Raw genomic sequence first — 72089 nt, forward strand, 5'->3', positions numbered from 1 at the left:
TCATGGTCTGAACGTGACCTTGAGGGGTTTCTTTTGGAAGGTCCCCCTCTTGGCACATTCTGCCATCCATGTGCGTAGTAGGGAACATATGCTCGATTAGGACAATTTCTGGCAATGTGTCCAGGTGTTCCACAGTGAAAACATGTCTTTTTCTTCACTGTGGAGTTGTTTCTTCCTGCCCCTGGTGGCGTATCTTTGCCTTGCTTCTTGTTTTTCCCACACGCACAGCTGCAACAGGTCGGCTGTTTCACTTGACTTGGTGGCCTGTACTTCTTAACAGCAGGTTGATCAGAAGCAACTGAGTTCGAAGCAACAGATTCAGAGTTCAAGGAGATGTTGGTTTGTTCAATGGTGTTCTCCTTGTTCTCATCTTCTGCTACTTTACCTGCACATGTAACAGAATCATTAGAAACGTTCACTTCATCCTTTTCTGGCACAATCGCAATAGGTTTCCCATATTGGAGATGTGCCTCATTGTCAATTTCTTCTTGTGTCATAGGGATGGATGTGTAGTTATGATTGAAAAGGGGAGGAACACTATCATACCCTAGACCCTTGCTTTGATTATCTTTGAATTTTAATTGGTTTTCAAATAAGGACTCGACTGTCTTACTTGACGTAGTGTAATTTTTGAAACTAACATCTATTTTTCCACACTTTATTTTCAAAACGTCAAGTTCTTCAGTTACAGCATCAAGTTTTTTCTTAATGTGATCATAATTTTCACACTTGTTGCTGTAATGTTCTTGGAGTTTTCGGAAATCCTTGATTTTGGTTTCTAATTGAGCTTTTAACGGTTTCTGACCTTTCCTTAGAGTATATCCTTCATATTTAAGGTCCTGATTTTCCCTTTTTAGCAAACCAATTTGTTCGCGAAGAAATTTAATCGTAGCTTTACAAGATGGAGTACATGAAACTTCACTTACCGGAATTGATGTGGAACTCATTTTTTTAATTTTTTTTACTATTATATTTTTAATTTCCCTTTGACTTAAAAACCAAGAAAGTCAACCTTAAAAGTCAAATTTAAAAGGTCAAACTCAAAAGTCAAACTTGAAAGTCAAACCGAAAAGCTAAATTTGAAAAATTAAAAGTTAAATGAAAAAGTCAAAGGTCAACTTTTAAAAGTCAAAAGTCAAAATTTTAAGTAAAAAGTCAAAAATAATAAAAAAAAAACTAAAATTTTGGTTGAAAAAGAAATCTAAAAATAAAAGGAAAATGATTTTTGGGCAAAAAGTGTTAAATTTGCAAAAATATGAACCGAGATATAACATTTGAATTATAAAAGGGAAGGAAAGAATCAAGAAGGCGCCTAGCTGAATTGGTAAGAGGCGAAACTAAAGATGCAGGATACCCAGGTTCGATCCCCGGCTCCTACAATGCGTTTCACCTTTTTTTTAAATATGCGATGCGAGGACTTCTGCTGCTGCTGACCGAGACCGAAGCGAAGACGCTGGACCGCACACACCGAGCCGGCCACACACCGAACCGAGCCGCACACCAAGGACCGCACACTCCGAGCCGTATACCGAGGCGCACACTCCGAGCCGCAAACTGCTGAGCCGCACACACCGAGCCGTATACTCCGAGCCGCACACCGACGCTGTTGAGCCGCACACCTTCAACCAGCAGCACTCCTTCAACCGGGCCGCACACCTTCAACAGATTCACGAAAAAAAAAACGACGTTTTTCACCCTTTTTTGCTCCAAAACTTGATCAAAAACTCGTTTTTATGAAAAATGCAAATAAGTAACCCCCCATATTTTTGCGAGATCTATCCAAAAATGCTATTCTCTTTTCCAAATATGATCAAATAAGCTCCAGATCTGAAAAAATTGATTGATACAAACAACTCTGATACCAATTGTAAGTCCCCAAAATTGCTTGTGTATCAATCAGATCCAATTGATGGTGCGGAATCCCAATCAATTGGATGATGTCAGATCAAATAGAAGAGAAGGAGAAGAAGAATAACTTGAATCTAACGATGTATTGATGATATGAATTATGCTCATTATAATAGATTCTCTCTCTCACACACTTCTTCTCTAGTTTCTCTCTCTTCTCTTTTGCTCTCTCTTCTCTTTTTCTCTCTTCTAACCGTACACTCCCACATGCACTCCTCAATTTATATGGACCTCCATCCATACACATGTGTACAACCGCACACCCTGTGTACGGCCGTACACAGGGTGTGCGGCCGTACACACGTGTACGACCGTACACACAACCCGCAAACACATACAACATTACTTAAAAATATATTTTCCTAGAAAAGCAAAGTAGAAACCATATTTTTGACCCAACACACTGGTCATGGTCAAGTATGGGAATGTACTTACAAAGAGTTCTCCAACGCAAAGCCAAAAACTTTTAATGGAACAGGGGGAGTCATTCCACTAATGCAATGGTTCGAAAAGACCGAAACGGTCTTTGAGATCTGCTCTTGCCAAGAAGTGAGCAAAGTCAAGTTCGCCGCTTGCACCCTCACTGATCGCGCCCTCACCTGGTGGAAAATCCATGTGAAGTCCGTGACTCTCACCGTCACCAATGCCTTAAGTTGGGAGGACTTAAAGGTCCTACTACTGGAAGAATACTGCCCAAGGGGTGAGATACAAAAGCTAGAGCAAGAGCTCTAGAATCTTAAGATGACTGGGTCTGACCTAGTAGCCTACACGGTCAGGTTCAGCGACCTTGCCACCTTGTGCCCTACCATGGTCAACCCAGAACCAAAAAAGGTTGAAAGGTACATTTGGGGGTTGTCATCCCAGATTCGAGGTCACGTCTTGGCCTCCAACCCTATCACTTTCAACAGCGCTTGGCCCAGCGACTCATCGACCATGGGGTCAAACAGGGTACTGTTGCAACTACCGTCGATCCATCGAAGGAGGTACAAGGCCAGGGAAGGCCTTGGAAGAAGAGAAAGGGGCAAACCCTACAGGGGAACCCCAAGAAACAACAAGTGGTAGCGGCTCTCTCTGTTACTGTCCCTACCACCACTGCACCCACAAGTTCTTACAGTGGGAGATTTCCGAAGTGCAACCAATGCAGCTTCCACCACCACGGTCTTTGTAGTGACTTCAAATGCACAAGGTGCAATAAGACCCCACTGCTAATGCCAGAGTAAGTCGCGCCTGCTTTGAGTGCGGAGCCACGGGACACTACCGCAGGGACTGCCTAAAGGCATACAGTAGGGATACCGGCGGAAGGGGCCGAGTGTTCGCCATGGGGCACTATGAAGCCGTTGCAGACCCCACAGTTGTTACAGGTACGTTTCTTCTCGATAACTCGTATGCATGCATTTTGTTTGATAGTGGAGCGGAGAGAAGTTTTGTGAGTCATAACTTTAAAGGCCTTTTGAATCAAACACCCCAATCATTAAGTGAACCGTTTATAGTAGAAATGGCCAACGGTAAAACAGTAGGCACTAAAGAGATATACTTAAACTGTACCCTAACTCTAAACGATAATCCCTTTCCAATCAGCCTCATGCCAGTATCGATTAAGAGTTTCAATGTCATCATGGGCATGAATTGCCTGATTTCTCATCATGCGGATATTTTATGTTACGATAAGGTCGTTCGCCTTAATCTGCCAACCGGCAAAACCTTCATTATCTATGGTGACAAACCCAGTACCACTATTCGTATCATCTCGAGTATCCAAGCTCAGAAGTGCCTACGCAAGGAATGTCACGCATTTTCGGCACATGTCGTGGATGTGAAACACGAAGTCCAGGACATCAAGAGCGTGGCTGACGTATGTGAATTTCCCGAAGACCTTCCAAGAGTACCACTCGCGAGACAAGTCGAATTCAGAGTCGATCTGATTCTCGGAGCTACCCCAGTAGCCAAAGCACCCTATCGATTAGCCCCAGCGGAGATGCTAGAGCTATCCAACCAACTGAATGAGCTACTCAGCAAAGGATTCATCAGGCCGAACTTCTCGCCTTGGGAAGCACCAATGTTATTTGTGAAGAAGAAGGATGGATCATTTAGGATGTGCATCAACTACCGAGAGCTCAACAAACTTACCATCAAGAACCGATATCCTCTACCACGAATCGATGACTTATTCGACCAACTCCAAGGAGCCAACTACTTCTCCAAGATCGATCTGAGATCGGGATATCACCAACTGCGAGTCCTAGAGAGTGATATTCCCAAGACGGCCTTCCGAACAAGATACGGGCATTTCGAGTATGTAGTGATGTCGTTCAGACTAACCAATGCCCCTGCCGTATTCATGGACTTAATGAATCGAGTGTGTCGTCCATTCTTGGATAAATTTATGATAGTATTCATAGACGACATACTCATTTATTCAAAGAGTAAGGAAGAGCATGGCCAACATCTGAGACAAGTCTTAGAGACATTACGAGCTGAGAGACTTTATGTGAAGTTCTCAAAATGCGAGTTTTGGATTAGGAAGGTGGACTTCCTAGGTCACGTGATCAGCGAAGAAGGAATCCACGTGGACCCATCTAAGATCAAGGCTATCGAAAATTGGTCTGCACCAACTACACCAACGGAGATTCGCCAATTTCTAGGCCTTGCTGGTTATTATCGAAGGTTCATTAAAAACTTCTCCAGCATCGCAAAGCCTCTTGCCTCCCTAACTCAGAAAGGTGTGACATACAATTGGGTAGAAAAGCAAGATGTTGCATTTCAAACCCTGAAACAGGCCCTATGCAGTGCACCCATTCCTTCTCTTCCAGAGGGGATCGAGGATTTTGTGGTGTATTGCGATGCTTCGAACCAAGGGTTGGGATGTGTGCTAATGCGGCGAGGAAAGGTTATTGCGTATGCCTCACGACAACTGAAAAGACACGAAGTCAACTGCACCAGCATGACTTATAACTTGGAGTTGTGGTCTTCGCTCTAAAAATTTGGAGGCACTACATTTACGGTACCAAGTGCACCATATTTACGGACCATAAGAGCCTCCAACATATACTCGACCGGAAGGAGTTGAACAAGAGACAGCGACGTTAGGTCGAATTGCTCAACGACTACGAATGTGAGATTCGATACCATCCGAGAAAGGCGAATGTAGTAGCTGATGCCCTTAGTCGTAAGGAGTACTCTGGTCGAAGAGTAAAGTCATTAACCATGTCGATCCATTCCTATCTGTCGACACAAATCAAGGAAGCTCAAATAGAAGCCTTGAAACCGGAAAACATGACAGGTGAAACCCTTAGAGGGATGGACAAGAATCTAGAAATCAAGAGTGACGGAGTGCGCTACCTCATGGACCGAATCTGGACACCAAAGTTTGGTGGGTTCAGAGAGATAGTTATGAACAAAGCACACAAGACCCCATACTCCATACACCCAGGTTCAGATAAGATGTATCTGGATCTCCAACAACTCTACTGGTGGCCAAACCTGAAAGCAGAAATTGCTATCTATGTGAGCAAGTGCTCGACTTGCGCCAAGATAAAAGTAGAACACCAGAAGCCCTCAGGCCTACTCCATCAACCCGAAATACCTGAGTGGAAATGGGAACAGATTTCCATGGACTTCATAACAAAACTACCCAAGACTCAAGGTGGTCATGACACCATTTGGGTGATCGTCGACAGACTAACCAAGTCTGATCATTTCTTACCGATCAAGGAAACTGATAAGATGGAAAAGCTAACAAGAAACTACATCCGAGAGATCATGCGACTACATGGAGTCTCGACGTTTATCATCTTGGACAAAGACAGTAGATTCACTTCCAGATTCTGGCAATCATTGCAAAAATCCATGGGAACAAGGTTGGATATGAGTACAGCCTATCACCCGCAAACTGACGGACAGAGTGAGAGAACGATCCAAACCCTAGAAGACATGTTGCGAGCATGTGTAATCAACTTTGATAACTTACCATTAGTCGAGTTCTCTTATAATAACAGTTATCATACTAGTATCAAGACTGCTCCATTTGAAGCCCTTTACGGCCGTAAGTGCAGATCACCTCTATGCTGGGCGGAAGTAGGCGACACGTAGTTGGAAAAAGGTCTAGTCCCCAATAGCACTCTCACTGGTCCGGAGATCATTAGAGAAACAACTGAAAAGATCGTTCAAATTTGAGAACGTCTGAAAGCCTCGAGGGATAAGTAAAAGAGCTATGCCGACAAAAGACGAAAACCCTTGAAATTCCAGGTTGGTGACCGCGTTTTACTGAAGGTCTCACCCTGGAAGAGCATGATACACTTCGGGAAGCATGGAAAACTAAATCCAAGGTACATTGGACCCTTTGAAATTACTTCAAGGATTGGTCCAGTGGCTTATAGACTTCAACTTCCGATCGAGCTTAACAAAGTACATCCAGTGTTTCACGTATATATCTAACCTGAAAAAGTGTTTGTCCGATGAAACTCTTGTGATTCCACTAGATGAAATCGAACTTAACGAAAATCTTAACTTTGCGGAAGAACCTGTCGAGGTCATGGATAGGGAAATCAAGAAAACTAAAGTGAGTCGCATACCAATAGTGAAGGTCCGCTGGAATGCTAAGAGGGGACCTGAATTCACATGGGAGCGAGAAGATCAGATGCAAAAGAAGTATCCGCATCCCTTCCCTAGTCCCTAAGCTTTTATTTTGTAATTAATTTCGGGATGAAATTCCCTCTAATGGAGGGATGATGTAACAACCCGTTATTTTAGGTCAATGTAATGACTAGAAATTGAGTCTTGTAACCTCTTTGTAAAGTAATAAGAATTTCATCGAAAATGAAATGTTCAAACGGCTCTGTTTGGGTACACTATGTGGTGGATATCGTGATAAGGTTTCCAAAAATATAAAGAACGCTAAAATTCGAGTTATAATGAAGGAGTTATGACCAATCAAAGATTCGTAACACTACCGGTAAAGCGTTGTTAAGCATAAATTGAGAAATCTCAATAAAATACTTTTTAGCCTTAGGCATCTAAATGAAAGTTGTAAATATCTTTAAACCGCGAGCATACATAAAAAAGAACGCCCCAATCTGACTTCGTATGAGGAAGTTATGATTTTTCGAAGTTTTTGACTTAGCAGTAGACAGCTAAAAACTCGAAATAGAGATCGAGCAGTCTTTAGCCGACACAACCTAAACGAAAGTTGAAGACCCCAACAATAGGAGTGCAACAGTCAAAAGTCTGACGAAAATGGACATCAGATGAAGGAGTTATGGGATTTAAACAGATTTTTCTAGGTCCGTCCTGTTAAAAATAATTTAATAAAAATAAAGTCAAAGTTAGCCGACGAAGTCTAAACGAGAGTCGTAGAGCCTTTTCACACCTACACGTGCATATAAAGAATGTTGAAATCAGAGCTCGTACGCAAAAGTTACGGATTTTACAAGTTCGGGACACAAAATCCGAGGCTGACTCAGCGTCACGACGTGAGGGGACCATGCTCACGACGTGAGCTCATGATTGATGGGTTCCAGAGTGTCAGGTACATTAAATCGTCGAAGAGGATCATGCTGACTAGGCCTCACGACGTGAGGATCCAAAACTCACGACGTGAGACCCCAAATCAGCCCCTATAAATAGAAGCTTAAGGGTGCCGGGTTTGGTGCTCACTTATTTACTTATAAGTGTTGTTACTCTGCGTTTTTACCTCGATAAGCCTTCCCGAATCCCTGGTTTTTCATACTCGAGTCCCGAAGAGCTTAAGATTTATGCTTGCATGCACTAGGTTTATAAAAAATGCATAGTATTCAGGGTAGCCATCCTTGTTAAACCATGTTATGCATTCAAAGAGCTTAAGATTTATGCTTAGTCAAACATTGTTAAACAGAATAAACATTGTATACAAAACTATCACCTTAATACAGACTTAGTTGACAATCCGTGAGGCATGTACATCTTCAACGCTGCCTTTTTGTGAAAAGATACAACTTAAAGTCCTGTCTATTATAACCAGAGTCTCCCGTTTGGAGAGCATGTCAAATGTGTATAGATCTATATGGGAGGTCATGATCCCGCGCCCTGACTGTTAGCTACAGTCCTTTGGGTGACAGTTTGTCATAAACGTTTCGACGCCTGAAGATCGTCGCCACATGCATATTATGTTTAGTATGGTTATAAAACTCACCGGATAGACAATTATTATGGTATTCTGATTTTATGATTGAGTAGTTATTAAAACTATTCTTCATATAACAAGTGCGATCTTCTCATAGCTTTATGATATAACACTACGCCTCAACCTTTTAAGCATGTCAGATGCTTGCGATTTTCAGTCTTGGACATTAGAGACTGCCTGCTACTTTAGGAAAATAAGGGATTTTACTGGTGCAACTATTTACAATTCACAACACAAACATCCATATGCATTTCAAACTTTTATAAGAAAATAAGGGATTTTCTTGGAAAATGTACGAACTTTGGAATGGCTTACATTTTTCTAAAAACCGCTTATGAACTCACCAACTTAAACATTGTCACTTTTTCTTTGAAATAACTTGTATTCTCAGGGAACCGCTAAGCAGGTTTGGAAACCAACTTTTGGGGATTAACGCTCCGACGTTAATTACTTCTTTTGAAAGATGTTTATGTAATTACCTTTTGAACATGTAAGAAATACATTTATGTAAACATATTGAAACCTTTATATGTATGGTGGTGTGTACTTTCCTTACTATGAACTGTTATGATACTGAACATGACGTCCTCCGCCCCCGAACGTTTCCGCCATTCTGGTTTGGGGGTGTGACAGTGTGTTTTACCCGACTATCGTTTAAGTTGAGTATTCTCACTGTACTTGTGGGTCAAAGGCACCAATGTCGACCCACTAGATTGTTTTATAAAGAAAGCTAGTTGTCTTTGTGACTCTTGCATATATGATTGGGTTGAAATATACCCTAAGGTTTGGCCATAGGGCTATGCCTATCATTGTATGTTGGGTTGATATATACCCTAGGGTTTGGCTCATAATTGTATGTTAGATTGAAAAAAACGACACGGATGGGCCCGTTATTTTATGTTGGGTTGGAATATACCCTAGGGCTAGGCCCAAGATATGTATGGTATGTGGTATTTTGGGGAACTCGCTAAGCTTTTTACTTATGGCTTATGTTTAAAATGTTTTTAAGTACTTCTAATCTCAAAAGGAAGACTTCATCACACTTCATTCCCTAAAGATTTATTCCGCACTAACTATTTACGAATTACTTTGATATTTTGAGAACACTATTATTTTGACTATCTTTGAGAGATTCTGGTACACTTTCGAGTTGGTATCAGATCTTTGGTTTGAGGGATTCTGGTACACTTTCGAGTGTAGTTGAACTCAAACTGAGGAATTGGTAAACTTTTTGAAAGTAAATAGTTTTTCTATAATGTTTCTACATGGAAAAAGGGTGTGATGCATGCAATAAGTCGAGCTCAAGTAATTATTTGACAAAATACTCATAGATGTGTTATGTTTACTGTTTTTGTATGAATATATGAGAAATCCATGCTAGATTATGGATAAGGATCTACTTAGGATTGCATGATAGAATACTAGGAGAGATGTATGCATATGCTTGTTGATTGAGCTTTTGGAACAACATGCTAGTATGGATTTTAGATGTTGGATAGAATGATCTAATTTATGACGCTTTGTAGAGTAGGAGGAATTGGATGCTATGGCATATTTGGAATCTATTTTGGTGGAATTTATTGTTAAGCGTATTCTTTAAAAATTGTATACGATTAAGATCATATAGCCCTAGAAGGACTGATTTTGCCTTATTTCCTGTTCCTTGTCTGGTTGTGGGCTTAGGGTAGAATCATTCATTCGATTGCCTATGTGATCCCTTTTTGTGTATAATTTGCATGCATAAGGCAATCGGTAGTATTGGTAGAAGTTCATAGCATTGCAGAAGCAAGTTAGTTGGGGGTACCTTTTTATGTTTTATGGCCTATAGAGTGTTAGTACCTGAATGTTGCTTGCTTTGTGCTTTGTGGGAACCATATTGATGTGACCTAACTATTAAATGAATATGTCAAGTTACATGCTTCAAGGCTTAAATAATACTAGAATGATTGATTTGGCCCTATTGCGCAGCTCTCGTTTGAGTATAACCTTTGTAGGGTTGGGTCTGTTACTCGAAAGATTATTTCAGTTTTGTTGCATTTAATTATATTCATGAAGTAGTTAGTTGATATTAGTAGGGGTTCTTCAGCAGCTGATGGCAGAGTAAGGTACGAATCTTGAGAGATCCTAGGAAATGCCTTAAATGAATTGGTGAGTTGTTTAGTGGTGTGTATTTGTTGAGAGCGGGTATATTTGATTGTATTGGTCGGTAGTAGACATGACTAGTTACATAGAGGATCTAAGACGATTCTTGAGAAAAAGTATGGATAGGTATGGAAGGTAGTTTTGGGCCCTTACTATTGAAAGTACAGGATTTGTACTCTAATCGAAGAGGATTTCATGGATTCTAAGGAGTTGATTGAGGGTAGATTGTATGATTTGGCACCATGATTCACTACAGTATGTTTTTGTCCTTACCGGATTATCGGTTATGGTTGTTCAAACTAGGGATGGGTCTGGCGATTGCTTAGACCTTAATGACCACGTCAGTCTAGGTTTCAAATTGTACTGACCTAGGTGAGTTAGTTGATTTTCAGGTCTCGAGGTCATTGCTCGAGGTAGTGCCAGTTGAGTCGCGGGACTCAAGAAGGAAGAGATTGTGATGATCGACTCAAGGATTACAGTCGAAGGTTGAGTGATTGGCAGATGGATTGGGATGTCACTATCTTTGATAGGGGTTATGTTCTTCCAGGTTTCCGTGTTCAGAGTAAAGAGAAAGCAGACATGTGATTTTCAAAGTTGTAATATAGACCGAACATGGAGCTAGATAGTTTTGGTTTTTGGTGACATGTATGGCAGTATGGGAATGCACAATAGGATTCTTGTGGTATGATTGCCTCAATATGAGATCAATGATCTTCTTTCTTTGAATTTATTTAGGTCGGGTGCTAGTTCATTGTTTTAGGTGAGTAGGGACGTGAATCGTGAAAGAAAAGCTTTTGTTGTCCCTAATATCCCGATTGCGGGAATGATGCCTTTTGAATTTATGAAGGATTCTCTCGATTAATTGATGGTTAGGGATTTATAGGCAATGTGTGTGGTAATCCATTTGTTTTAGATAAAGGACTCAGTGTTATAAATGGATTGTCAATAGCATTGTTTATATGCATCTACATGTGATTCTATATGTTTGGGGTAGTCATGATTGGGGAGTTTCCAAGGTCTGTATTGGAGATTTGGAATCTCTGTGAGTTTGATTGGTCTTTATCTGGAAGATCATCTTGTGCTGTGTTATTTATTCCAAGGGTCGGGGATGCTATGTGTCTGTTTGAGTCGATTTGAGTTTTAGTTTGTTTGCAATGTTAGTTGGAGGTAGTTCGAACCCTAAGTAGGGGAGAAGTGGATATTTTGCTTAGAGAATCATCTATCTGTGCGAGTTGTTGGTATCAGAATAATGGGTCATAGGGATCTGTGGTACGGGTATGCGAGACTTTGGTTCAAGATTTATGAAGTCGTTCGTGCAAAGCATGTTGCCATCAAATGTATGTGCTTAAGAATGCATGATTTTTCTTTGCATTAGGATGTCGTTAGGCAAGGATCTCATTGTATTTAGTGGTTTCTATCGGGATTGTTGATGTTTAGGTCATGGGGCGTTTGGGTCGCTCAGGTTGAGTATCGGTTGTTGAAGTATTTATTATCTCATTGTATAGATTTCTATATATAGTCTAGGATAAGTAGTTGATGAGCTGGAAATAAACTTTTGAGTTCGATATGTGTAGTTCAACATGGGATTTTTTTTAGTAGTGTATTGGATCAATAGATTACTTGTCAATGCATTCTCGATCGTAGACCATTTCGTTCATCATCAAGGTCTGAGGTTTTTCGAAAGTCTTGCGCTGTATTAGTGGAAGTTCAAGGGATGCATCAACCTATCATCAAAATTTGTACATTGTGCCTTTTGGTTTATGGGTATGGGTACCCTCATTTTGTTGGTTATGGAAGTATTGTTCATAGTAGACACGGGTTTGGCAGTTGTCCTTGGTTGTTGGGAGTTCGAACGTCGGAGCATTATTATTTACCTTTTCAGGTGTGGCTTTGGATCTATGCAGAATCCAATTTCAGCATGTTGTGTCAACATGGTTGGTATTTAAATTTACCCGACCAAGGTTTTAGCAACATTTTTGGATAACTTTGGAATTTTTATCAAGGTAGTTACGTATTGGTGGAATCTGTTAAGTTTCATTCAATGAGTAGGACCTTGTTTCAAACATTTATAAGGATGTTTCTATTAACGATTGAGGTTCGTCATTTCCTTAGATCTACCGATACTTCACCCTTTGGATAATTTCATGAGGAAAAAAGGAATTCAGTAGATCCGGGGTTAGCTTGGGGTTCTCTTGAGGGTGTGTATTGTAGTAAGTTCAATAGATATTGTCAGGATTGGTTCATGTGGATTAAAAAAGATAGCAAAGTAGCACTTGGATCGAGTTATTAGCATAATTGTTATTTGGTTTATGAGTGCAACTGCCTATCTCATTCTCTAGTTGTGTACGACCATGTTTTCATTGGATTTTGCATTGTAGCGGCCTGTTCTATGAAAGGAATTGTACATGATAGACGGGTATGGCCTATGTTAGGTTCGATTACCATTGAGAGGGATGTTGATTGGGTTTCTACAAGTTGGTGGATTAATGGTTGAGTACCTTTAGGCCCCTGTGGTGCGGGTCGTGATTCTTTAGGACAATGATGGAATAACATCAAGATCGGCGTAGTACTGTGAGCTTATCATTTTTGTGGATAGAGAGTGCCACGATGTATCGTGAACCAGTGGTTATATGACTCATATGGGTGGGACCCGGTAGTCGTTTGCTTGAGACTCTTAGGTCTTGGATCATTAGTATTATTGGCATTATTAGGTGTTAGTTCATTTTTTGGAGTCAGAAGACTCAGTGACCAGCTTGTTTGGAGCATGTGGATAGTAAATGTTTGTTTTCGTTGATGTATTAGTTGTGTGTCAGAAGTCACTTGATGGATGTTTGTAATTGTTGACCCATTTTTATTATGGGTTGTTTATTAGGAGTTTCGTTACCAATGTTGGGAATCAGTTCTAAAATCTTGGGTCATGAAGTTTGTTGTCAACGTCTCGAGTGATTTTTCAGATGGATGTACCCCTGAGTTTATGAGGGATTCAGATGCTACGTGAGATTCTGGGATTGACCATCATTATGCTCGTAGGAGCAGTAGGTTGGTGAAGACTTTTTAGGAAGTCAAGTGTGTATTCAAGGTTTTGGGAACAATTTTTGGATTTGGGATTGGGCGAAATTCACGATCAGGATGTTTTGATTATTCTTTCTTTGGTGTTTGGTGGTGTTCGTAGTCAGGGAACTAGGATAGTTATGAAGAATGGATGATCATCAATCTTAAAGCCTGGTTTCTGATGTTTAGACTGGTGGGTTCCCGATTCCGAGGAGTATATTGTCGGAGATGGTTTTTGGCTGTAGTTTTTGAGAAGTTACCCCGTTTGAGTGGTTTTCACTAGGAGTTGGGTTTACTGTTAGTGAAAGAAGGATAATGGTTGCAGTTGCATATTGTCAAGTTATTGGGTTTTTTTGTTAGTAGTTGTAGGTTTATGAGTGATCTCTCGACTTCTCAATATAGATGCCTTGATTTTGAAGTGGTATGTTTAGTTGATGAGGTGTGATTAAGCCATGGAGAATATGCAGCAGGTCATGCGGACTGCTGGACTTAACTCCCAGACGATAAGGATGATGAAAAGGAGCTATGTGAGGTGGTAGCTGAGAGCTTCTCAGTTACCTGGGAGCAGAGCAGGGATCCCATTAGAGATTGTGGCAAGGGTTAGGATAGCTCATTTAGAACATTTACGAAACATAAATCCCTTTTCTTTCGGGGTAGAGCCGAACTGATTGTGTTCATGCATTTGTTATGCAAGATGAATCAAATATTGTGTTCACTAAATTTCATTGAATCTCAAAAAGTCAACTACATAGTTTTAAAGATGGATGGTGAGGCCCTCGAGTCGTGGGTGGTTTTGGACCCAATTATCACTAATGTTTCTTGGCGTGCCATACCCAAATAAATTTTTAGCTAGAAAGTACAAGAACGCTTCTACATACTCGGGTGGATGCATAGGATTAAGCATGAGTTTCTATCCATTTTTTTCGAGAAGCTACAGTTTGTAAAGAGTTATTGCCCCACTATTGTAAAACAGGTAGAGCATTATGCGGAGCAGTTACCAGATGATTATCGAACGACTATGAGGCAACACAACACTCTATCAACTACCATGCATGAGGCTCTCAAGGTTGAAGTTGACTTGGCTATACTAGGGCGTGTTTTTGCAATGATCGAGGAGAAGAGGGAGTGTGAGGGTTCGTTTGAATCCTCAAGGACAAAGGAATGTCACCAGGAAAAGAAGGATGGCAGGTTGAACTTTTGTATGAGGTGTCATTCCTCACACAATTGGGTTGTGTAGTGCTGGTGTTATGAGTTGCATATGTTGTGCAAATTGGGCCACATGCAATTAGAATGTAAGAGTGTTGAGCCACTTTGCTTCAATTGTCGTCATACATGGCACATGAGTGGGCAGTGTATAAATCCTAAAGTGTATCCAAGTGGCAGAGGTAAGAAGACCGGTGCACCAAAGGTGCAAGAGCGAGCATTTCAGATGATCGTCGAGGAGGCTACACATGATGATGAGGTATTCTCATAACTTTTATAGTTAAGTTCTTGTTTGATATGTATTATTTATGTTTGATGCTAGCGATAGTAAATAACTTGTATTTTCTGCTTTCAGTTCTTCTTTTGTGTTACTTCAGAATTTTCAAAATTTTGTGTTAGAAAATGTGATTACGGAAGGAAATCTTTATTTTCCTATTTGGGGAAATGTACGATGAGCGTTCTAATGTGATGGTTCGACAAACTATTTCCCTTTGAATCAAACTCCGATCGGGATAAAGTCGTGCGATGTTGTCATTGATATGTTTTAGCTGTCAACTAGCTAGACTGAAATTCTATGCTCTGAAAGCGTGTTCGAGTTTCGCATTCGTGTGAAGGATGCCTTCTTTGTGAGGAGAGGAATCTATTGTTTGTTTCCATGATTTGTGATTTGTGGTGAACAAGTGTCTAGTGAGGAGGTGTAAGGTTCCTTGGCTCATATGGTGGAGGGTTCAAGGAAGTCAATGGGTACCTTCTCGTGGAGGTGGTCACAAAGTTTAGCGATGATAGTTATTCGTTTTGGTAATAAAGGCAAGCTAAGTGGTGACTATCCTACAGCTAGACAAGTCACAAATCGAGGAATTGATGCATGAGATGGGAGAGTTGGTAGTAATCGTGGTTAGAGAGAGACCAAGTAGCATAGGATGAAATGAGTCAAGCTCGTTAAGTTCTAATGGGAGGATGGGTACAGGTCAGAAGTGACCTAAGTGGTATAAGAATACATGAAGGCTCATTACAATAAGTTGTATGTATCGGTATATTATTTCGATGACAAAATCATTTTAAGTAGGGTAGAATTGTAACAACCTAAAACTCCTTTTGTTAATGACGTTAGATTTCTATTTGTCAAATATTAGTGGTTGTAAAGTTATTTCAATTCTAAGTGTATGAATGGAAATAAATTAAAAAAGGAATATTAATTAAGATCTAAAAGAAATAATTGATATTTAATGGGTATGTACTTTAATTAAATGACTTTGTGGGAATTGAAGGTAAATATAATTCATTAAAAGGTTTAAAAAGAAATAAAGGGACTGGATTGACATTAAATGAAACTTTGGATGTAAATTTATCTAGGGTTGGCGTGGAAGGATATTAAAGTTGAATCATGAGGGCCCAATTGTTAAAATCGGGTATAACCTCTAAGGAGTAAGATTGGTCATACTCTTTACGTTCGTTTTTTTGGGTCACGGTTACACTTACAAGCTAAGCCAACTGATCGAATCCTGCTATAATCCTCTTTCTTGTGTCACACATCATAAGCGAAGGAAAAAATCGGCTAGTGATTGAGTAGATAAGAAGGAACAAACCAAGAATAAAGGCAGGAGAGAAGGGATGTTGTCTTGACTCTTGAAGGTATTTTTAAAAATGTGGCAATCGATACTTCCTTCTTGGTAAGCCTATGATTTCCTTTATTATGCAATTCAATATTCAATTAGTGTGAATTAGTTGAATACATTGTCAAATACTTCCAATTTCACATTCATTATCATTATGCTTCCACTCTCAATCTTTGAAGTTTCTTCTTATTAAACTCCATATTTATTAGGTGTATTTTGATGACTTATTGCTGTCAAAATCTTGTTTTGAACATCCTCAAAAGTGTTATTAATCAAGTCCATGAATTGGTCAAAGTTTTAGAATCATTAACTTTTTTTTGCCCCTAAGGAGGGTATTGTAATGCAATATATATATATATATATATATATATATATATATATATATATATATATATATATATACACAAAAAAAGGATACATAAAGCCCCTACACTATACATGAACTGAAAATAAAGCTATAAACTAACATACCCCATCAGTTTGTGTAACGCTCGTAGATTCGGCCTAGACGATTAATATATAATCTTATCTTCTAATAAAACAATAGATTAGATGACACGTGGCACGACCTTAGTCCATCCGTCTTGGCTTTTCCCGCTCATTTCATCTATGTGAAATTCCTACTTTGCCCTTATGCAGTCATTCCGCTCAAATGTTGTAGAACTCGGTGTATTCTTCAATCTCATTACAATCAATCCCACAATATCAACAAATCATATAATCTTTAACCGATCGTCAAGCATAATCCCATTAAATCAGGAAGAGATCACTCCATATCTATTGATCTAAACCCTAATCCTCTCAAACATTCTATGGATTTAGGCTTTACTATATTGAATCGACCACCACCAAGTTCCACCGCCTCCACCTTTTCATCTGGTTTATTTCTCTTTCTCCTTCTTCTCTTTTTCTTTGCATCCTTATTCTTAGACAAAATATGAGTGTACAAGCAAGCTTCAATTTTTTGGTTTTTTTTCTTCTCTCTCTCCCTCCTTCATCGCTTCTCTCTTTCAGGTATGTTTTGATGTGAAGGGTTACTTTGGACTGCTGTGAGCTGATTCCATGCCTTTTTTGGTTCCGCAATCGACAAGCTCCGCCACTTCTTCTATTGTTGCATGTCTCTCTTTTCAGGTTAGGGCTTGCCTCCCCCATGTCGTTGTTTGAAGCAACCAGAACTCCCAAAAGAAACAATCGGAGAATACCTTCATGTTCATCCATAATATGGCGCTTGAGTTACTACATCGTCATCCCTTCCCCTGTATATTTCTACACTCCAAATCTCCATAGGTAATCCAAATAATCTTGAGACTTTGACATCGCTTCCATGTTTGATATTGAATAATGAGAATCAAGCAATCAGTTGTAATTATATGTCGTGCTGATAGTTTTAGGATGAGTGGTAAATTCCGATTAATTTAAGGAAGTAATAGACCAAATAAGGGCATGTAGGCAATTTTACTCTACTTTGACAATCAGTTATATTCCAGATAGCATGAATATGAATATTTTAAAATTATAATTTGATCCCAAAATGATTATATAATAATTAGTAAAAGTGGGTTGGCAAAGAATAGAAAAGGTAAATTAGTCTACTGGAACCGGTAATAATTTACATTAATGAGTTAAAACTTAAAAGTAAATGGAAGTTATTTCATGTTTTTCACTGTGATGTGTTGTTATTTCAGTGGAAGTGTTTGGGGCTCTTACAACTCGGTTATATGAAAGCAACAAGAATTTAATCATTACCACTTTGACCTGTATAAGTGGTCTTGCATCTGCTATGGGGAGCTGCATTTGAGAAGTCAAGCAAGGTCCATTTAATATACCCTCCATCTATGCTTAAGTTTGTAAGTATATGCCTGGTTTATTTAAAAGCAACTAATTTTAATATGCCTTGATATTTCTTGTAGAAACATGTCACATGGAGATCATGCATCACATGAAACAGGGAAGAATGTGGCACACCTTAACGTGTCACATGGAGATCATGCATCACACCAGAACACCATTGATATTGTCAAAGAATACAATGCTCAGTTCAATGAAAAAGTCATAGCTATAATGTTGGATACTAAGGTATGCATTTTGTTTTCATCTCTAAACTATTAAGCCTAGAATCAAAGAGATGAAAAGTACATATAAAAGTATTCCTTCTACTATTTTTCATATGAATCAAATTGCATTAGGGACTTGAGGTCAGAAGTGGAGATGTAGCTAAGCCAATTCTCCTTCGTGAGGGGCAAGAATTTAATTTCGCCATTTAAAAAGGAGTCAGCACAAATAACATTCTTAGTGTAAATTATGATGGCTTTATAAATGATGTTGAACCTGGTGACATACTATTGGTTGATGGTAAGATTACCTCATTTCCACTTCTAAAAAAGATACAACTGAAAAAATTTATAAAATGTTATATAGATATCTGTTGGATTAGTGTCTAAGTCCATAACTATTTTGGTATGTACTTGACCTGATGGTGCATGGTCCTTTTGGGTTGCCTTCACCAAAGCAACTTGATTGGAGAAATGAATAAAGAGAGAGAGAATAATATGATTTATTAATATGTTATAAGAATAATATATTAAAGGAGAAATCATATTTGTTTAATTAATATTGGTCAATAATTAATTAAGAATTAGTTTTGTGATCAAATGTAATTAATTAAACTAGAGGGGCTGATTTGTAATTATGTGATAGTTACAAAATAAGGTAAGAATTATCTTATAAGTATGGTGCACGAATTTAAGGTTGGAAAGCCTTAGAATTCGAGTATGATAAGGATTCAGGGATTATCTTATTGGTTGCTTAATGGATAATCAACTAGATAAGGATAATGACTGAAACCCTATCTCTACACCTATATAAACAACCCCAAGGTCATGAATTCGTGTATCCCTTCCCAAGAAGTCCCAAACACGAATTCTAACCTCCCTCCTCTCTCTATATACCTTCTCCACTTGCTTATGGTGTTTGTAAGCCATTAGAGGAGTGACACTTGTGACTCTCTGCTTTCCAAGGTCAATTCAAGGAGGAATTGGATTGTTGTTGCTATATAACAATCAAGGTATGTTCTTAAACCTATTTACATGTGAATTCTGATTTCCATATGCTAGAATTAGGGTTCAAAGTCTTGGATTCAAAGTATGTACAATAGAGGAACCTAGATCCGAGCTTTAGGGTTTGTATGAGCCATAGGATGTCTTATGACCAAAAACCCATCAGTGGTATCAGAGCCATGATTGGTTTCTATTGTATTGATGCTTGATGTAACTGAAAATCGTGTTTTGGCCTCACTGTTCGACCTGACTCGGCGAGTCACTCTTGGACTCGGCGAGTCAGCCCTACTCGGCGAGTTCCAGAGGGTGACTCGGCGAGTCGGTGCGTCAGACAGTGCTTATCTCGGGATTTCTTGCTGTTTTTGCATTGGGATAATTACCTTATCATCTTAGATTAATATTAATCCGATTATATGATATATTTGACTATAATTTTAATCTAGTTGAAGATATTTATCAATTAATAAGATAATTGTTTCCTTATAAGATAATTGATTAATTATTTTAAGTAAATTGATAAATTATTTTGCAAGAAATCATCAAATATGGATAATTATGTGATTAAATGTTAATTTGAATTATTTGTTATTTGATCCTTGTTGTTGTGAAAAGTTTCATATTTGGCCCTTTAGGTTTTATAGTTTAAATTTGAACCCCAAAAGTTTTGTTGTTTTGAAATTTAAATAGTTGAAACCCTAATGTTTTGAAAAAGGTTTCAAAACTTGCCCTCAAGTTTTGGAATTTAAATTTTGATTAAATAGTTTAATTTTGATGCATATTTAAATTCTAATCCCTAATGTGTTGAAATGTTTCAAAACTTGCCCTCAAGTTTTGGAATTTAAAAGTTGATTAAAAGTTTAATTAGGAATGTTAAATTCTAAAACTCAAGTATAGTTTTGAAAAAGTTCAAATCACACCCTTATGGTTTTATTAACTAATTAAGGTGTTTAATTAAAGAGGTTTAATAAATCCATAAAAGTTTAGGTTTACAATTTAAGTGAATTAAAAGTATAATTGTTAAATTGAACCACCTAATATTTTAAAAGTGTAAAATACACCCTATACTATATATATAACATTAAAAGTCTAACATTATATATATGTATGAGTAAAAGTCAGTCTTACCGTTAGTAGGCCTCATTCACGAAGCTAGTCTATAAGGGGTGTTTAAGGAAATTGCCTATAAAATGGCGATTGAATGGGTATCCACTCTTACCCACCGCACTCTTGACTAGTGGAGGGTCGTTAGCCGAACGGGTAGGATAGGACGAAACCTTCCATTATAAGTATAATGAATTACTAAAGTAACTAAATGTTTTTCGAAATTCCCAATCTTAGTTACTTAGGCAAAAGTGAATTGATGCAATTCCATGAAATTACACTTTGTGCCCTTGCGAAGACGTTAGTGGAGCGTGTGTGGTTAACCGGCACACTAAATGGGTCTAAGCAAAGGTAGCAAAGGGTGACTCAATGTTTGTCATAGTTCGGTGGAGCGTGTGTGGTTTACCGGCACATCGAATAGGTGACTGTAACATGTGACGGCACCATGTAGTTTGCATGGTTATTCACACCCGCTTTGTGATCCTCGGCATCCCAGTCACAAACAAGAGGGGCATATCGAGATATAAACATGTCATTGAAAGTTCAATGTATCTCAAAGGATCTAGGAGTTTTCATAGATTTAAAACTTAAATTTCTTTTTCGTTTTTCATGGTGGAAATTAGTGAATCGTCATTCACTTACCTTCAAATATTATGCAACTAGATTACGGCATCCCTTTTCTAGGTTGTAGCGTATTGTGTTGGGTCCTAGCCTTGGAATTTCATTTGGGTGATTTACTAAGGACTCAATCAATCAACTAACTTGAATTTGTTTTTGTTTTCTCCCGTATTGTAGATGTCAAAGTTCGACAACTATGGTCTTCCCAAATCCCGTGGAACAAGCATTCCACATGAAGATGATATTCCACGATTCGATCAAGGATCAAGAAATCATGCTTCACTTCCTCCTCCTCCTCCAATTATTCTCCCTAACCCACAAGATTGTAAAATTGAAAGGTTCAATATCACTCAAGCCCTTTTGGCAAGTAAACATAAAGAAGGAAAGTCGGTGTGTACACACGTCCTAGGGATGAAGTCGCGCATTGATAGACTAAGAATGATGGGATCCGTTGTTAGTAAAGAGATGGCTGTTGATTGGGTTCTTCAGTCACTTCCCAACTCATATAGTGAGTTCGTAAGAGAGTACTATATGACGAACCACAACGTGACCCTTATAAATCTCACCTATATGCTTATTGCTGCCGAATCAGCAATGGTTTGGCGCAATAGAAAAGCAAAGTTAATTGGTGAATCTGCCTTCAAGACCTCTATGGATATAGACAATGGCAATGAAAGACATGCAATGATCGAAAAGTTTGATCATAAGAGAAAGGCGATGTCTGAAGTAGTTCCATGTGTTATTCCAAAAGAGTCAATTTGCTTTTATTGCCAAGAGAAGGGGCATTGGAGACGAAGTTGCCCTAATTACCTAAGAGATCTAAGAGATGGGAGAGTCAAAGGTATGACTGCGCTTTAGGTAAAAATCCACTATCTAACTCCATTAAGTTCCTATTCATTGATTCTTAATACATGATGTAATAAGATTACATTTGAGTGCTTTGTAGGGTCGGTGAAAAGAAAGGAAGCTTGATAAGAGAGCAAGATGAATCTAATCACAAGAGATGGATCTCGATCGCATGGACTTGAAGATTAGATTTTGAGCTTAGAAATTATGATAGAGTTGTTATGATAGAGTTGTTAGAAATTTTCCTTTTACATAGTTTTCAATGGATTTTGCATTGTAAGGACAAATTTTTCCACTGCTTTTATAAATAAAATAAATTTTGTTTGACTTATTTATTTAAATTGTTTATTTCCTTACAATGAAATCATTATGAAAATCGATGTTTGAATATTTCTACAACGAATGGATATGATTCTTGTTTATGTTATTTATGGAAATGTCAAGAATTTACCAAATAGGGAGAGTTTCTCATCGCCCAAAGTTTCAATCGGACAGAAATTTGGAATCATGAAACTTGGTTGCATGATGAATGAGAAATTCATATTTGGAAATTAGACCAATTCGTTGACAAAGTGTCAAGTGAAGGACTAGGAGATCAAGTACACAAAGTAGTGTGTTGATCAAGTTCACCATAAGAATAACAAAGATATTCGTCATGATTTACTAAAGGCTTAGTAAATATGATTATACTTACAAGATTAAGTGTAATCCTAATTGATTAAAGGGTTTAGATCAATAGTAGAACGAATAAGAAGAATCAAGTAGGCAGAAAGATAAAAGTTTTTCCATTCTAAGAAGAAGGGAGAGTAGCTTTTATGCTTCATGATAGGTCTTAATGATTAAGAACCATATCTCAATTGATCCTCTAAGTGAGTCTTAGTACAATTGTATGTCTAAGAAGAGGAATCAAAGAATTGAAGAAATGGTTAAATCAATAAGTCAATCATACTTCGTTCCAATAACAAGTCTTAAAGTTAAGATTGTGACATTGAGTGAAAAGTATTAAGAAGGTTTATAACTTTCATTAAATGTGGTAAGTTGAGATGTCTTAGATAAGACAAAGACCAACTAGGACCAATTTATGAAGAGTTTTGATAAAAGCTACACTAACTCTTGAATATTTGTTTGTCAAGAAATGTTTTGACAAGAGAATCTTATATGTCAAGGAGTCAGTGGGAGTCTTAATGGTCTTAAAAGGTTTCAAGAACAAATCAAATAAACCTTACCGATCATCACTAGCACACGAGTTGAGGCTTACAACCTGTCGTGTTGACATTATCTTGATTATGTGCCAATCCAATCGAGTTAATTATGCATGTGAGTTCTATGAATTCTCATTTTGAACGCATAAAAGGCAAAGCACTTTAATCAATGAAAGGTACATTGATAGGAAAGGGTGAGCTGCTTAACTACTTGGAAGACATGGTGGGCAGCTGTGCTACCATAAAGGCAAGAAATCAAGATCAAGAAAGTTCGATCCATAAGAGTTTGAATTTGTCGTAAACGTTGGTTTTGAAAAATTCACATGGATAGGAACATTTACACCGTTTAAAATCTAAGTGTCATAAGATTTCCTCCTTCATGAAAATGATTGTGAGGAAATGCTTTCACTAAGAAAGATTTTAAGAAGATAGTGATTGTAAAATTGCATTCTCGAATTCAATTATGGTTACGGCATCCCTTTCCATAATTTGAATTGTAAGGTTTGGCAATTAGTCTTAATTGTTTAGACACACATATGAACTATCGAAGGCAAAGGTGTATAAAGAATCCTTTATAAAAGATTATCAAAGCACTAAGTATTAGAAACATGAACTTAAGAAATTCAATAAGCATTGTTTTCTGAAAGTTAAGATGTTTATGAATACATGTCGAAGCTAGTGGGAGCATAAGTGTTATGTTTTATAATAATCATCAAGATAGTGGGAGCATAAAAGTTATGATTGTATGATTATTAAGGAAAGTATTGCAAGGTTAGCAATATTAATTATAGAAAACAAGAGTCATACTTTGCAAAGTCGCAATAGTTGAAGAGTTGTTTTGCTATAATTAAGGGAGAGAATATTATGCTTCATTTCAAATCTAAAGGTTTAGGTTGAGAAATGTTAATAAATTTAGTCAAAGGTACAAAGTGTGTTCTTAAAATTTCGATTATGATTACGGCATCCCTTTTCACAATCCGAATTTTGAGAACATAGCAAATAAAACATTATGCGTCGTGTCCCACACGCTTCGGGTATAGGATCGATTGCAAATGCTTTAATGTTTGACCATTCTAAAATTTTCCAAATGTCGAGCGCATTTAGAGGGAAAAGGGACGAGAATTGGTTTTGACTAAAATAATTAAACAACTATCAAAGGACAATCCAAGTTCGACGAGGATTGGTCGCTTGTGAGTAGTTGGAGTATAGTATTGGAAAATATGGAAATGTTTTCATAATGGATGGACCATATCGACATCATTACGAATAAATAAGATTCTATTAAGAATGAGTTATCATATGGAACATATGGAAGTGTGTCCATATTGGGAATTGAATATTGAGAAATCTATGACTAGATTAGAAACTTCTATGCAAAAGGATGTTCAAAGAAAGTACTTTGAGTAAGAGACATCACATCTATGGAATTGTCTTGTAACAATCTCCGATAGAAGATTTTGTAATATCATTGGCAATAGTCTTTGTGACTTTGGTGCAGTGACATTACGAAAGGATAAGTTGCATAGAATGTTAGAATCTAGCATAATCTATAAGAAGCAAGAATTTGATATTCTTTCACTTATGAAAAGGATTTGGAGTTGTGAAATGAGAAGGATTGGAAATTTGTTCAATGTGATCTATTTCACAAAGTAAGAACCATAGGTAAACATTGTGTGAATGCTAGGAGCATGAGACAAGTGTTGTAATTCAAGTAAGAAGTTGATTACCCGAAACGACAAATAATGAGTAATCAATATGGTGATAAATAAAAGGTGTTTTATTTATGCTCAAAGGGTTGAGGCCATATGGGATTAGTATTATTCTTGTGTTTCACATTTGCATGTTTTGACTTCCAGAATAATTGAGTTTATTAAGAATAATCGAATTATTCAAACGGGCCACAGTCGTTCATATGTTGGAAGTAGACATGAATGAAGGCTGTCGTGAATTGGTGTGTGGATTGTCTAAAAGAGTATTAGACATAAGCAAATGTTTGCTGCAACGTTCATGAGTGCTTATGAATGTGATTTGAGCATTAGATTAGACCCACGCTCACTTGGATCACTCCGTGGATTGTATCACGAGTGATTGGTGAGACGATAACATCTTATATTCTTGAAACCGAGATGTGTGAGTTGTATCTTGCAAATCGGTTGCACATTGATAATATGTAAACGCACCAGTAACTTGGTGTTATAAAACATATTGTTGTGTGTGATTCGGTGCGTGAGTACAAGCAAGCATTGTATCAAAGTTTATCCGTTCCTTTTATTCAAAGTAGAATAAAAGCGATATCTTTGGGCCCCTCGATGGTTTAGTGATGACAAACGTAAATGCTCGGCCGGCCTAGGGCTAATTTGATTTGTTCAATTAGTCAGTCGTCATAAATCAGAAATCGAGAAGTAGTACAAAGAGAATGATTAGAAATCATTTCTCATGTGATATCTAGAATGGAGGAATATATGATCCCTTATCTAAGGACACGCGTATTTGATATGATCAGAGTTGACAGCGGCTTTGGAAAGCTACGATTGCAGATCGGGATCTGAAGTCATACGCATAATAGTTATTAGACTTATCCAAGTGGAAGACTATTGGATTAGTGTCTAAGTCCATAACTATTTTGGTATGTACTTGACCCGATGGTGCATGGTCCTTTTGGGTTGCCTTCACCAAAGCAACTTGATTGGAGAAATGAATAAAGAGAGAGAGAATAATATGATTTATTAATATGTTATAAGAATAATATATTAAAGGAGAAATCATATTTGTTTAATTAATATTGGTCAATAATTAATTAAGAATTAGTTTTGTGATCAAATGTAATTAATTAAACTAGAGGGGCTGATTTGTAATTATGTGATAGTTACAAAATAAGGTAAGAATTATCTTATAAGTATGGTGGACGAATTTAAGGTTGGAAAGCCTTAGAATTCGAGTATGATAAGGATTCAGGGATTATCTTATTGGTTGCTTAATGGATAATCAACTAGATAAGGATAATGACTGAAACCCTATCTCTACACCTATATAAACAACCCCAAGGTCATGAATTCGTGTATCCCTTCCCAAGAAGTCCCAAACACGAATTCTAACCTCCCTCCTCTCTCTATATACCTTCTCCACTTGCTTATGGTGTTTGTAAGCCATTAGAGGAGTGACACTTGTGACTCTCTGATTTCCAAGGTCAATTCAAGGAGGAATTGGATTGTTGTTGCTATATAACAATCAAGGTATGTTCTTAAACCTATTTACATGTGAATTCTGATTTCCATATGCTAGAATTAGGGTTCAAAGTCTTGGATTCAAAGTATGTACAATAGAGGAACCTAGATCCGAGCTTTAGGGTTTGTATGAGCCATAGGATGTCTTATGACCAAAAACCCATCAATATCCCCATGTATAAAGGTGCTTTTTTTCTTTTTCTTGAAGGGGGGATGATTTCATTGGGTGTTAAATCCAAGACTGGAGATTTAGTAAAATGTGAAGTAATTGATGGTGGAGAATTGAAATCAAGGAGACATCTTAACGTGCATTCAAAAAGTGCAACTTTACATTCAATAACGGGTTTACTTTCATCCTATTTTACAATTAGTTTAAAACTATTTGTTACTTTTATTGAATTATGAATTTGATTCCATTTACAGATAAAGATTGGGAAGATATAAAGTTTGGAGTGGATAACGAAGTAGATTTCTATGTTGTCTCGTTTGTGAAGGATGCTGAAGTGGTTCATGAGCTGAAAGATTATCTAAAAAGTAAGGTTTCTTTGTAAATTATAAAATAATATTTCCTTTTTTTTAACTAAGCTTCTAGAAAATGTATTCTGCAGGATGCAATGCAAATGTTCGTGTGATTGTAAAAATCGAAAGTGTAGACTCAATTGTCAATCTTCCTTCCATACTTTCTGCATCTGATGGGGTTAGCATTTTAATTTCAATGATTTGATTTAACTCCATTAATATTATTGTTATTATTAATATTAAGTTTTAAATATTCATGTATTAAGGCAATGGTTGCGCGTGGTGACCTTGGAGCAAAGCTTCCAATTGAAGAAGTTCCTTTATTGCAGGTAAACTTGATTTTAATAAATAATAACCTTGAATATTTGTTGCTAAATTTACATAATTTTATAATTGATTGTTGTTTAATAAATAGGAAGATATTATTAGAAGGTGTCAAAAGTTGCAAAAACCAGTTATAGTAGCAACAAACATGTTAGAAAGCATGATTGATCATCCAACTCCAACAAGAGCTGAAGTTTTTGACATTGCAATAGCAGTAAGACAAGGTGCTGATGTTGTCATGCTTTCAGGTGAAACTGATCATGGAAAGTAAGTTTTTTGGATTTATTATTAATATCATCAATTTTATTATCTGTATTTTACTAAATCATTAATGTATTTTTAACATTCAACCTTATCTCAGTTTTCCACTAAAAGCTGTGAAAGTTATGCACACCGTGGCATTAAGAATCGAGTCAAGTTCGCAAGTCAACTTGAACTCGGTTTCTCTTTCGCGTCACTTGGCGTACAAGGTATGCACTAATAGATTAATATTTGAAATTTGGAATGGGAGGGTAAAATGGTCATTGAGTGTATTTTATAAATATTGTAGAGCCATATGGGTGAAATTTTTGCCTTCCATGCTGCAACAATAGCCAACACTGTTGCTACTCCTATCATTGTCTTCACAAGAACATGATCAATGGCTATGATTTTAAGCCATTTTCACCCTTCCTCAACTATCGTTGACTTTACAAATGAGTGAGTCTAAATAATTTACCTAAACAAACAGTAGGGACCTTCCGAGTTAAAAAATAAGTTAGGGACTAAACACACAAATTACCCTAAACCATAGGAACCATTCGTGCAATTTACTCTTGAAGAATTTACCTAATAGTAGTATCTTTAACCTTTGTGTATAAACCGACGACTTTTAGTTTTCTTGGAAGGAAGAACAATATAGGTGAGATGATTTGGTGCAATAAGAAGAACCAAGGGTATTAAGGTCTTTATGGGGATTTGTCAATTGTAGTAGGTATACTCAAAACTATATAGAACATCTTGACAATGGTTGGCAAGGGGAAAATGTTTTATGTTGTAAAACATAATTGGATGATCAAATAAGCAAAACAAAAGTGTATTCACCAATATAGTAAGTTAACCTTACTATATAGTTATCAATTCATAAGCAAGTTGAAACCTGTAAATGCTAGCCACGAACTTTTATGAGTTTTATGAATAATTAGTATTATATATGATTAAAAAGCTATAATATCAAATACTAATGTATGTTTTTTTCTAAAAAAAATAGTAATAAGTTGTATCATTAGAAAATATCTTTTAGATGATTTTTGATTATTTGACATGTTCCAATTGTTTGATAAATTGCAAGTAAAACATAATATATCTTGGGCATCTTTTGGCCAGAAAATTGAAATTTCTTAGCTAATGGGCAACTTAAGTTTGTTATTTTATTTATTAATGATAAATCCAACACATTAGTATTTGAAATTACATGTTTAGTTTATATAGGAACATACTTTCTTAATGATACAAATTACAAAGTTAATAAAAAAAGACAATATTAGGATTCATAAGTTTTTCAAAATTATTGATATATTATTTTATTACATAATCTATTTTTTTCCATTTAAAATTGACACCCGTGGATTCAACGGGTTTTAACCTAATAATCAATAAAACAAACTTTTGATAAAAGATTATTTAGGGAAAATAATCTAAACAAAAGTCATAGTAGTCGATAAACGGGAGGATACATATAGAGAACATCGAAATCTGATTTCATAAGAGAAAGTTTTGATTTTTTAAAATATTCACTATAGTTGTATTAGAATAGAAACATAAATTAAGATCGGTTGATTGTTAAAAAAAAAAAAACACAATCTAAACAAGAGTTGAAGATCTCATCAATATCCATCCGTCGATATAAAGACAGTCGAGAACGGATATCGTACGAGAGAGTTATGAATTTTTAACAGACTTTAGCAGTCTAAGTCTGTTAAAAGTATAATTTTGAAAATAAATTGAAAATTAGCTGACAAAGTCTAAATGAAAGTTGTAGATCTTGTCAATAGTTATGCGTGTACATAAAAATACACGAAGCTCGCACGGAGAATATGCGCATTTTTAAAGAAAATAAGACTTTTCGCGCGCAGCCGCACGGCTATACAAGAGCTGTGGCGTGCACTGACACTCATCTAAAAATTTGCCATGTGTCAAGCAGTGACTGAAGCCACGTTACCCTTCCCCAACCAAGTGCACGGTACACACCAACCATACGTGCAGTGTGTAGTCAGATCAGCCCTATATATACGTTCGATATGCATCTCATTTTCTCACACTATTCTCCTAGAATCCTCTAGAATACCTTCTACGCTCTTGTCCCGATACTTTCTAGTTTCCAGCTACTTTAGCGAGGGCTTGGAACGTCTGATATATTATGCAATTGCGACAAGTGTCACCGGTCAGTGGTTGTAAAAGAACTCGAAAAATGATAAGTATCTAAACACAAGGCTTAGAATCACGGTATATAAGAGGAAATAGTCCAAAATATACGCAAATTGCATTATTAAGTGCGCAAAAAGTTGCGTTAACTAGTATAAATGGGTAACATATTAAGAAAGTAGGTTACGAAGCTATTTCAAGGAATAGAAACTTTATAAAAATATAACTTCAATTGGAGGAGTTATGATTTTTGTAAAAAGTAATATCATTCACGTAAATAAAATTAAAAACATCAAAATAGTACTAAGAGATTGGTTATATTTTGGCTAAAACCATTAAAATGAAAGTTCTAGTGCTCCCCGAAATAAGAACTTAGAGGCAACGAAGGCCAAAAACGGAGTAAGTACTACACAAATATATAAAGAGTGTAAGAAACAAAATTCATATAAAAAATATATTAACTTTTATAAAATATTAATCGTGTGAGCGTAATGCACGCCACACACGACACACATGTCTAACACCCAGATTCGTTGAGATACAAGAGACGTGGACTATCAGGAAAGTTACACGTTACAACTTCTGAATGGAGCCAGGAAGCCCGTGTATGACGCGCATAGATATTTGTGTCGCGCACATGCCAAAAATCGACCCTATAAATAGACCTTCACTTCTCCAAATCTTCACACCTCAAACTCTTTCGCTTTCTCTCTAAATTGATATGGAATCCTCTCCTCCTCCCGAGATGGTTGGAAGTTTCGATGTGTTAACTTGAGTCTTTCAAATCACGCTGTTAAGGTGCGTTTCACGGCCCATTTTTATTGTTTTCAAATGTTGTATGGGTGGAATACATGCTATAAAACTATTTCAACGATTTTACAAAAAATTATTTCTTGTAATATAGCAGTAGTTTTTAAACTTAATGCAACATTAGTATAATACTATGTTTGTTAGTTACCTTGCCTAAGTTTTAAGAAAGATATTATGCCTAGTCATTATAATGCCTAATGTGACATCCCGAAATTTTGGTCAAAGACTGTGAATGGTCAGGTTCATAGTAAATCTCTTGGTAATTTGACTCATTGAGTTTTAGTGCAACTAATGTAAAATAAATGAGTTATTTCAGCTATCATGAGATACCAGATGGTATCTTACTTGCAAATATAGAATCTGACAATCAAATCAAATAGCTCAAACTGCAACTTTAGGAATGCATCTGAAAAACTGAAATTTCATATTAAGCCATTGTGAGCAATACAAACACTCTAGTTTTGCAGTACGTATTTCCCTGATTTCCGAAAATATAAAGAACATCCAAAACAAAGTTTGTATGCAAAAGATATGACCATTTTAAAAATCCAAAACAAGTATACTACTGATTTTCTTAAAACTGCTAAAACTATTTATATCCGTTGAGGGCCTTGCACACCTCAAATGGAAATTTTGAAAGAAATTTTGGACTCAAGCTATAGCTTAATATTTAATTTCACATTTGAAATATTTTTATAAAAATATTTGTAAAAGTTAAAAAAATCAGACGTTTTCAAATTATTAATCGCGAAACCTTAAACGATTAATTTCAACATAATTTCTATTATTGGTAATGTATTACGGAAAAATATAGGAATCCAAACCAATTGTAGTGGATTTTTACGAGAGGAATAGTCCAACACTCAATAATTTCGTAAACAACTATATATATGTATGTATATACGGGTATTAACATGTGTCATGATCAATTACATTGATGGGTTTTGGTCATAAGACATCCTATGTGCTCATACAAACCCTAATGCTTGGATCTAGGTTTCTCTATTGTACATGCTTTGAATCCAAGACTATGAACCCTAATTCTAGCATAAGGAAATCAATATCAACATATAATTAGGTTTAAGAACATACCTTGATTGTTATATAGCAATAACAATCCAATTCCTCCTTAAATTGACCTTGGAAAGCTGAGAGTCACAAGTGTCACTCCTCTAATGGCTTACAAACACCATAAGCAAGTGGAGAAGGTATAAAGAGAGAGGAGGGAGGTTAGAATTCGTCCTTAGGACCTCTTGGGAAGGGTTAGACGAATTCCTAAGCCCTAGGGGGTTTATATAGGTGTAAAGATTAAGGTTTTAGTCCTTATCCTTATCTAGTTGCTTGTCCACCAAGCAACCATAAGATAAGTCCTAGAAACCCTTATCCTAGTCGAATTCTAAGGGATTTACACCTCAAATTCGTTCACCATATATATAAGATAATCCTTACCTTATTTTGTAACTATCATATAATTACAATTCAGCCCCTCTAGTTTAATTAATTACACTTGATCACAAAATTAATTCTTAAATAATTATTGACCAATATTAATTAAACAAATATGATTTCTCCTTTAATATGTTATTCTTATAACATATTAACAAATCATAATAACCTCTCTCTCTTTATTTATTTCTCCAATCAAGTTGCTTTGGTGAAGGCAACCCAAAAGGACCATGCACCATCGGGTCAAGTACATACCAAAATAGTTATGGACTTAGACACTAATCCAACAGTCTCCCACTTGGATAAGTCTAACAACTATTATGCGTATGACTTCGGATCCCGATCTGCAATCGTAGCTTTCCAAAGCCGCTGTCAACTCTGATCATATCAAATACGCATGTCCTTAGATAAGGGATCATATATTCCTCCATTCTAGATATCATATGAGATATGATTTCAAATCATTCTCTTTGTACTATATCTCGATTCCCGATTTATGACGACTGACTAATTGAACAAATCAAATTAGCGCTAGCCCGGCCGAGCATTTACGTTTGTCATCATAAAACCATCGAGGCGCCCAAAGATATCACTTTTATCCTACTTTGAATAAAAGGAACGGATAAACTTTGATACAATGCTTGCTTGCACTCACTAACCAAATCACACACAACAATATGTTTTATAACACCAAGTTACTGGTGCGTTTACATATTATCAACGTGTAACCGATTCGCAAGATACAACTCACACATCTCGGTTTCAAGAATATAAGATGTTATCGTCTCACCAATCACTCGTGATACAATCCATGGAGTGATCCAAGTGAGCGTGGGTCTAATCCAATGCTCAAATCACATTCATAAGCACTCATGAACGTTGCAGCAAACATTTACTTATGTCTAATACTCTTTTAGACAATCCACACACCAATTCACGACAGTCTTCATTCATATCTACTTCCAACATATGAACGACTGCGGCCCGTTCGAATAATTCGATTATTCTTAATAAACTCAATTATTCTGGAAGTCAAAACATGCAAAGTGAAACACAAGAATAATACTAATCCCATATGACCTCAAACCTTTGAGTATAAATAAAACACCTTTAATTTATCACCATATCGATTACTCATTATTTGTCGTTTTGGTTAATCAACTTCTTACTTGAATTCCAACACTTGTTCCATGCTCCTAGCATGCACACAATGTTTACCTATGGTTCTTACTTTGTGAAATAGACAAATTGAACACATTTCCAATCATTCTCATTTTACAACTCCAAATCCTTTTCCATAAGTGTAAGAATATCAAATTCTTGCTACTTATAGAATATGCTAGATTCTAACACTTTATGCAATGATCCTTTCGTAATGTCACTGCACCAAAGTCACAAAGACTATTGCCAATGATATTACAAAGTCCTCTATCGGAGATTGTTACAAGACAATTCCTTAGATATGATGTCTCTCACTCAAAGTACATTCCTTTGAACATCCTTTTGCATAAAAGTTTCTAATCTAGACATAGATTTTCAATATTCAATTCCCAATATGGACACACTTCCATATGTTCCATATGACAACTCATTCTTAATAGAATCTTATCTATTCGTAATGATGTCGATACGGTCCATCCAATATGGAAACATTTCCATATTTTTCAATACTATACTTCCAACTACTCACAAGCGACCAATCCTCGTCGAACTTTGGGTTGTCCTTTGATAGTTGTTTAATTATTTTAGTCAAAACCAATTCTAGTCCTTTTTCCCTCTAAATGCACTTGACATTTGGAAAATTTTAGAATGGTCAAACATTAAAGCATTTGCAATCGATCCTATACCCGAAGCATATGTGACACGACGCATAATGTTTTATTTGCTATGTTCTCAAAATTCGAATAGTGAAGAGGGATGCCATAATCATAATCGAAATTTTAAGAACACACTTTGTACCTTTGACTAAATTTTATTAACACTTCTCAACCTAAACCTTTAGATTTGAAATGAAGCATAATATTCTCTCCCTTAATTATAGCAAAACAACTCTTCAACTATTGCGACTTTGCAAAGTATGACTCTTGTTTTCTATAATTAATATTGCTAACCTTGCAATATTTTCCTTAATAATCATACAATCATAACTTTTATGCTCCCACTATTTTGATGATTATTATAAAACATAACACTTTATGCTCCCACTAGCTTCGACATGTATTCATAAACATCTTAACTTTCAGAAAACAATACTTATTGAATTTCTTAAGTTCATGTTTCTAATACTTAGTGCTTTGATAATCCTTTATCAATGCTTCTTGAACTTATACACCTTTGCCTTCGATAGTTCATATGTGTGTCTAAACAATTAAGACTAATTGCCAAACCTCACAATTCAAATTATGGAAAGGGATGTCGTAACCGTGATTGAATTTGAGAATGCAATTTTACAATCACTATCTTCTTAAATCTTTCTTAGTGAAAGCATTTCCTCACAATCATTTTCATGAAGGAGGAAATCTTATGACACTTAGATTTGAGCGGTGTATGTGTTCCTATCCATGTGAATTTGTCAAAACCAAAGTTTACGACAAATTCAAACTCTTATGGATCGAACTTTCTTGATCTCGATTTCTTGCCTTTATGGTAGCGCAGCTGCCTACCATGTCTTCCAAGTAGTTAAGCAGCTCACCCTTTCCTATCAATGTACCTTTCATTGATTAAGGTGCTTTGCCTTTTATGCGTTCCAAATGAGAACTCATAGAACTCACATGCATAATTAACTCGATTGGATTGGCACAGAATCAAAATAATGTCAACACGATAGGTTGTAAACCTCAACTCGTGTGCTAGTGATGATCGATAAGGTTTATTTGATTTGTTCTTGAAACCTTTCAAGACCATTAAGACTCCCACTGACTCCTTGACATATATGATTCTCTTGTCAATAAACATTTCTTGACAAACAAATATTCAAGAGTTAGTGTAGTTTTTATCAAAACACTTCATAAATTTGTCATAGTTGGTCTTTGTCTTATCCAAGACATCACAACTTTCCACATTTAATGAAAGTTACAAACCTTCTTAATACCTTTCACTCAATGTCACAATCTTAACTTTAAGACTTGTTATTGGAACGAAGTATGATTGACTTATTGATTTAACCATTTCTTCAATCCCTGATTCCTCTTCTTAAACATACAATTGTACTAAGACTTACTTAGAGGATCAATTGAGACATGGTTCTTAATCATTAAGACCTATCATAAAGCATAAAAGCTACTCTCCCTTCTTCTTAGAATGGAGAAACTTTTATCTTTCTGCCTTCTTGATTCTTCTTATTCGTTCTGCTATTGATTTAAACTTTTTCAATCAACTAAGAATTACACTTAATATTATAAGTATAATCATATTTACTAAACCTTTAGTAAATCATGACGAATATCTTGTTACTCTTATGGTGGACTTGATCAACACGCAACTTTGTGTATTCGATCTCCAAGTCCTTCACTTGACACTTTGTCAATGAATTAGTCTAATTTCCAAATATGAAATTTCTCATTCATCGTGCAACCAAGATGCATGATTCCAAGTTTCTGTCCAATTGAAACTTGGGCGATGAGAAACTCTCCCTATTTGGTAAATTCTCGACTTTCCATAAATAACATAATAAGAACCAAATTCATTATTTCTAATAATAGAAACATTTTAACATCAATTTTTCATACATGCCATTGTAAGGATAAATAAATAAAATTTAAAATCAAAATTTATTTTATTGTGGAAAAATTTGTCCTTACAATGCAACTCATTGAAAAACTTATGCTAATACATCTTTCTTAGCAATCTAATTATAACTCTAAGTAGTAGCACAAGAATCTAATCTTCGAGAAATGCGATCGAAATCCATTCCTTTACGGTTAGATTTTGCTCACTTCTTCCCTTAAGCTCCCTTTCTATTCTTCGATCCTACAAAACATCAATTGTAATCTTATTACATTATGTATTAAGAATCTAGAATAGAAGCTTAAAAGAGTTAGTAAATGGATTTTACCTATATTAGAGCCATACGTTTCGACTCTCCCATCTCTTAGATCTCTTAGGTAAATGGGGCAGTTTCGTCTCCAATGCCCCTTCTCTTGGCAATAAAAGCAAATTGACTCTTTTGGAACAGGACATGGAACTACTTCAGACATCGTCTTTCGCTTATGATCAAACTTTTCGATCATTGCATGTCTTTCATTGCCATTGTCTATATCCATAGAGGTCTTTAAGGCAGATTCACCAATCAACTTTGCTTTTCTATTGCGCCAAATCATTGCTGATTCGGCAGCAATGAGCATATAGGTGAGATCTATAAGGTTCACGTCGTAGTTCATTATATAGTACTCTCTTACGAACTCACTATATGAGTTGGGAAGTGACTGAAGAACCCAATCAACAGCCATTTCCTCACAGACAACGGATCCCAACATTCTTAACCTATCAATGTGTGACATCATCCCTAGGACGTGTGCACACACCGACTTTCCTTCTTTATTTTTACTTGCCAAAAGGGCTTGAGTGATCTTGAAATTTTCAAGCCTTTGAACTTGTGGGTTAGGGAGAATAATTGGAGGAGGAGGAGGAGGAAGTGAAGCATGATCTCTTGTTCCTCGATCGAATCGTGGAATATCATCTTCATGTGGAATGCTTGTTCCACGGGATTTGGGAAGACCATAGTTGTCGAACTTTGACATCTACAAAACGGGAGAAAAATGAATTCAAGTTAGTTGATAGATTGAGTCCTTAGCAAATCACCCAAATGAGATACTAAGGCTAGGACCCAACACAATATTCTACAACTCGGGAGAGGGATGCCGTAACCCTAATTGGAGAATATTTGAAGGTAAGTGAATGACGATTCACTAATTTCCACCACGAAAAACGAAAAAGAATTTAAGTTTTAAATCTATGAAAACTCCTAGATCCTTTGAGATTCATTTAACTTTCAATGGCATGTTTAAATCTCGATATGCCCCTCTTGTTTGTGACTGGGATGCCGAGGATCACAAAGCGGGTGTAAATAACCATGCAAACTACATGGTGCCCTCACATGTTACAGTCACCTATTCGATGTACTGGTAAACCACACACGCTCCACCGAACTATGAAAAATATTGAGTCACCCTTTGCTACCTTTGCTTAGACCCATTTAGTGTGCCGGTTAACCACACACGCTCCACTAACGTCTTCGCAAGGGCACAAAGTGTAATTTCATGGAATTGCATCAATTCACTTTTGCCTAAGTAACTAAGATTGGGAATTGTATGAAAACATTTAGTTACTTTAGTAATTCATTATACTTATAATGGAAGGTTTCGTCCTATCCTACCCGTTCGGCTAACGACCCTCCACTAGTCAAGAGTGCGGTGGGTAAGAGTGGATACCCATTCAATCGCCATTTTATAGGCAATTTCCTTAAACACCCCTTATAGACTAGCTTCGTGAATGAGGCCTACTAACGGTAAGACTGACCTTTAGTTATACATATATATAATGTTAGACTTTTAATGTTATATATAGTATAGGGTGTATTTTATAACTTTTAAAATACTATGTGGTTAACTATAACACTTATACTTTTAATTAAATGGTTAACCTAAACTTTTATGGATTTATTAAATCTCTTTTAATTATACACCTTAATTAATTAATAAAACCATAAGGGTGTATTTGAACTTTTTCAAAACTAGGGTTTTAGAATTTAACATTCCTAATTAACTTTTAATCAACTTTTAAATTCCAAAACTTGAGGGCAAGTTTTGAAACATTTTAACAAATTAGGGTTTAGAATTTAAATATGCATCAAAATTAAACTATTTAATCAAAATTTAAATTCCAAAACTTGAGGGCAAGTTTTGAAACCTTTTTCAAAACATTAGGGTTTCAACTATTTAAATTTCAAAACAACAAAACTTTTGGGTTCAAATTTAAACTATAAAACCTAAAGGGCAAAATATGAAACTTTTCATAACTACAAGGATCAAATAACAAATCATTCAAATTAACATTTAATCACATAATTATCCATATTTGATTTATTTAATGATTTCTTGCAAAACAATTTATCAAATTACTCAAAATAATTAATCAATTATCTTATAAGGAAACAATTATCTTATTAATTGATAAATATCTTCAATTAGATCAAAAATATAGTCAAATATATCATATAATCGGATTAATATTGATCTAACATGATAAGGTAACTATCCATAAGCAAAAACAGCAAGAAATCCCGAAGTACCCTCCATCTGACGAGCTGACTCGTCGAGTCAGGCTTGGACTCGTCGAGTCACCTTGGACTCGGCGAGTTCAGCTATGGACTCGGCAAGTCCAGCCTCCAAAACACCAAAAAACGAATTTTTTAGATATGTCAAGCATCAATACAATAGAAACCATTCAAGGCTCTGATACCACTGATGGGTTTTGGTCATAAGACATCCTATGTGCTCATACAAACCCTAATGCTTGGATCTAGGTTTCTCTATTGTACATGCTTTGAATCCAAGACTATGAACCCTAATTCTAGCATAAGGAAATCAATATCAACATATAATTAGGTTTAAGAACATACCTTGATTGTTATATAGCAATAACAATCCAATTCCTCCTTAAATTGACCTTGGAAAGTTGAGAGTCACAAGTGTCACTCCTCCAATGGCTTACAAACACCATAAGCAAGTGGAGAAGGTATAAAGAGAAAGGAGGGAGGTTAGAATTCGTCCTTAGGACCTCTTGGGAAGGGTTAGACGAATTCCTAAGCCCTAGGGGGTTTATATAGGTGTAAAGATTAAGGTTTTAGTCCTTATCCTTATCTAGTTGCTTGTCCACCAAGCAACCATAAGATAAGTCCTAGAAACCCTTATCCTAGTCGAATTCTAAGGGATTTACACCTCAAATTCGTTCACCATATATATAAGATAATCCTTACCTTATTTTGTAACTATCACATAATTACAATTCAACCCCTCTAGTTTAATTAATTACACTTGATCACAAAATTAATTCTTAAATAATTATTGACCAATATTAATTAAACAAATATGATTTCTCCTTTAATATGTTATTCTTATAACATATTAATAAATCATAATAACCTCTCTCTCTTTATTTATTTCTCCAATCAAGTTGCTTTGGTGAAGGCAACCCAAAAGGACCATGCACCATCGGGTCAAATACATACCAAAATAGTTATGGACTTAGACACTAATCCAACATACATATGATTCGTAAAATTGTCATAAATGTACGTATATTTTTAATTTAGCAAACCAAGGTTTAACAAATTTATAAATTTTACATTCATAAGGAACGAGTTTAAACTTTTATATATATATATATATATATATATATATATATATATATATATATATATATATATATATATATATATATATATATATATATAGTACAAGTTATATAACAAATTATGATATGAAAATAGATTATAATTATTAAGAAATGGTTTATAAAAGTTTTTAGTATACATACATGTGTATGCAAGAGGAAAACACCAATAATACATCCCAAATTTATTAACCAATAATACATACCAAATCAAACAAATGCATACCTAATTAAAAGAAGAAAGGAAGAATGTTGTTTGTTTTTTCTGAGGCAAAATGTATGCAGTCTGCGGACCACATCTGTAGACCTCTTCAGTAGAAGAGGTGGACCAAACGTCTGCAGTCTAAAAAAAAAGACTTATTGTTTTTTTTTAATATCTACGGGCTACTAAAATAAACTGAAATCTAAATAAACTGATTTTTTTAAACTTCAAAGTGTTTTTTTAATATTTTTATGACTTTGTTATAAATAATCAACGAATCTAGATCAACTTTTATGTATTATTGTATAAAAAATAAAAATAAAAATAATATAAATTAACATATATATTTGATAAAAACCAACAACTTTGATTGCAAAGCTATAACTAAACATTATAATTAGTGATCAAAAAATTTGATACATAAATGAATGAATAAAAACTTTGATTTTTTCAATTAAATTCATTAAAAACGTACCATAAATATTATCTCGAGAAATTGACAATATTGTATTAAATAATGTTTTACAAAATTTGGCAAAAAAATATAAAAATATATTATGATTTTTTTTCATATTTATATAAACAACTTCAACGACTATTATTATAACAAATTTTTATTTATATGTTTTTTTAGGCTGGAAGATGTCTGAAGATGTTAAAGACTCTGGTCCATATCTACGCCAAGAAGAGAACAAGCAGACATTTTTAGGTCTGCAGTCTTCAAAAAACAAACAGTCTGCAAAGGCTAATATCTGCGCATGGTCTTGCCGTCTTCAAAAAACAAACAATCTGCAAAGGCTAATATCTGCGCGTGGAGGCTTCCTGTAGACAACAAAAAAACACTACCTCAAACTCAACTTAAAATCTCTCATCTGATTACAAAATGAAATCATAAGAAATCGGCCTATAAGATTATAACAAATGACTTCAAGAATTATAACAACTGCCTTCAAACCATTCAAAGTTTCACCTGGACTCTTCTTCTTCGTGAACTGTCAAATGAAACAAACCCAAACGCCTCCATGTTTCCTTTCATTCTGCATCAGTTCCAGTCAAGAACACAAGAACAAACACCCATCGATTTCCCTGTAAAACATAAACCCAAACATCTATCCCAGTTCATCCATCGATATCAGCCAACCAAAAAAGAGAGAGAGAGAGAGAGAGAGAGAGAGAGAGAGAGAAAAGAAGAACAGGGGAGCTGCTGGAGCAGCCCCCATTTAATTACCTGCAAATCGCCGGAGGGAGGCTGTCCCTCTCCATATTGCTCGTCGATCACCACCGAGAGCGAAGCCTTTTCCCCTTTTACCATCTCTTCGGCCATACCGGAACCCTCCCTTTCCACTGATCGAGCCCCTCGCACCCTCCACTTCTTCCGTCGAGCAAACCCACCGAGGATCTAGACTCGTCGCTACTGCTGCTCGCATCGCTCTAGGCGGACCCGCTTCTTATCCCCATTCACACCCCGCAGCGGGACGAGAAGAAGAAGCCTCGCCACCTCCACCTCCTCGTGCGAGCTTTTCCTTCCTTTCAGTCCTCTTCTAGGCCTGCGACGAGCAAGGGAGCAGAAGCCGCGCTACTGCCTTCGTGCGCCTCTTCTCCACTGTAATCATCCGTCCCACCAACTTCGTTGATTCATTTCATCCTTCAACAAATGACGGGGACAAATGAGCCCTAATTTCCTTTAAGTTAGATCAACCGATCGTCTCCCAGGCTTCAACAAAAACACGTTGATTTTGACCAAGTCAAAATCTAAAGAAACTCAAACTTTCATTTAAATTTATCAAAATCTACCTTCATTTGACAAATACCTAACAAGATCAGTCTCAATCCCCAAACATTGATTTCATTTATTTAAACCTGCCCCTCCCATGGAGATTTCATAGCAAAATCAGTCCATTTTGTAAACTTAACTTCCATTTAAACCCTTTCGGTCTCTCCTTTGAAATATTTTAACAAACACAGTCCTATTTTTGGTTAATTAAATTACCCAATCCCCCCCCCCCCCCCCCCCCCCCAATAGTTTAAAGGACCTAGAGTATTTCAAAGTTCAAGAATTCTGGATTTGCAGTTTATCACGTCTAGCTTCTCAAAGAAACCGAATTCGAACGATTCCAACTCACGTTTCACGTGTGAGTGCTTATGGCATTTTTTAATATTTTAATATTTTGCGGGGGGTGGGGTGGGGGGGGGGGATACGTGTGCCTAAATATTTTGTTTATTCAAATCAATTTCTTTTTATGCGGAAATACAATAAATATAGTTTATAAAAATATCATTATTTAACAATTTCTCATTTTGTTACGAATAAACTAGTATAAATTTTTCATATACGTATTATGGTTATTTTAAAAACTTTGGGATGTCATCGTCAATACAGTATAAAAGCATAATAAGAAATAATACATGTCTTACAAAGATCTAATACTCTAATGGCCAATAATCCAAAGATCTCTCATCTAATCATCATGTCACACCCCCGACCGGCAGCAGAAACACCGGGCAGTGTAAATTCATTCTTGTATCACAGTTATCAAATATATATTGAACAGTACAAAACAATTTTATAAACTACACACCTTTATTGATGATAGAAAGTTACATTATTCTTGTTTCCTAGTAATTATTACATAGTATCCGAAATATGGTACACGCTTTAATAGATATATGTTCGATTCGAACAGAAAGGATAATAGTAAAACTTCTCCTATTCGAGAAATTCAGCTTATCAAGTTCCTGGAAACATATGTATTTTTAAAATACGTCAATATAAAGTTGGTGAGTCCACATGTTTTGACTACGAGTAAAATAGTAATTTTTCCATGTTCAAAAGTATAAAACATAGTTTAAAAGTGTCATTCTGACTCATACTTGTCTCCAACATATAGTATATATCTTAGGTATAATAGTTTACTTATTAAATAAGTTATATACCTAAAATCTTCATATACTTAAATCAAGGAAGGTTATTACGTATAAATCTTATTTCAATTCTATATGAGTACATATGCTAGGTATAATTTGTTTACTTAATGAATAAGTAGAATACCAACAAGTTCCTTGTACCTAGAGTATAAGTGTTTAGGAATGAATGCAAGAAATATACAAAAGTTTGAGGTTCACGATGTGAGCATAATGTATCACGGCGTGAGTATGCAAGAACGGGATCAAAGTTACGCAAATAAACAATGACAACATCATACTTTGATTCCTCACGACGTAAGCGTCCAATTCTTACAGCGTGAGAACGTAGATTGTTAAATATGATTAATGACAAATCTTATTTTTATCATGCGAGGAATGTGTCATGAAAAGTAGCTCCTGGCGTGAGCATAATAGGCTCACGATGTGAACACAAATCAGAGGCTTAAATTATTCTGATTAAGAACAGATCATTACGGATAAAATACCCCAAAACACTAACCCTACGATGCAATTTACATACTTAAACTCCCTAAGTGCTATTTTGAAAGGATTGAAGGGTCTGAACTTCAACTTGTTGCATTAAGGTAACACTTATACGTTTATAACATCAATTTCTTTGAAATTAAGGCTCTATGTAGTTTTTTTATTGAAAACCTAGATGGGTAATTTTTGTTCAATAGATGAAAGTCTTTTCTTTAATTGATATTACATACTTTGAATATAGCTTAATACAGTGTTTATGGACTTTATATGTTATTTGGAATTTGTGAGGAATTAAGCTCTAGGTTAAGGAAGAAGTGACTTAATGAGTTAAGTCCTTAATTGATTAGTTGTGATGTTTATGTATATAACACAGTTACAATGAACTTGATAAGGGAATTTATGTATAAATTCAAGTTGTATATGTAAAGATTCTTATTAATAATCAAGGATGGTATGGCCTTAATATTAAAGAGTGATATGAATGAGCATAAATGTGTGATTCATTGTGTTAATAATAAATGATTGTTTAATAGGGAAACAAGAGGAAGGTAAAAGCAAAGAAGTCTCAATTTCAAGTTATCATCCACACAAGCTGTAGGAGACAATGTGATTAAAAGTGCATTTTACTTACAAGTTTTTGAACAAATATTTTTTAGTTATATATATATATATATATATATATATATATATATATATATATATATATATATATATATATATATATATATATATATGATGTTTAGTTTTCAAGGTCTTGGTATATGATGGTGATAGAATTATTAGGAAAACTTGATCATAACTCGAAATGGAGTTAACATGATAAACTACGTTTAAAGTGAAATTTGAGAGTCTTGGAATGGAGACTAAAATGGAACATTGAATTGGTTAACAAGTTAAGCATTGGAGAAAGGGGAAAATGATGTTATGATGTTGATTTAACAACTTATATGAATTTTGGAAATTGAAAATTATATAAAGGGTTTATTTTGAAAATTCATTAACTTAATTATATGTTTCAAAATGCAAATTTTGTTTTTCGGATTAAAGAAAAGGATGTGAAGATCTTATGTAAACGGGGATAGAAAATGTAACACCGTAAATTTCAAAACAATTTTTCGTATTTTATAAAAACATAATTCATTCATTACTCATAAAAACATCATTGTTTGAAACTCAATTCATAACATATATCAATCCCAAGATCTCATAACATAAAAATCTCGTGTGTGTACTGATCAGGTCAGCGCCTTCCCGCGATCCTCACTAGTACCTGAAACACATAACACATAACACTGTAAGCACGAAGCTTAGTAAGTTCCCTAAAATACCATACATAACACATATTAGCCACTCGAGGCTATAACTCTGTGGGTCCGTGCACCCAAACTCTGTGAACACTCTGGTTCTATCTCTGTGAACCTTCCGGTTCTAACACTATAAACATACACAACATAAATCACATAGAATAATGCAGTGCAACACATAACACATACATAGCATACAAACACTGTATCACATAACTCTTATTACCTACTCAAGGTAAAGTATAGTGAGAAGACTCACCTCGGATATCTCAGTAAATCTCTGACTCGGTAAACATAGGTCTAGCTCCTGACTAATCACATGAAATAAATACTCTAATTAATACAACCCTCAGGGCTAGGCTAATCTCTCTCTCTCTCTCTATACATCCTCTAGGAAGGGTAAAAGACTATCCTACCCTTCCGATGACTCTAAGGTCCAAACATTGACTAACCCTAAAAGTCAACGGTCAACCTTGACCAAACTCGCCGAGTGCACAACTGTGACTCGGCGAGTCCACACGTGTTCTTCACTCTCTTAGTCCTCATTCAACTTACTGAGTCAACCTCAACTCTGCAAATCATCACCGATCATAATCTGTGAAATGTCCCGACCCAACTAGCCGAGTCCGGCTCCTGACTCGGCGAGTACCATCGTGCACTCTGTCCTTTACATTCCCTCTGACTCACCGAGTCACTTCCCCAACTCAATGAGTCACCAACTGTGTGATTATCGGGAAACCATCGTCCTACTCGGCGAGTCAGCTATTGGACTCGGCGAGTTCATGCCATGCTCAAGCTGAACTGACCTCCTGAGGTCAGATCCGCTCCTCTAAACCGTAGATCCAGCTTCCCAAAGCATTATAATCACGTAAAGCTAACATCTTGGTGCTCATGCAAAGGCTCAAAGGCCTTATTTGAAGATATGACCTCTAAAATGACATCCTAAGCTTATAACCCCCATTAACACTCATAAAGCTCAAGGGAAAAGGGTCTCTGGACCTCTTTGGGTCCAGATCTATAGCACCAACACGAGAAGGGACCAATTACACAATATAACCTTCCTCTAAAGGGGCTAAAAAGCCCTAACTCTAGGAATTACACCATAAACTGAAGAAGGGTCAAATGAATACCTCAAAATGAAGTCTCTGAGCCCTGGAATCACTGGATTAGCACCCTCTTCAGCCTCCTCTTGTCTTGGTCCTCTTTTATTTGCAAAAACACTAACAAATGATCAAGAAATGGCTCATTTCCTCTCACAATCGCTCTAGCTCACTTAGGGTTTCTCTCTGGGGTCTGGTAGCCGCAAATGACGACCATAAGGCCCTTTAAATAGGCCCCAAACCCGAGGAATTAGGGTTTCATTAAGCAGCATGGACTCGCCGAGTCCTCGGGGCGACTCGCCGAGTCCGACCATCAACCCGAATAATGATTCGCGTCTCTACTCGGCGAGTCTACGCACCAACTCGCCGAGTTCTTCCACAAAACTTGAAATACACCGAATAAATATAATACCTGAAATTCCGGATGTTACAATTCTCCCCCACTTGAATCAGACTTCGCCCTCGAAGTCTCATCCAAGTAATAGCTCCGGATACTGCTCACGCATCTCCCGCTCCGGTTCCCAAGTCAACTCGGATCCTCTCCGATGTTGCTACTAAACCTGCACCAGAGGCACCTCCTTGCTCCTCAGAACCTTGATCTTCCGATGCACAATCGCAACTAGTCTCTCCACGTAGTTCAGGCTCACATCCACCTGAATGTCCTCTAACGTCACTACCGCCGACTCGTCGGCTATACACTTCCTCAACTGAGACAAGTGGAAGGTATTATGAATCCGCTCCAACTCCGCAGGTAGCTCCAAGCGATACGCTACCCTGCCCACCCTCGCGATCACTCTGAATGGCCCAATATATCGGGGCCCTAGCTTGCCCCTCTTCCTGAATCGAATCACTCCTTTCCAAGGAGATACCTTTAGGAGAACATAATCACCGACTTGGAACTCAAGCTCAGATCGTCGCCTATCTGCATAACTCTTCTGGCGACTCTGAGCGGTCAACAATCTCTGCCTGACCCGCTGTATCTGCTCTGTCGTCTGAAGTACAATCTCCGTGCTACCCATCACTCGTTGCCCTACCTCTCCCCAACAAATGGGAGTCCGACACCTCCTCCCATACAACAGCTCAAAGGGCGGCATACCAATGCTCGAATGACGGTTGTTGTTGTAGGAGAACTCCGCTAAGGGCAAATACGTGTCCCAACTTCCGCCAAAATCCAACACACATGCTCGGAGCATGTCCTCGAGCGTCTGAATCGTCCGCTCGCTCTGACCGTCAGTCTGTGGATGGTATGCGGTACTAAAATGCAGCCTCGTACCCAACTCCTCATGGAATTTCTTACAAAATCAGGAAGTGAAACGCACATCTCGATCTGACACAATCGAGATCGGCACCCCATGCCACGATACCACCTCTCTCACATATAACTCTGCTAACTTCTCCACAGAAGAAATCTCACTAATGGAGAGAAAGTGAGCGCTCTTTGTTAAGCGGTCTCTTATCACCCAAATCGCATCGACACCCCTCGTCGTTCTCGGCAATTTGGTGATAAAATCCATGGATATCTGCTCCCATTTCCACTCTGGGACTTCCAGTGGCTGCAACTTACCATGCGGTCTCTGATGTTCGGCCTTAACCCTACGAAAGGTTAGGCACCTCTCAACAAACCACGCTACATCTCTCTTCATACAGGGCCACCAATACTCCCTTTTAAGATCCAGAAACATCTTAGTGGCCCCGGGATGGATCGAGAATCTTGATCTATGCGCCTCCTCCATCAAGATGGTACGCGTTCCTCCAACAAACGGTACCCAAATCCGACCCTGGAAGGTCATAAGCCCTCTGCTATCGGTCACGAACTCTGACACCTTCCCGATAACTCGCTCTCTCTTACGGTTCTCCGGTCTCACTGCCTCAGCCTGAGCCCCTCTGATGGTGTCCAACACCGGAGTCATCACCGTCAACCTCATACGAATATCCCGAATCGGGGCGCTCTCTGCCCTACGACTCAGGGCGTCGACTACCACATTAGCCTTGCTTGGGTGGTACAGGATCTCGCAATCATAATCCTTTACTACATCCAACCATCTCCTCTGACGCATGTTCAGGTTTGGCTGATCCATCAAATACTTCAAACTCTTGTGGTCCGCGTATATCGTACACCGAACCCTATACAGATAATGGCGCCAAATCTTGAGGGCGAACACCACAGCCCCCAACTATAGATCATGGGTGGGTTACCATGCCTCATGGGGCTTCAGCTACCTCGATGCGTACGCGATCACATGCCCTCTCTGCATCAACACCGTGCCCAACCCAGATATTGATGCGTCACAATACACCACGAAGTCCTCCATTCCCTCTGGAAGAGCCAACATCGGGGCTTCGCACAATCTCTGGCGAAGAGTTTCAATGAGGCCTGCTGCTCTGGGCCCCATCTGAACACCACACCCTTCCGGGTCAACCTGGTGAGAGGAACAGCAATCTTGGAGAAATCCCTGATGAACCTCCGATAATAGCCGACCAACCCTAGAAAACTCCTGATCTCGGAAGGAGATTTCGGCACCTCCCAACTCATCACCGCCTCGATCTTGGCCGGATCAACCAAAATCCCCTTTTGGTTAACGAGGTGACCAAGGAACTGCACCTCTCGTAACCAAAAATCGCACTTGGAGAATTTGGCATAAAGCCTCTCCGATCTCAGCACACTGAGGATTTCTCGCAAATGCTAATCATGCTGCTCCCTGGATCTCGAATATACCAAAATGTCGTCAATGAACACAATCACTGATCGATCTAGCATCGGTCTGCATACCCTGTTCATAAGATCCATGAACGCTGCATGCGCATTGGTGAGCCCGAATGGCATCACCACGAACTCGTAATGCCCATAACGAGTCCTGGATGCGGTCTTCTGGATATCCTCCTCGCACACCATCATCTGATGATATCCAGATCTCATAACAATCTTGGAAAACCAAGATGCTCCCTGCAGCTGATCGAACAAATCGTCAATCCTCGGCAAAGGATAACGGTTCTTGACCATTAACTTGTTCAGCTCTCGATAATCTATGCACATTCGGTGCGAACCATCCTTTTTCTTCACAAAAAGGATCGGTGCTCCCCACGACGAGCTGCTCGGCCGTATAAACCCCTTCCCCAACAGCTCCTGAAGCTGCGAAGATAACTCTTGCATCTCTGGAGGTGCAAGGCGATAGGGCGCCTTGGCAATAGGTGCTGCCCCTGGAATCAAATCAATGCGAAACTCAACCTGCCTCTCGGGAGTCACACCCAGTAACTCCTCGGGAAAGACATCCGAGAATTCACGCACAATCGGAACCTCCTCAACCATACTTATTCTCTCTGCATCAACTCTCGTATCTATCACATACGCTACAAAACCACTACAGCCTTGCTGTAGACTCTGCCTCGCTCTAGCAGTCGAACAAAACGCTGAATCGGGACGGGTACCCTCGTCGTACACCGTAAGAACTCCCCCACTTGGGTCTCGTATAGTCACCAGCTGCCGCTCGCAGTCGATAACTGCTCCAAATCTGCTCAACCAATCCATGCCTACGATGACACAGACGTCCCCCCATCACAATCGGGACCAAATCAATAGGAAACTCTACACCGAAAATCTTGAGTACACATCCTCGAATCACCTCCGTGGCATACACTGCTCTCTCGTCGGCGATGGAGACTCTCAGAGGTCGACTCAACGCCTCTCGACTAATACTGATGTGCTGATTAAAGCCAACGATATAAAAGATCGACTTGCACCCGAGTCAAATAACACCAAAGAAGGTACAAAACTCACAAGAAAAGTACCTACGCAAAACATAATATAAGCACAAAATCTCTGACATTAAAATAAATACATGAAAGAATACATACCAGCCACGACATCGGGCGCTGCGCGGACCTCTTCCGCAGTCCACTGGAAGGCTCTCCCCCGAGCCTTTGGCGTCTCGGTCTTCACCAGCCGACTATCAGAAGCTCTAATAGCATTAGGGGCAGACCCCTGAGAAGCTCCCTGTGCCGACCCTCACAGCAGCGGACACTCGGCCTTCCGGTGTCCGGTCTGGTTGTAGTGGAAACACACTGCAAACCCCTTGGGGTAGTCCTTGGCCATATGCCCCTCCTTGCCACACTTGTAGCAAGATCCAACTCTACAAACTCCATCATGACTCTTGCCTCACTTTCCACAAGTGCGGCCCTTCTGGCTCCCTGCTCCGGGATCATTGGGCTTGGCCCGCTTGGCTGGCGGCTGAGACTGTGCCGGTCGCCGATTCCTCCCCTGAGACTCCGCCTCCTCCCTAGCCTGAGTCTCTAGCTCGATCTCCCTCTTACGGGCATTTGCCTGAAGCTTGGCAAATGTCCGGTATGAGGAGTTCGCCATGAACTCCTTAATATCTCTCCTCAAAATACTCAGATAATGGCTCATACGTGCCTGCTCAGTAGATACGTGTTCAGGGCAGAACATCGCCCTCTCATGAAACATCCTGGTAATAACCGTAACAGACTCCGTACTCTGCTTGAGGGTCAAAAACTCATGTGCCAACTAATCCCGTTCCACCGGGGGAACGTACTCATCACAAAACATGGCGGTGAACCTCTCCCAGGTCACCGCAGCAAGCTCTGCTGGAGAATAATGTGCTGTCGTGAACTTCCACCAGTCCTTCGCCCCCAGGCGAAGCTGGTTTAGCGCAAATCAAACCCTCAAGTGCTCCGGGCACGAGCTTGTATAGAAACACCCCTCAATGTCAGATACCCATCTCATCGCTGCAATCGGATCCCGCGTCCCATCAAACTCTGGTGGCTTCGTGTTGCTGAACTCCCTGAACAACAACAAGTCACCTCCCTGCGGCCTAGCAACAGCGACGGCTGCGGTGGCCGCTGCAATAGTAGCCTCAGAAAAAGCGGCATAACGCTCGTCAAAAGTTTCAATCAGCATGGTCTTAATAGACCCAAACATCTCTGGTATCTCTGCCCCGATGGCCGCAGCCACCTCCTCATGGATGATTCGGCGGATCTCCTCATCACTAGACCCGCTGCTCTCTGGCGCATGACGTGTCCTCACCATGATTTACCTCTGAAATAAAACATACGATATATTAGAAACTCACTCAAGCATACTCACACTCGAAAACTCATCCCTCCTTGATCCCTGTCATCCCAAAGATTCTTACTTGAACTGTACACCGCCCCGGTGTTTTTGGTAGTACAGGCCCAATACTACCGTCCACACCGTATCAGTATACACCCCAAGTCCTCCTCCTAGGATCCCAAATCCCAAGTACTCTATTATGCATAATCCACTCTCTAACAGATCTCTCATAAGCTCCTTACTGCTACCTACTCACTCTCCAGCATTTCATAGCAGCTCACCCCCCTAGGCTAAGGCATCACAAATCAGGCCACTCAAGTCCTAATAGGAATACCTAGCCCAATCTAGCACGAGAATACATCATATCAATCTTATAAACATATAACATAAGGGTATTTTGGGAAATCACCATTCGGGCGCTGACTGATCGTACACACGACTCTGCTCTGTGTTTTCCAAAAATCTTTTACTCTTTTTAGAAAACTTGGTTCTCTTTTGAAAATATTTCTCAAATCCTCAGTTTGAGTTCAAATACGCCCGAAGGTGTACTCGAATCCCTCAAACCGAGGCTCTAATACCAAGTTGTAACACCGTAAATTTCAAAACAACTTTTCGCATTTTATAAAAACATAATTCATTCATTACTCATAAAAACATCATTGTTTGAAACTCAATTCATAACATATATCAATCCCAAGATCTCATAACATAAAAATCCCGTGTGTGTACTGATCAGGTCGGCGCCTTCCCGCGATCCTCACTAGTACCTGAAACACATAACACATAACACTGTAAGCATGAAGCTTAGTGAGGTTCTATCTCTGTGAACCTTCCCGTTCTAACTCTGTAAACATACACAACATAAATCACATAGAATAATGCAGTGCAACACATAACACATATATAGCATACAAACACTGTATCACATAACTCTGATTACCTACTCAAGGTAAAGTATAGTGAGAAGACTTACCTCGGATATCTCAGTAAATCTCTGACTCGGTAAACCCTGGTCTAGCTCCTGACTAATCACATGAAATAAATACTCTAATTAATACAACCCTTAGGGCTAGGCTAATCTCTCTCTCTCTCTCTCTATACATCCTCTAGGAAGGGTAAAAGACTATCCTACCCTTCCGATGAATCTAAGGTCCAAAAATTGACTAACCCTAAAAGTCAACGAAGTCAACGGTCAACCTTGACCAAACTCGCCGAGTGCACAACTATGACTCGGCGAGTCCACATGTGTTCTTCACTCTCCTAGTCCTCATTCGACTTACTGAGTCAACCTCAACTCTACAAATCATCACCGATCACAATCTGTGAAATGTCCCGACCCAACTCGCCGAGTCCGGCTCCTGACTCGGCGAGTACCATCGTGCACTCTGTCCTCTAGATTCCCTCTGACTCACCGAGTCACTTCCCCAACTTAGTGAGTCACCAACTATGTGATTATCGGGAAAACCCTCGTGCTACTCGGCGAGTCGGCTATTGGAATCGGCGAGTTCATGCCATGCTCAAGCTGAACCGACCTCCTGAGGTCAGATCCACTCCTCTAAACCATAGATCCAGCTTCCCAAAGCATTATAATCACGTAAAGCTAACATCTTGGTGCTCATGCAAAGGCTCAGAGGCCTTATTTGAAGATATGACCTCTAAAATGACATCCTAAGCTTATAACCCCCATTAACACTCATAAAGCTCAAGGGAAAAGGGCCTCTGGACCTCTTTGGGTCCAGATCTGCAGCACCAACACGAAAAGGGACCAATTACACAATATAACCTTCCTCTAAAGGGGCTAAAAAGCCCTAACTCTAGGAATTACACCATAAACTGAAGAAGGGTCGAATGAATACCTTAAAATGAAGTCTCTGAGCCCTGAAATCACTGGATTAGCACCCTCTTCAGCCTCTGCTTGTCTTGGTCCTCTTCTATTTGCAAAAACAGTAACAAATGATCAAGAAATGGCTCCTTTCCTCTCACAATCGCTCTAGCTCACTTAGGGTTTCTCTCTGGGGTCTGGTAGCCGAAAATGATGGCCATAAGGCCCTTTAAATAGGCCCCAAACCCGAGGAATTAGGGTTTCATTAAATAGCATGGACTCACCGAGTCCTCGGGGCGACTCGCCGAGTCCGGCCATCCACCCGGATAATGATTCGCGTCTCTACTCGGCGAGTCTACGCACCAACTCGCCGAGTTCTTCCACAAAACTTGAAATACAACGAATAAATATAATACCTGAAATTCTGGATGTTACAGAAAATATTTCTATTTTTTTACTAAACTTTTATGTAGAAACATTATGTAGTTATACTTTCTTGTAAACCTTTAGTCATGTTGGTTATTTTTCATTTGTATATTAAGTATGACCTTGTTTTGGATAATATATATATATATATATATATATATATATATACATATATATATAATACAAAAATATTTTGGGATAAAAAGATGGTTGTTATAATAAATAAACCTGGAACGTACGCCTATGTTATTTATTGTCGGGTAGGTGAACAACCAACCTTAAGCAAGGAGTTTGACAGACTATAATGGTTGAAAGTTTTAGAGATTGAAGGATGTTCTCAAGATTCGTTGCAGAAACTTAGGTGTTGTTTGTTTTTTCGAAGAGAAAATCCATAAAGTCTGCGGTCCATCTCTGCAATAGCAGAAGAGGTGGAACAAACGGCTACACCCTATAATAAGAAGCATGTTTGTTTTTTAACATCTGCAAACTGCTGCAGTAAGCTGAAATTTAAATAAACTAATTTTATAAAGTGAAAAGAGTTCTCAACACCAAAATTTTAATAATTCTAGTTTTAAAACATTAAAAGAATACTAAAAAGAGCATGTAAAAAATAAAATATACAAGACTTTTTAAAAAGAACTTAAAAATATATAAAAGAAGCTAACAATTTTATTTTAGAAAAAAACTAGTTGTAGAAAACATAAAAATAAAAATTAAGAAAGTATTGCAAACGATGTTCACAAAATTTGTAAAAAATTACATAAGTTAAAAACGATGCAACTGAAATTGAAAATATTATTAACCGAAATGGTAAAAAAAATTTAAAAATCAACACTTTTTTTTTAAAAAAATCTAGTTAAAAAATTTTATGGAAACTATAAAAAGAAATTGAATCAAATCCGTAAATAAAAGTTTAAAAAAATCAAAGCTTTTTAAAAAATAAATTATACCAAAATTCTAAAAAAACACTTGGAAAAAATAAAGCTGAAGAGCAAGTCAAGTGCTGCGCCACGCAGCATACGCGCAGAGGTTTTGTAGTCTGAATTCTTCCAAAAAACAAACTGTTGCGAGAGGTAAGGTGTTGCACGTGTGCTGCACCGCATATCACAAAGTGGTTTGAAGAGATTTTTTTAAGAAAACAAACAACACCTTAGTACCTTAGAAACCATGTATCAACCCCAAAACAACATATACATATTGAAAATACTTAAAAATCTGGGATAACATTTAGATTTTCCTAGTTTGCATAAACCCAAAGAAGAACAAAGGACTAATGGCTCCGCTACCGTCGTAACATAGAAAGCCATAGTTCTCCATCGACAATTCGGTAATCTCCAAAATTCTCCCTCTATCGTTTGAAATCCGCAAGATTTCAATTCACTCTCTATCATTTGAAATCAGTAGGATTTCAGTTCTCTCTCTATAATTGAAAATCTATAGCAAATATCGTAGAAGATGCTTTAAACAGGAAAGAGCGAGAAAGGCCTCTTCATGTAAAGGCTCTAACCCTAACCAACCACTCCAATATCACCACCCAAATTTGAGATACTAAGCTAGAAGCACTCAAACTCGAAAATATCGTAGAAGAAAACCTGTGAGGTATAGACAAATAGTTCAACCTCAAGGAAGACTGAACATGATATTTCATGAACCAAATTTAAATCCCAAAGTTTAGTGAAGTCAGGATTCTAGTCTTAAATGAAGCTCATAAATTAAGATATTCTATACATCCCGGATCAGATAAGATGTATCTTGATCTCAAGAAGCTTTATTGGTGGCCCAACATGAAGGCAGAGATTGCCATCAATGTTAGTAAATGTTTGACTTGCTCCAAAGTTAAAGCAAAGTACCAGAATTCATTAAGTCTACCACAACAACCGCCAATCCCAGAAAAAAAAGTTAAAACAAATAACCATGGACGTCATAATGAAGTTACCAAAAACTTCAAGCGGTCATGACACCATTTAAGTAGTGGTCAATTGTTTGACCAAGTCTACCCATTTCATAGGCATAAAAGAAACCGACAAGATGAGAAACTTACCAGGACCTATCTCAAGGAGATATTCAGGCTACATTGTGTGCTAATATCATCATCACGGACCGAGATATCAGACTTACTTCCATATTTTGACAATCATTACAAAGGTTCCTAAGAACCATACTTGAGATGTGTAAAGCATACCATCCTCAAATAGATGGACATAGAAAAAGAACAACACCAACTCTAGAAGATATATTACGTTCTTGGGTTATAGACTTCAGCAATTCATGGGATACGCACTCACCACTAGTTGAATTTCCATACAATAATAGTTATCACACTAGTTTAAAGGCTGTTCCATTCGAGGCCTTGTACGGACGTCGATGTCATTCTCTATTATGCTGGACAGAAGTTGGATATAACCAATTAACTAAAAAGCATGCTATATATACTCTACTCATTGGTACTAATATCATTCATGAAACAACAGAAAAGACTGTTCAGGTTAAGGAACTACTAAAGACCGCATGTAGTCGTCAGAAAATCTATGCTGACATGAGACATAGACCCTTAGAATTCAAAGCAAGAGACCGTGTCCTGCTAAAGGTCGCAGTATAGAACTGTGTCATTAGATTTTGGAAAACGAGGTCAACTAAATCCCCGTCACATCGGACCTTTTGAAATTCTAACAAGGATTGGTCTGATGGCTTACAAACTAAGGTTACCTAAAGAACTCGACAAAGTTCACGACACCTCCCACGTATGTAATTTCGAAAGTGTCTCTCTAATAAGAACCTTGTCTCTCCTCTCGATTAGATCCAATTCAACACTAAACTTCATTTCATGAAGGAACCAATAGAGATCATGGATCAAAAAATCAAAAGCCTCAAACAAATTTGAATAACAATAGTAAATACCTGACTGAACTCTAGTAAAGAACCAAAGTTTACTTGGAAACATGATGATCGAATGAAACAAAAGCATCCACAACTTTTCAACATTGCTCCCTCCACTACTAGAATGAAATACTCGTAGAAAGAATGATAGTGGAATGAAATATTCATGAACATAATAATTTCGGGACGAAATTCCCTTAACGGGTAGGTAATTTGACGTCCTGGAATTTAGGTCAAAGACTATGAATGGTCAAGTTCGCAATAAGTCTCTTGGTAATTTTACTCATTGAGTTTTAGTGCATCTAACATAAAATAAATGAATTATTTGAACTATCATAAGATATCATATGGTATCTTACTTCTAAATATGAAATCTAGCAAACAAATCAAATAGCTCAAACTACAACCTTAGGAATGCGTCTGAAAAATTGAAATTTCATATTCAGCCGTTGTGAGCAATATAAACACTCAAGTCTGGTAGAATATCTTTCCCAGATTTCCAAAAATATAACGAACATCCAAAACGAAGTTCGTATGCAAAAGATATGACCGTCTTAAGAATCCAAAACCAATATAATACTGATTTTCTTAAAACTGCTAAAACGATTTCTGTCTGTTGAGGGACTTGCACACCTCAAATGGAAATTTCGAAAACATTTTTGAACTCAGGTTATAGCCTAATATTAAATTCATATTTGAAATATTTTTATAAAAATATTTATAAAAGTTTAAAAAATCAGACGTTTTCAGATTATTAATCGCAAAATCTTAATATTTTGATTTTGACATAATTTCTATTATTGGTAATGTATTTCGGAAAAATATACGAATCTAAACCAATTGTGGTCGATTTTAACCATGGTAAAAACCCAACACTTAATAATTTCATGAACGACTATATATATTTGTATGTATATACCGGTATCGACATGTATCATGATCAATTACATGTGGTTGGTTAAATTGTCATAAACATGTGTGTATTTTAAATTTAACTAACCAAGGTTTAACAAATTTATAAAATTTATATTCCTAACGTACGAGTTTAAATTTATATATATGTATTATACAAGTTATATAACAAAGTTATATAACAAATTCATGATAAATAATAGTAGATTATAATTATTAAAAATGGTTTGTAACAATTTTAAGTATACATACATATGTATGCAAGAGGAAAACACCAATAATACATACAAAATCAAACAAATACACACAAATACATACCCAATTAAAACATACCTCAATGCACACACATCTACCTCTACCTCCTCTAATAAACAAAACCTTAATTGCCACGTGTCGATTTTTCTACACCAGTTTTGCCACATGGCATGTTCATATTCGCCTGCGTTTTCATTTCCCGCTTTTTTATACGCTCTGATTTTAGTCGGCGTATGCCAAAAAATCATCTGCTCTATTTGAATTTCATTTTAACTAGAGAAAAACCTCGCATTGTGGGATTAGGATTGGGAAAAGAAATAACATAAAAAGTTGAATTTATTAGCATAGATAGTAATCAATTTGTGTGAGATGGTGAGAAAATCGTATTTGTCAACAAATTTACGAAGTGAAAAATTACATTAGAAATAAACATTAGAACCAAAACATCTTTATATGTTATAAAGTTTTCTAACAGACCCTTGATTTTTCTTTTAAGACATCATTCTTCTTTACCCTTTGTTTGAAATCCTCATTGCACCTTGATGACATCACATGGTCAATTCTGAGATTTGATAAGCATGTTTCCAACCTGTAGTATAAAGCAACCAATAATAAAGATAGTAAGATTGATGAAAGGATTGTAATTTTAATATTGATAATATTATTGTCATGGAAAACTCATATACAACGAAATTACGAAACAAAGAAAGAAAACATGAATATCTAATTCAATCCCTTCTATACAGCAGTGGAAGGTGTAAAATGGTTGTACCGAATGACCATCATAAATATACTTGCTCTGTTTTGAAAACCTACATTGGTGCTAAAGCTAAAAGATCATGTAAATGCAGGATTAAAAGTTCACCAACTTTCCTGAGAAGCAACAAAAACTAATAATACAATAGTGCTCCTGAAAAAAAAAAAAAACTTTCAAACGTTAGTTTGACTTTCAAAAATCATAAAATCTAAAATTTAACAAACTTGCATGCATCATGTACCATTCTTCAAAGTCATCAAACAATTCCAATCGTTCAATCTCATCAAACAATTTCAATCGTTCAATCCTAATTAACTAAAAAAATAAGAAACCAAAAACCAAAAGCTTCTTAAATACATTCACAATTTAAACACCATTTTTTTTATAAATATAAAGATCAAAAAACCAAATACCATTGACGTTCTTGTGGATTAATGAAACTTGTATAAATCTTCAACATATTCCAAGTAACATCTCTCTAAAACTCATCATAACGACATACTTTCATTTATTTTTTAATTATTACAGTTTTTTCTTATTAAATAAAAATAAGATAAAGTAAAATTAAAAATCCATACCTGTCACCCGTGTTTAAGGATAACTTTTTCCCTATCATGCAATGTTGGTGTATCATAAATGCCCAATAGTCCACACCATCGACTCTTAAGAAAGATATACACATCAAGATAGTGGCAGAAGGGAAAAATGGTCATTTATTAACTCACGTTAACACAAATTATTCGGTCCAACAAAGAAAAAATCTTTATGTATACAACACTTGCTCCCTAGAGACATTTAAAGATTCAAATATGGACAAGAAAATAAAAGTGATTGTGAAAAGGGGTTGTTTTCTAATATTTTAAATGCAAGGGGTAGTTTTGGGGACTTTATTTCACCTATGATGAATCAAAGTCAAATCGGAAAATTATGATCGTCAATTGATTAAAGCTATGAAAAGTTAAATAATATGCATTTATATTAGCAATCAACAACTTATTTGGTCCTAGATGATTGGAAAATGAAAACCGTAATCACTGCCTATCAAATTACCAAAACTGGGTATTATAGCTTCAAGAATGAAATGAGTATTTTGGTGGTATATGAAAAGGAAATGATGGAAAATATATACAATAATTAATACATAGCATTAAAAAATTATATACATTATGTGCTTTTGTGCTCTTTTATAAAACTAAACGAATTCATTTTATGGTTTTGAGGTCTTCAATAAACTATACGACTATAGATGTCTTTGGAAAGTTGTTCGAAAAAATAAATAAAAAAGAACAGATAATTGAAGATTTCATGAAAATTTTAAGTTTTTAAAACTCTTTTAGGTCAAGACATTTTATCAAGCAGGTAATATGCATCCCAACTAAATATATATTATTGTTAAATTTGAAAACCATCTAAGCCCAGAAGAATCAATTTCATGAAACAAATATTCTAATAACTAGTTCATAGATTTGAAGTAATCATTCAAAAGGTATCCAATTGACAAACATACATAATTTAAGAAGTAATCAATCATAGAGTATCATTTGTAAACCATTTGTTATATGAAGGGTAGTTTGGTCTTCTAATGAAACACATATGAATATGGGAGTGGGTCGGTACCTGACAGGAGAAGACATCCAAATCTGTCGATTTGGAGTCTTTTTGTTCAACATATATGTTCCCACTTCCCAGATCAGCAAACTTCACAGTTAAAAGTTGGTTCTGTAAGATAAATTCAAAAACAAAATTTTATCATAAATAATTGATCAACACATTAGAGAGAATTAATTTATCATAGGAACAAATGAGAACAACATAAGGTAAGGCAGACGCACAAGATTTTACAAAATAAATCAAAACCTGAATCAATGGCAAATTCAATAGGATCAAATTAGAACACTCAAACTAAAAACCCTAGAGGCAATATCAATTTAGAAACAAATAAGACAAGCTGAAAACAATTAAGATAAGATGAAAGAAGAACCATAAGAAGTCGTTTGCTGGTGTGAAGGTTAAAAGCAGATGAGAGTCAGGAGTATGCCTGCGAACGTGGGCTGTCGTGGATACATATGAACAGGAAGAACACGACATTAGAATCAGGATAATTGAACACGGAACAATTTGAAGATGCCAGTGAATAAGTTTTTACCTTCAAAAGTAACGTTCGATTGAAAGTTGTAGCTTCAGTCTTGTAAAAAAAATAAATTAAAAAAAAAAAATAAAGAACACCATAATCTGTAGTTTGAATCATGAAAAAGTTGAAAAAACACAAAAATCATACTTTTGGTTTCCCCAAGCTGCAACTTAAAATATCGGAGGGTTGATTCTCGATTTCGCGGTTGTATGTGTCGCTGGAAGGACGATGCTTAAATGTCGATATTGTAAGAAGCTTCAATCGATTTAGAAGAACCACCAACCATTGAAGAACTTTGTAATTGATGTTGAATCGGATAAGGCGGAAACCTAAATCAAACATGAAAAAAGAAAATAGCAGGACCGGTGAAGATGGAAGTCCAAAGCAAACCCCAAATGGAAACAAAATCATACCTAAATCAAGAAAAAGTAGGACCGGTGAAGATGGAAGTCCAAAGCAAACCCCAAATGGAAACAAAATCATACCTAAATCAAGATGAGGGTTCGAAAATGGTGTCATAGGTGGGTAGCTAAAGAGGGAGGAGACTGAGTGTGGATGGACGGTGCAATGAAGAAACATGAATTGGGGTACAGAGGCGATGAAGTGAAAACAGAAGGAAAACCGGAGGTAAGAGTCGGTGAAATCAGCTGACTCAATAGAAGAACCGTGTAATACCAACACGGTATCTGTGGACTTCACACCATGTGTAATCCACTATCTCCGACGATCATGAGAAGAGCAAAAGAGAACACAGACGTAAAAGGTAGTCGGTGGAGAAATAAAATCAGATAAACCAAACAAAAAATTAAAAAAAAAAACTTAAAAAATTTCAACCGATCACAAAAAAAAGCTGTTCATCATGCAGTTTAAATTAGTATATAAATATAAATAAATTAGGCAAAAATCAAGATTCTAATCTTATCTATATTTAAAATTGATTATTAGATTTCGGTTCATATATACCTCCACGTATGATTTTTAATCTATCCATCATTTTCATTCACTATACCCATCTTCATGATAACCAAATATGTAAAAACGCATCAAGTTCAGGTTAGAAATAAATTTTCTTATTCTTAATGCTTACGCAGCTAATGAGAAATCATAGAGTAGAGACGGAGGTGACACATATGTGTCCATTGTCCACCCACCTTCTTTAAAACCATGAGGCATTTTGGTATCCATAAAAAAATTTACTCTGATTTTTGTAGGCTGTTAATCAACATGAAAGCTTCTTTTACAATTCATTGTGTATATTTTATTGATTATCAAGTTATTGCCATCGTTTTATTTGTCGGTTTTATGTAGTTTTCTAATTAGTTGTTAACTTTTGGTTGATTATGTGCAAATTTTATTCTCTACATTCATTTGTATTATTTATAAATCTATAACTACTCTGATTTCTCATATGTTTGATTTTATTCTCTACGTTCCTTGAAACGTTTGCCTAATTACTGCAATGAAAGTTTCTTACTTCAATTGGAAATTGTTAACCGTTTACCCTTTTTTGGCTTTTAACAATTGTAGTTTTTGTCATTACAATATATATATATATATATATATATATATATATATATATATATATATATATATATATATATATATATATATATATATATATATATATATATATATATATATATATAGTGAGGTTGCCAAAATTCACAGATTCGTGACTTTTTAAATATAGCTTAATACATTGTTTATGGACTTTATATGCTATTTGGAATTTGTGAGGAATTGAGTTCTAGGTTAAGGAAGAAGTGACTTAATGAGTTAAGTCCTTAATTGATTAGTTGTGATGTTTATGAATATAAGACAGTTACAATGAACTTATAAGGGAATTTATGAATAAATTCAAGTTGTATATGTAAAGATTCTTATTAATAATCAAAGATGGTATGACCTTAATAGAAAAGAGTGATATGAATGAGCATAAATGTGTGATTCATTGTGTTAACCATAAATAATTGTTGAATAGGGAAACAAGAGGAAGGTAAAAGCAAAGAAGTCTCAACTTCAAGTTATCATCCACACAAGCTATAGGAGACAAGGTGAGTAAAAATGCATTTTACTTACAAGTTTTTGAACTAATATGTTATATATATATATATATATATATATATATATATATATATATATATATATATATATATATATATATGATGTTTAGTTATCAAGATCTTGGTATATGATGGTGATAGAATTATTAGGAAAACTTGATCATAACTCGGGATAGAGTTAACATGATAAACTATGTTTGAAGTGAAATTTGAGAGTCTTGGAATGGAGACTAAAATGGGAATATGGAATTAGTTAACAAGTTAAACATTGGAGAAAGGGGCAAATGATGTTATGATGTTGATTTAACAACTTATATGGATTTTGGAATTTGAAAAATTATATAAGGGTTTGTTTTGGAAATTCATTAACTTAATTACGTGTTTCAAAATGCAAATTTTATTTTTAGGATCAAAGAAAAGGAAGTGAAGATCTTATGTAAACGGGAACAAAAAATATTTCTTTTTTTTTACTAAACTTTTGTGTAGAAACGTTATGTAAGTTATACTTTCTTGTAAACCTTTAGTCATGTTGGTTACTTTTCGTTTGTATATTAAGTATGACCTTGTTTTGGATAATATATATATATATATATATATATATATATATATATATATATATATATATATATATAATACAAAAATATTTTGGGATAAAAAGATAGTTATTATAACAAATAAACCTGGAACGTACGCCTATATTATTTATGGTCGGGCTGGTGAACAACCAACCTTAAGCAAGGAGTTTGACAGACTACAATGGCTGAAAGTTTTAGAGATTGAAAGATATTCTCAAGATTCGGTGCAGAAACTTAGGTGCTGTTTGTTTTTTCGAAGAGAAAATTTATAAAGTCTGCGGACCACCTCTGCAATCCTCTGTAGCGCAAGAGGTGGAACAAACGGTTGCACCCTGTAATAAGAAGTATGTTTGTTTTTTGGCATCTGCAGACTGCTGCAGTAAGTTGAAATTTAAATAAACTAATTTTATAAAGTGAAAATAATTCTCAAAACCAAAATTTTAATAATTGTAGTCTTCAAACATTAAAAGAATACTAAAAAGAACATGTAAAAAACAAAAATATAAAACTTTTTAAAAACAACTTAAAAAGATATAAAAGAAATTAACAGTTTTATTTTAGAAAAAAATTAGTTGTAGAAAACATAAAAATTAAAATTAAGAAAGTATTGCAAACGATGTTTACAAAATTCGTAAAAAATTACATGCGTTAAAAAAGATGCAGCTGAAACTGAAAATATTATTAACAGAAACGGTAAATAAATTAAAAAAATCAAAGGTTTTTTTTTTTTTTAAAAATCAAGTTAAAAAAATTTATGGAAACTACAAAAAGAAATAGTATCAAATCCGTAAATAAAAGTTCAAAAAAATCAAAGCTTTTTAAAAGAATAAGTTATACCAAAATTCTAAAAAAAAACACTTGGAAAAAATAAAGCTGAAGTGGTTTGAAGAGGCAAGTCAAGTGCTACGCCAAGTAGCACACGCGCAGAGGTTTTGTAGTCTGAATCTTTCCAAAAAAACAAACTGACGCGAGAGGTAAAGTGTTGCGCGTGTGCTGCGCCGCACAACACAAAGTGGTTTGAAGAGGTTTTTTAAAAATAAACAAACAGCACCTTAGTACCTTAGAAACCCTATATCAACCCCAAAACAACATATACCTATTGAAAATACTTAAAAATCTGGGATAACGTTTAGATTTTCCTAGTTTGCGTAAACCCAAAGAAGAACAAAGAACCAATGGCTTCGCTACCGTCGTAACATAGAAAGCCATAGTTCTCCATCGATCATTCGGTAATCTCCAAACTTCTCCCGCTATCGTTTGAAATCGGTAGGATTTCAATTGTCTCTCTATCGTTTGAAATCAATAGGATTTTAGTTCTCTCTCTATAAATTGAAAATCTATAGGATTTCTGGAACTGATCATGTAACGCTTGGTCCATGTATTATTTACTTTTCAATTTTAGAGTTTTGGACTGGAACTCGACGCGTTGGGAAGCTCCAACTCGTCGTGTAGGAATTCTTTTGGACGCGGGTTTAAAGGCTCAACTCGATGAGTTGGGGAGCCCCAACTCGACGAGTAGATGTTGGAAAGGAAAACCCTAATTTTTAGGGTTTGCACCCTATTTAAAGGCCTTAAACCTGTTTTCTAGCCTCCCTCATCACCCTCCTTTGTCCAGAGAAACCCTAGCTCGTGCTTTTCTTATCATTATGAGTGTGTGAGAGCTTAAAGAGTGCATTCTTGGTGTTCGTTTGAGGAGGCTTGAAGGAAGAAGTGCATAGCTGAAGGAAGAGGTTTTAGATATGGTGTCTTCACTGTTGAGGCGTTCATATTGAGGTATAAAGTTGATAGTTTTGGATTAGTGTCTAAGCCCATAACTATATTTGGTAAGTACTTGACCAGTTTATGCATGGTCCTTTTGGGTTGCCTTCACCAGAGCAACATGATAGGATGATTTATAAATAAAGAGGTTATTATGATTTATTAATATATTATATGATTAATATATTAAAGGAGAAATCATATAGTTTAATTAATATTAGACAAGAATTAATTAAGAATTAATTTTGTGGCTAAAAGAGATTAATTAAATAAAGGGGACTAGAACTGTCAATTGTGTGATAGTTTGTTTTGGGTTGTGGATCCTTATGGATCATGGGGTGGAAGAAATTAAGGTGTATGGACTCCTTGAATTCGTCCAAGCCCTAATCTAGAAGGATCCTTGGACTGCTTAAGGTCTAAGTAATCCAATTAGGGTTTCAGGTTGTAACCCTAGCAACTCTAGTATTTAAAGGACCCAGGGGCTACCAGAAACCCTAAGGAGTTCCTAGAGCCGATTTTGTGTCCTTAACCTCTCTCCATATCATCCTCTTGCTTGTTGGTGTTTGTAAGCCATTAGAGGAGTGACAATTATGACTCTAAGCTCCAAGGATAAAAAGATTCAAGCTTCCAAGAAAGAGGTAATCGTCTGGATCTCTTTTAGATTGTCAATTTCAAATTATATATCATAGATCTAGGGTTTGCAAGTCTTGGATGAAAAGCATGTTTATTAGAGAAATCTAGATCCAAGCATTAGGGTTTGTATGTGCACACAGGAATGTTCTTATGGCTCAAACTCATCAGTGGTATCAGAGCCTAGGCTTGGCTTCTCTTAAATTGATGCTTTGTGTTTTGATTCTTTCTAAAAATCGATTTTTCTTGCTCTCTGTCTCATGAACTCAGCGATTCCCATTGTGGACTCGACGAGTAGGATGAACTTGATGAGTCTATATGGGGACTCGGCGAGTTGGAGCATCAGATAGAGGGAATTTCGGGATTTCTTGCTGTTCTGGTTAAGGATAATTACCTAAATTGTTTTAGCCTAATAAAATCCAAATTTTATTACCTTTTTATCAATATCCTCATCAGAACAAAAGATAATTACCAATTGTTTAAATAATGATTTCCTTATTTGATAATACTTGATTATTTAAATTATTTGTTGAATTATCTTGCATGTAATATTGACTAGGTCAAATTTAGATAATTGTTAAATTAAATGCTTAATTGAAAACTATTTTCTATTTGATCTTTGTGTTTTGAAAAAGTTCAAAACTTGCCCTCAAGTTTTGAAATTTAAATTTTATGATTAAAATGTTTAATTTGAACTATTTAAATTTGAAACCCTAGAATTTTAGAAGTCTAAAATTCAACCTTATACTTAACAATATTATAAGATTAATATATGTATATATGTATAACTTAAATTCTACTCTTACCGTTAGTAGACCTCATTCACGAAGCCGATCTTTAAGGGGGGTATAAGGTTATGACCTATAAAATGGCCATTTAATGGGTGTCCACTCTCACCCACCGCTTCCTTGATTTTTGGAGGGTCGTTAGCCGAAAGGGTAGCATAGGGCAACCCTTTCTCATTAATAAGTATAATGAATCTATATAAAGTAACTAAACGTTTTTTACAAAATTCCCAATCTTAGTTACTTTAGGAAAAGTGAATTGATGCAATCCCATGAAATTACACTTTGTACTCTTGCTAAGAAGTTAGTGGAGCGTGTCTGGTTAACCGAGACACTAATTGGTTATAAGCAAAAGGTGGCAAAGGGTGAATCATTATTTTTCATAGTTCGATGGAGCGTGTGTGGTTAACCGGCACATCAAATAGGTGATTATAACAATGAGGGCACCATGTACATTTGCATGGTTATTCATACCCGCTTTGTGATCCTCGGCATCCCAGTCACAAACTTGAGGGGCATATAGAGATTGAAACATGCCATTGAAGAGTTAAATGAATCTAGGAGTTTTCAATGCATTTAAAACTTAATCTTCTTTTTGTTTTTCATGACGGAGAATTAGTGAATCGTCATTCACCTACCTTCAAGTTATTTGCATATTAGATTACGGCATCCCTTTTCTAATATGTAAATAATGTTGTTGGATCCTAGCCCTAATTTCTCATTTTGGGTGTGTTATTAGGGATTCATTTCTAATAAAACTTTGTTCTTTTCTTCAGATGTCGAACTCAAACAACAACAACGCTTCAGGCTCAACCTCATCTGACTCGTTCTCACTCATGAAGTTGTGTGGGAGAGTGATCTTTGACGGGTCCAATTTCAATGATTGGATCTGTAACATCCGAATGATCACTCGTTACGAGGACAAAGAGTATGTCCTTGATAAGGAGTTGAAGGAGGTGAACATCAACACTGCTATTCCCAAAGAAATCGCTGCCTTTGAGGCCCATGAGCATGATGCCACGAAAGTCCATTGCATCATGCTGGCGACCATTACTGTTGAACTACAAAAGTCCTACGATCCTACAAGGACTACTATACCTACAAGATGCATCAAGACTTGGTAGACCGGTACCACAAAAGTGCGAGGCAAGAAAGGTATAGGATCATCACTTCGATGATCACTGCCAAAATGGGTAATGGAGAGTCCCTTACCGCTCATCTGCAAAAGATGCAGAGATATATCGATCGCCTGCTGAAGTTAAATGTTAACTTCGATGAAGAGCTGGGAATTGACATTATCCTTCACTCCTTGCCTCCCTGCTACAACCAGTTTGGCATGACCTACCATATGAATAAGGAAGAGGTCACCATTAGCAAGCTTCAAGGATTGATTAGGACTGCTGAGAGCAATCTCAAGGATAAGTCTGTTGCATCAACTCCCACTCCAACCGCTGCTCCTGTTTTGGCCATTGGGCAAGGGTGGGGCAAGAAAAGGAAGGCTCCTTCAAAGAGCCACCACAAGGGAAAATCCTAAGATGGTACCTCTTCTAGTGGAAACAAAGTTGGTTCTCCTAAGCCCAACTCTAACCCGAAGGAGGCAGAGCATCACCACTGCCACAAGATAGGGCATTGTAAGAGAAGCTGCTCGGAATATCTGCAAGCCATCAAGGATTGGAAGATCAAGCCATCTTTCAGGTATTTACACAATTAAATCTAATGATTCATCACATGCTATTTCTTTGGTTCTTGATACAGGATGTGGTTTTCACATATGTTGTGATTTGCAGGGACTAAGAAGAGATAGGGATGTGGAGCGTGGAAGGATAAATCTAATCATGGGGAACAGAAGATCGTCACCTATCACCAAGATTGGAGTGTATTCTCTAGCGCTTAGTAATGGATGAGGATTAGATTTAGATAATTGTTGTTATTCGCCAGATATGGCAAGAAACATCATTTCATTTCATGGTTTGTTTAGACAAGTATTTAGATATTCATTTGATAATGAGAAAGGTTCTATTTATGCTTATCTAAATGGTGTCTTATATTTCGAAGCGTTGCCTTGTAATGGAATTTATGAAACTGTGATGGTTGCAGATAACCTAGGAAATGATGTGTTGTGTGTGGATTCTTCCAATATTATGGATAAAGCATGCTTGTGGCATTGTCGTCTTGGACATGTCAACAAGAAACGCATAGCCCAACTCCAAAAGGATGGAGTGTTGGAGTCATTTGACCTTAGGGACGATGACGTGTGCAATTCTTGTTTACTTGGAAAGATGACCAAGTCACCCTTCACCGGCACTTGTGAAAGGGGTGAGGGTCTATTGGATCTCATACACACCGATGTATGTGGGCCCTTTAGACCCAACAAAAGGGATGCGAACCGCTTCTACGTGACTTTTACCGACGATTATAGTAGATATGGGTATATCTACTTAATCAAGCACAAGTCAGAAACATTTGAAAAGTTAAAGAGTTTAAACAAGAAGTGGAGAATCAATTGGGAAAGAAAATCAAGATACTTCGATCCGATCGAGGAGGAGAGTACCTAAGATGGTACCTCTTCTAGTGGAACCAAAGTTGGTTCTGCTAAGCCCAACTCTAACCCGAAGGAGGCAGAGCGTCACCACTACCACAAGATAGGGCATTGGAAGAGAAGCTGCCCAAAATATCTGCAGGCCATCAAGGATTGGAAGATCAATCCATCTTTCGCAGGTATTTACACAATTAAATCTAATGATTCATCACATGCTATTTCTTGGGTTCTTGATACAGGATGTGGTTTTCACATATGTTGTGATTTGTAGGGACTAAGAAGAGATAGGGATGTGGAGCGTGGAAGGATAAATCTAATCATGGGGAACAGAAGATCGTCGCCTATCACCAAGATTGGAGTGTATTCTCTAGCGCTTAGTAATGGATTAGGATTAGATTTAGATAATTGTTGCTATTCGCCAGATATGGCAAGAAACATCATTTCATTTCATGGTTTGTTTAGACAAGTATTTAGATATTCATTTGACAATGAGAAAGGTTCTATTTATGCTTATCTAAATGGTGTCTTATATTTCGAAGCATTGCCTTGTAATGGAATTTATGAAACTGTGATGGTTGCAGATAACCTAGGAAATGATGTGTTGTGTGTGGATTCTTCCAATATTATGGATAAAGCATACTTGTGGCATTGTCGTCTTGGACATGTCAACAAGAAACGGATAGCCCAACTCCAAAAGGATGGAGTGTTGGAGTCATTTGACCTTAGGGACGATGACGTGTGCGATTCTTGTTTACATGGAAAGATGACCAAGTCACCCTTCACCGGCACTTGTGAAAAGGGTGAGGGTCTATTGGATCTCATACACACTGATGTATGTGGGCCCTTTAGACCCAACAAAAGGGATGCGAACCGCTTCTACGTGACTTTTACCGACGATTATAGTAGATATGGGTATATCTACTTAATCAAGCACAAGTCAGAAACATTTGAAAAGTTAAAGAGTTTAAACAAGAAGTGGAGAATCAATTGGGAAAGAAAATCAAGATACTTCGATCCGATCGAGGAGGAGAGTACCTAAGATGGTACCTCTTCTAGTGGAACCAAAGTTGGTTCTGCTAAGCCCAACTCTAACCCGAATGAGGCAGAGCGTCACCACTGCCACAAGATAGGGCATTGGAAGAGAAGCTGCCCGAAATATCTGCAAGCCATCAAGGATTGGAAGATCAAGCCATCTTTTGCAGGTATTTACACAATTAAATCTAATGATTCATCACATGCTATTTCTTGGGTTCTTGATACTGGATGTGGTTTTCACATATGTTGTGATTTGTGGGGACTAAGAAGAGATAGGGATGTGGAGCGTGGAAGGATAAATCTAATCATGGGGAACAGAAGATCGTCGCCTATCACCAAGATTGGAATGTATTCTCTAGCGCTTAGTAATGGATTAGGATTAGATGTAGATAATTGTTGCTATTCGCCAGATATGGCAAGAAACATCATTTCATTTCATGGTTTGTTTAGACAAGTATTTAGATATTCATTTGATAACGAGAAAGGTTCTATTTATGCTTATCTAAATGGTGTCTTATATTTCGAAGCATTGCCTTGTAATGGAATTTATGAAACTGTGATGGTTGCAGATAACCTAGGAAATGATGTGTTGTGTGTGGATTCTTCCAATATTATGGATAAAGCATGCTTGTTGCATTGTCGTCTTGGACATGTCAACAAGAAACACATAGCCCAACTCCAAAAGGATGGAGTGTTGGAGTCATTTGACCTTAGGGACGATGACGTGTGCGATTCTTGTTTACATGGAAAGATGACCAAGTCACCTTCACCGGCACTTGTGAAAGGGGTGAGGGTCTATTGGATCTCATACACACCGATGTATGTGGGCCCTTTAGACCCAACAAAAGGGATGCGAACCGCTTCTACGTGACTTTTACCGACGATTATAGTAGATATGGGTATATCTACTTAATCAAGCACAAGTCAGAAACATTTGAAAAGTTAAAGAGTTTAAACAAGAAGTGGAGAATCAATTGGGAAAGAAAATCAAGATACTTCGATTCGATCGAGGAGGAGAGTACCTAAGATGGTACCTCTTCTAGTGGAACCAAAGTTGGTTCTGCTAAGCCCAACTCTAACCCAAAGGAGGCAGAGCGTCACCACTGCCACAAGATAGGGCATTGGAAGAGAAGCCGCCCGAAATATCTGCAAGCCATCAAGGATTGGAAGATCAAGCCATCTTTTGCAGGTATTTACACAATTAAATCTAATGATTCATCACATGCTATTTCTTGGGTTCTTGATACAGGATGTGGTTTTCACATATGTTGTGATTTGCAGGGACTAAGAAGAGATAGGGATGTGGAGCGTGGAAGGATAAATCTAATCATGGGGAACAGAAGATCGTCGCCTATCACCAAGATTGGAATGTATTCTCTAGCGCTTAGTAATGGATTAGGATTAGATGTAGATAATTGTTGCTATTCGCCAGATATGGCAAGAAACATCATTTCATTTCATGGTTTGTTTAGACAAGTATTTAGATATTCATTTTATAACGAGAAAGGTTCTATTTATGCTTATTTAAATGGTGTCTTATATTTCGAAGCATTGCCTTGTAATGGAATTTATGAAACTGTGATGGTTGCAGATAACCTAGGAAATGATGTGTTGTGTGTGGATTCTTCCACTATTATGGATAAAGCATGCTTGTGGCATTGTCGTGTTGGACATGTCAACAAGAAACGCATAGCCCAACTCCAAAAGGATGGAGTGTTGGAGTCATTTGACCTTAGGGACGATGACGTGTGCGATTCTTGTTTACATGGAAAGATGACCAAGTCACCCGTCACTGGCACTTGTGAAAGGGGTGAGGGTCTATTGGATCTCATACACATCGATGTATGTGGGCCCTTTAGACCCAACAAAAGGGATGCGAACCGTTTCTACGTGACTTTTACCGACGATTATAGTAGATATGGGTATATCTACTTAATCAAGCACAAGTCAGAAACATTTGAAAAGTTAAAGAGTTTAAACAAGAAGTGGAGAATCAATTGGGAAAGAAAATCAAGATGCTTCGATCCGATCGAGGAGGAGAGTAGCTAAGATGGTACCTCTTCTAGTGGAACCAAAGTTGGTTCTGCTAAGCCCAACTCTAACCCGAAGGAGGCAGAGCGTCACCACTGCCACAAGATAGGGCATTGGAAGAGAAGCTGCCCGGAATATCTGCAAGCCATCAAGGATTGGAAGATCAAGCCATCTTTCGCAGGTATTTACACAATTAAATCTAATGATTCATCACATGCTATTTCTTGGGTTCTTGATACAGGATGTGGTTTTCACATATGTTGTGATTTGCAGGGACTAAGAAGAGATAGGGATGTGGAGCGTGGAAGGATAAATCTAATCATGGGGAACAGAATATCATCGCCTATCACCAAGATTGGAGTGTATTCTCTAGCGCTTAGTAATGGATTAGGATTAGATGTAGATAATTGTTGCTATTCGCCAGATATGGCAAGAAACATCATTTCATTTCATGGTTTGTTTAGACAAGTATTTAGATATTCATTTGATAATGAGAAAGGTTCTATTTATGCTTATCTAAATGGTGTCTTATATTTCGAAGCATTGCCTTGTAATGGAATTTATTAAACTGTGATGGTTGCAGATAACCTAGGAAATGATGTGTTGTGTGTGGATTCTTCCAATATTATGGATAAAGCATGCTTGTGGCATTGTCGTCTTGGACATGTCAACAAGAAACGCATAACCCAACTCCAAAAGGATGGAGTGTTGGAGTCATTCGACCTTAGGGACGATGACGTGTGCGATTCTTGTTTACTTGGAAAGATGACCAAGTCACCCTTCACTGGCACTTGTGAAAGGGGTGAGGGTCTATTGGATCTCATACACACCGATGTATGTGGGCCCTTTAGACCCAACAAAATGGATGCGAACCGCTTCTACGTGACTTTTACCGACGATTATAGCAGATATGGGTATATCTACTTAATCAAGCACAAGTCATAAACCTTTGAAAAGTTCAAAGAGTTTAAACAAGAAGTGGAGAATCAATTGGGCAGGAAAATCAAGATACTTCGATCCGATCGAGGAGGAGAGTACCTAAGTCTTGAATTCCATGACTATGTTAGCGAATGCAGAATCGTTTCGCAATTGAAGCCACCTAGGACACTGCAGTTGAACGGCATGGTTGAAAGGCGTAATCGAACCTTGTTGGACAAGGTTCGCTTCATGATGAGTCGTGCTTCACTACATATCTCATTCTGGGGGTATGCCTTAGAGACTGTCGCCCATATCCTTAACTTAGTCCCTACGAAGAAGGTTGCCAGAAAACCTCACGAGATGTGGACATGGAAAGCTCCCTCGTTGGCACATATCAAGGTTTGGGGTTGTGAGGCTTTCTTAAGACGAGAGACTCATGACAAGCTCAAACCTCGTAGTGAGCAATGTATTTTCATTG

General features: G+C 36.9%; 1 long non-coding RNA gene and 1 pseudogene across 1 annotated transcript; one reads left to right on the plus strand and one right to left on the minus strand.

The window, feature by feature from the left end:
* Window positions 1-17227: 17227 nt before the first annotated feature.
* Window positions 17228-27670, plus strand: LOC111891052 (pyruvate kinase isozyme G, chloroplastic-like; annotated as a pseudogene).
* A 12161-nt stretch (window positions 27671-39831) lies between these two features.
* Window positions 39832-40902, minus strand: LOC111890988 (uncharacterized). The gene is made up of 3 exons (XR_002850068.3): window positions 40449-40902; window positions 40191-40306; window positions 39832-40042 (listed from the first exon to the last, which is right to left on the minus strand). It is a non-coding gene; the product is annotated as an uncharacterized LOC111890988 (long non-coding RNA).
* Window positions 40903-72089: the final 31187 nt, after the last annotated feature.

The sequence above is a fragment of the Lactuca sativa genome, chromosome 7 (genome assembly GCF_002870075.4).
Source record: "Lactuca sativa cultivar Salinas chromosome 7, Lsat_Salinas_v11, whole genome shotgun sequence".
Lineage (NCBI taxonomy): Eukaryota > Viridiplantae > Streptophyta > Magnoliopsida > Asterales > Asteraceae > Lactuca > Lactuca sativa.